At 46.5% G+C, this 72,089-nt stretch overlaps 1 protein-coding gene across 1 annotated transcript; it reads right to left on the reverse strand.

The window, feature by feature from the left end:
• Nucleotides 1-7,682: 7,682 nt before the first annotated feature.
• LOC121291266 (netrin-G1-like) lies at nucleotides 7,683-32,392 on the reverse strand. Its single transcript, XM_041212336.1, has 5 exons — nucleotides 32,150-32,392; nucleotides 17,362-18,005; nucleotides 12,751-12,923; nucleotides 11,555-11,581; nucleotides 7,683-7,912 (listed from the first exon to the last, which is right to left on the reverse strand). Exons 1-5 carry the CDS (start codon nucleotides 32,390-32,392, stop codon nucleotides 7,683-7,685), a joined length of 1,317 nt encoding a protein of 438 aa, XP_041068270.1.
• Between the last annotated feature and the right edge of the window lie 39,697 nt (nucleotides 32,393-72,089).

The following is a 72,089-nucleotide window of genomic DNA, read 5'->3' on the forward strand; positions in this document are numbered from 1 at the left end:
AACAAGCTCATGGATTTCCTCAATAATTCTTGCTATATTGCTGAAAAAAGGGACAAGCTGTCAAAGCTTTTCAGCTTTCACTCATCAGGACTGTTTGCAAGTTAACTTTTCCCTGGTGTGTTCTCCTTGTCAACGACTCTACCCATCGGGGACCAATTGCCAACCAACCAGTGCTCTCTTCTCATGCAGTACGAATTGTTGTTCCCTTTACTATTGGTATTCTTGCAAAATACCCTGATGAGTGCAAGACATGAAGATTCTCTCGATCAAAAGTGAAAAGCATGTCTCTTTTTTTCAGCAAATACTCAAAATATTGACCAGATTCAAGCCAAATTACAATCCTTGGCTGTGCCAGGAATTGAGTGGGGAGGGAATCCGGTGAGGCTGCTGAGGTTCCAGAGCTGCCGTACCTCTGATTGGGCTGCAGCATTGGAGGCTCACCAACTGCCCACATTGTGTGCGGGGGGTGGGGGGAGTGGGGACAAGCTCAGAGGTGGCAAAAGTGGGGCTCGGCATTCCCATTTGGTCAGGTGGTCGGGGTCCAGATTCCCATGGGAAAATTCTATCCAGTGTTTCAGGTCAACGATTAAAGACTTACTGATATATATTTTAAAAAGTCACCAATCAGCACCTTCCCTTCCATTGAAGTCACTTGTAGATATTTATCCTCGCTCCCTGAGGTTTGTGCTCACTTCCCTCGGTGGGACAGGCTCGATGGGCTGAATGGACTACCCCTGTTCCCATGTTCCTATGTTCCTCTGCTGCTTCTGAGCTCTTCAGGTCCAGGCTGCTCATATCAGGACACGGTGACGTGCCTGGGAAGGGGAGGCAGTTTTACGGGATTTGGGTCGGGGGGTGGGGGGATGGGGTGGATCAGGAGGTCGTGGAGGGAACAGTCCCTTGGGCTATGCAGAAAGAACAGGAGAGGGGGAAGATGTGCTAGGTGGTGGCTTGATGCTGGAGATGCTGGAGGTGACCACTTAGATCCGGAGGCTGGCGGAGTTGGAAGGTGAGGACGAGGAGAATCCAATTGTAGTTCTGGGAGGGAGAGGAAGAGTTGAGAGCAGGAGGGATAAATGGGACGGACACAGTGGAGGCCCTGCCAGTTGTGATGGGGGTGAATCCTCACTGGATGGACAAAGAAGGCAAGTCAAGAAACTCTGAACTGGGAGGCGGCTTCGTTAGATCAGACTGGAGGGAGAAACTGGGAGAATGGAAGGGAATCATGACAGGGTATTTACAGCTTTTGCAATTGGCATTCTCCCCGGTGGTGGGGGTGGGAGTTGGCGGCGTTGGGGGTGAAACAATGTGTGTGGGATCTTCCTTTGCCATGGTTTCTCCAAGCTGGGAACTCTCAGCAGCTCAGGAAGCCCTGCCTCCCACTGGTTGGGAGGACAAGGGACCGGAGCCTATGAGCTCATCACGGCCTTCCAGAAGTGACCTCACTGCGCAGACGTGGCCGCCCTCAGCTCTGGCTCCGCCCCTTCCTGTCCAGGCCTGGTGTCGCAGGGTCAGTTGACTCCCTCTCCCAGAGTGCAGCAGGGCTGTACAGGCGATGGAGCCTTTTCCCAGGCCCACTGCATTGTGGGAAGGCGATGCTGCCATTGCTGTTTCCAGCTACCCAGACCCTGGATCCTGTCCTGAGCTCAAGCTGGGCAGGAACTGGAGAGGAATCTCTCTCACTTCTCGGCACCCGATGGGGCTTCTCTGCATTCTGTTTTTTTTATTCATTCACGGGATGTGGGCATTGCTGGCTAGCCCAGCATTATTGCCCATCCCTAATTGCCCTTGAGAAGGCGGTGGTGAGCTGCCTCCTTGAACCACTGCAGTTCATGCTTCAAACACAAATGTTGATACAGTTTGCCCCAAAATGAAGTTAAAAGAGAAGGGACCAGAGAGATGAAGAATGAGAGGGAAACAGACAGAAAATAAAAGAGAAACTGGAATGTCACAATTTTACTTGGGTGATCTATATTACAAACATGGTTACCTGACTCAGAGGTTGGCAATGAGATGGCACAGGTTGGTGGACTGTAATTGTGGGGGATCATGTGGAAGGAGGGATGCGGTGGCGAGAGTGCAAGAGTATAATTGATGAAGAAGGTTAAATAGCAGTTGCGTGAAACCATTATTTTTGAGTGGGAAGGGGGAGGTCGGAGCAGGGGTGTATCCAATATTACACAGAAAGAGAGAAACAGGGAGAGGGAAACAGAGAAAGAGAGGGGCAAACAATAAGAAAAACCTGCAGAGAAAGAGAGAGACAGAGAAATAGAGAGAGGAACAGAGATGATAAACAGTAAAACATAGAAACAATGAGAGAAACAGTGAGAAAGAAACTGAGAAAAACAAAAACAGTAATAGAGAGTGAGTGTGATACAGAGTGAATGTGAGATCGACAAACACTACTCGCCACTTGCCTTCCCACTATTTTTGCATCATTCGTAAAATTGGTGAAAGTATATTCACTTCCCTAATCTAAGTTATTAATATATATTGCAGATAACTGAGGCCCCAGCACTGATCCCTGTGGCATTCCACTAGTTACGGGTTGCCATTCTGAAAATGGCCCCCTTATCCCAACTCTCTGTCTTCTATTAGTTAGCCAATCCTCTATCCAGCACCATGGGCTCATCTTATTAAGTAGCCTTACCTTATCGAATGCCTTTTGGGAATCCAAATATATTACATCTACTGGCTCCCCTTTATCAATCCTGCTTGTTACCTCCTCTCAGAATTCTAATAAATTTGTCAGGCATGATTTCCCATTCATGAAGCCATGCTGACTCTTCTTGATTAGGTTGTGTAATTCTAAATGCTCTGCTATTACATCCGTTATGATAGACCCTAACATTTTCGAAATGACAGATGTTAAGCTACCTGGCCTATAGTTAACTGTTTTTTTCTCTCCTTCCTTTTTTTGAATAAGGGTGTTACATTGGCAGTTCTCCAATCCTTTGGAATTTTTCCAGAATCTAAGGACTCTTGGAAGATTACTACCAATGCATTCACTATCTCCGCAGCTACTTCCTTTAATACCCTAGAATGCAACCCTTCGTGTCCAGGGGGCTTATCGGCCTTTAGCCCTATTAGTTTCCCTAGTACTGTTTTCTCTAGTGATAGTTATTGTTCTTATTTCCTCCTCCCCCCACCCTTTTGCCTCTTGATTATTTAGTATTGGAATGCTATTAGTGTCTTCTACCATGAACACTGAAGCAAAGTATTTATTTAACTCCTCTGCCACTTCCTGGTTCCCCATTATTACTTCCCCAGCCTCATCCTGTTAGCGGCTCATGTTCACTTTGGTCTCTCTCTTCCTTTTTATATATTTTAAGAAGCTCTTACTCTCCATTTTTATATTAGTTGCTAGTTTACCCGGAGACCACAACTGGAGTATTGTGTACAGTTTTGGACTCCTTATCTAAGGAAAGATATACTTTCCATAGAGGGAGCATAACAAAATTTCATCAGACTAATTCCTGGGATGGTGGGTTTGTCTTATGAGTAGAGTTTGAGGAAACTGGGCCTGTATTCTCTAGAGTTTCGAAGGATGAGAGGTGATTTCATTGAAATTTACAAAATTCTTACAGGGCTTGACAGGGTCGATGTAGTTAGGATGTTCCACCTGGCTGCCAAGTCTAGAACCAGGGGGCACAGTGTCAGAATAAGGGGCAGGCCATTTAAGACTGAGATGAGGAGGAATTTCTTCACTCAGAGGGTGATGAATCTTTGGAATTCGTTACCTCCAGAGGGCTGGGGAAGCTCAATTATTGAACATGTTATTATGAACAATGTATAATTTTAAATTGAATTTAAAACTGGAATTGTCCAGCCCACCTGCAGCAGGTTGCACCACAGCATGGCCAGCAAGTCAATGAAATTTCCATTTACATTGGTGGGACTGGAAGGTCCCGCTGGTGTGAGGGGCTGGAAAATTCCAGCCTATCTACACATTTGTGTGTGTTAAAAAAAGGTAAAAAATGGTTTCAGTTTCAGTTAAGTTTTGCTTACGAATATGGGTGCCTGGGAGTCTGGATTGTGACTAAAAAGTTTTACGTCTTTTGGGTTTGTTTATATCTGTACATTTTTAATGAGGTCTTACAACCCCTCAAGTTAAAGAGATGGACTAAAAGCTGTTGGATGTTCAGTGGAAACAAAACAAAAAGTGGAAAAAGCTTTACAGGTGCCTAGCGACCAATGATCCAGCAACACAAAAACAGGAAGAAAGATGAGTTAGAGAGGAAAGTTCAGTGTGTGTGTCATTGAGACAAGACAGGGCTTAACCTCTCTGAGAAGTAAAACTACAAGGCTATTGGGACAGTAGTTAATTGAATATTCAGGTATAGGACTCACTAAAGTGATCAGTTTAGCAGAGGTGCTACTGGAAAACTGAGTTTAGGGAACTCAGTTGTTTGCTCTGCAATTGAAGAAACAGTGAGTTTAGAGTGGTGTTTTTGGGTGTGGTGTTACTGGGTGTTTCAGGGAGAGATACGAGTTGGGTGAGAAACATCAAACGGATGCGCAGGAATTCATCGGAAGAAAACCATTTGCAACTGTGCCAGTCCTAAGCGAGATGCCTTTGTGTCAAGCTAGTGGTAACTCTTCACTGGTTTGTGTGTCTGTAGAGATATTGCTGGGGTAAAAGCATGGTGTGAATTTGAATCATATTCTTGTGTCTGCATTGAGATTTTTCCAACCTGTTTGTCTGGTGTAATATAGTTCAGTTCTCTTGTTTTAATAAATATTTTATGCTTTGCATTAAAAGTTGATGAGCAGACTCCTGTGAATTTGTTCAGTAATTTTCCTCTGTGGTTTCTAAAAAAAAATTAGGATCTATCAAGCCAGATTTCATTCTGGGATCTGACTTGTCCAGTATTAGCATCAGCTGGGGTCATAATGACATTCAAGACAGAAATCAATAGATTCCTGGATACTAATGACATCAAGGGATATGGGGGTAAGTGCAGAAAAGTGGTGTTGAGGTAGATGATCAGCCATGATCTAACTGAATGGTGAAGCAGCCTCGATGAGCTGAATGGCCTCCTGCTCCTATGTTCCTGCGTTCCTAAAACAAACTCTAAATTCTATAGGTAATCTCCAGAATATTCATTCCATCCTTCCCATGTACAAAGGGTGGGGGATTAATGGTGACTGGCCCTAACCTCACCGCCATCAATCAGCTGAGGCTAAAGTGTAAAGTTGTGTGAAGTGTTTGTGAGTAATGTGACCAGTGTTGGGGAGTTGGGTCCCTCTCACCTTCAACACCAGCTCCATCCTCTCACCCAGCGACTCGCCAAGGCTTCTTCACCAACACCTCCAAAATCCGTCGCCTCCACCAGCTGGAAGGGCAAGAGTCATAAATAACAGGGAAATAATGTCCCCCAAACATTGGGTTCCTGCCCCACTCAATGTGGATGGTTGCAATCGAAAGTGAAAATAATTTTTTTTATCATCAGGAACAAGCAAATGTTAACTCTGTCTATAAATCTTTAAATGATCTGTTAACCAAGACTGGAGTGTTCAATTGTGATAAAAGTGTCCAGCGGGGGAATTCAGAACCTGTTGAGTGATTTTACAAAATGTAATCATCTGAAATGTCAGATCAAGGGGCTATGATAATAATTCCTTGAACTCAGGAAATAATTGACAGGAGTTCCCAATACAAGTTAGGGGGAGGTTCTCCTGAACAAAAAATCAATGATGAATAATGTCCCTGTCTCTTACAAGACTGACTGAAATATTTTCAGGACACAATATGTCGTCTATTTTACTGTAGTAAAAGCTTCAAATCCTCTGTGTAAAATAAACTCAGGACAAATTGATGGAGGTGGATGGAAAACTGCCTCACAAGCAATTAAATATTCACAAGTGTAGTCACTGTGTTATGTAGGAGACACAGCAGCTAATTTGTGCACAGCAAGATCCTGCAACAGCAGCATTTGGCCAACTCGGCTGTCACCAGCATGACCCCTAATCCTCCTCCCCCTCCCCTCTTCCCTGAACCCCTCCCCCTTTCTCTCTGAACCCAATTCCCCCCTCCCCTCACCCCAAATCAGACAAAGAAAATAGTCTCATTGTTCCCATCGCTGGGAGTTCCACAGTGATAGATATATTCACCAACACAGACAATTATTTAGACAAAAACCATATTGCACCTTGTGGCATTGCAAGAAGATAACTTCATCTTAATACAAAACAATCAGTTAAACACACTAACACTGTGATCGCTGCTCAGGATTATTCCTGAATGGGACCAATCCATTTTCCATGGATAGACCTGGGTAGGAGCGTGATTTCTTAAGGGGGAAGTCGGAGGAAGAGATTCCACAAAAACCACAGTGGCCAGGATTACACAGCAACTCACTCTGAAGCCCAAGCTGTGGGGAACTCGAAACTGCCTCTCACATTACCTCAGGTCATGATGCACTGAGCGAGAGGCCTAGTCCCCACTCAGCCATCCCTTAACGGAGAGAGGGAGGAAGTGAGGAAGAGGGAGAGTGAGGAAGTGTAGGAGTGAGGGAGGGAGGGGAAGAGGGAGGAAGTGAGGGAAGGCGAGAGATGGGTCAAGTGAAGGAGATGGGGGGAAGAGGGAGAGAGGGAGGGGAAGAGGGATGAAGTGAGGGAAAGAGGGTGACAGGGAAGTGAATGAGATGGGGAAGGAGGAAGAGAGGGAGGGGAAGATGGAGGAAGTGAGGGAGAGGGGGAAGAAGGGAGAGGGAAGAAGTGTAGGAGAGAAGGAGAAAGATGGAGAGATGGAGGGGAAGAAGGAGGAAGAAAGGGAAGGAGGGAGATGGAGGAAGTGAAGGGAACAGTTGGAAGGAGGGAGAGGAAGAGGGAGGAAGTGAGGGAAGGGTGGAGAGGAAGGAAGTGAGGAGACAGTAGGGAAAGAGGGATGGAGGGACAGGGAGGGAGTGTAGGTGAGAGGGAGAAGGAGAGAGAGACACAGAGGGGAAGATGGTGGAAGTGAGGAAAGGAGAGAGAGGAACAAAGTGAAGGAGACAAGGGGAGATAGAGGGAGAGAGAGGAGGAAGAATGCTGAGGGAGAAATGGAGGGGATGATGGAGGGAAAGAGGGGGTGGGAAGGAGGAGAGAGAAAGTAAGAGCTGCATTAGATGAAGTGCAGTCTATCAATGGGACATTAAACTGAAGCTCCGTCTGCCCTCTCAGGTGGTTGTTAGATCCCACAGTCACTATTTGAAGAAGAGCAGGGGAGTTCTTCCCAGTTATAATATTTATCCCTCAATCCACGTCACTAAAACAGATTATCTGGTCAGTATCACATGGCTGCTTGTCGAAAAGGTCATTCATTGTCTGTGAAGCGCTTTGGGACATCCTGAGGTGGTGAAAGGCTGTGTGGAAATCGAGTCCTTTCCTTGTTTCTTTGCCCCGAAGCTGGAGATGGGAAGAGTGACTGGCACTTGGAGAATGAATATGAGCAGCTGCCTGGGTCCCACGGGGAGTCAGAGAATCTAGTCTCCACTCACTGTCCATTCCTTGCAGCCTCTCAGATGCAGTCAGCCTGGGTGGGCTCAGACCCCGGTTCCTGTTTACCATTCCCAGGAGTGCGGCGGGGGGGGGTGGGGTGGGGGAAGAGGGGAGCGTGTTTTAACGGTGACTCAGTTAACGCTGGATTTTCCTGCCGCACTCCGCACCTTCAGGTGAGCGTCCGGGGCGCTAGAAGCGGCTCAGAGCGGTGGGCGGCCGTTAGCAGCGGTGAGCAGCGCGGTCAGTGACAGCAACACCCGGTGTAAGGTGGGGTCCCGGGGGGATTGGGAGACACATCCTCCCACTTCCTTCGCGCACTGGACTTTCTCACACAGGAGCCCAGTGTAGGGAGTGGGACAGAGGCACCTCCCATTATCCTCACACACTCCTCCATTCTCACAGCGGGTCAGCAAATTATCGCACATGCCCACTGCAAGAGGAGAGAGAAAAGAAAGGTCAGACATTAAAAAATCTCCCCACGTTACAGATTGTTTCCACTGTCACCACTCCCCATCACCACACTTTTATGACCAGATTTTATGAGAAAAATATCCAGACAGCGAGAATATAATAAAGAATAATCATTGCAGATTCCAAAGGAAACACAAAAAGTTTGGAAAGAAATGAATAAACAATTAGGAAAACACAGAGAAACTACGGAAATAAATAGTCTTTGAAAATAAAATTAAGTCATGAAGAATTCGAACAATGGAAAGAAATAGGGTCACTAAGGGATCCATATACAATAAACTCACAGGAGATGGCAAAAATATTAAATGACTGTCTCGCTATTTAGCAGAAGACTAACCTGGGGGAACATGACATTAGAAAAAGAAATCAAAAAAGATGTAAAGATGCAAAGGATGGAGATAGTTAATAAGCTAATCAAACTTAGGGAGGATAATACCCCTGGACCAGATGGATTGTACCTGTGGATATTAAAAGGAGTTAGGGAAGAGATAACAGAAGCACTAGTACATAGATATAAAGATTTATCAGAAAAGGGAATATTGTGAGAGGATAGATGGGCAGTTAATGTGATTCCTCTCTTTAAAAAGGAAGATGGAACAAGTCCAGGGTACGATAAGCCAATTAGATTAACATTCCTAATAGGAAACATAATGGAATCCTTATTCAAAAACGCAATAGTAAAAACATCTAGTAACTGAACATATAACAAAAAATATTGACACAAATTCAAAAAGGGAAGGTCATGCTCGACCAACCTTACTGCAATCTTTAAAGGAGTTACAGAAATTGTACATCAGGGTGCTGCAGTACCATAATTATCTGAATATAATACACAGTCTGTTTATCATGATCAATGTGTTAAACTTGCCTTATCAGCATGTATAATATACACCTAGACTTTTGCAATAATTCGGTCAAATTCATCCATTATCGGCAAAAGTAATGAATAAACCCGACTTAGCTAATGGGTCTGTCCCCACGCTTGTTTGCTGAGCAGCCAGTTCCCCAGCCAAAACATGTGATGCTCAAGTTGGCCGAATGAGCTGCCAGTGTTTTATCAATCGATCAACCGCAGCACGTAACATTAGGCACGTTTCTCAGGTTAACTTGGGGCAGTAAGATACACATACAAGGCATTCATAGACCACCCAGCCAAATAAACCTGGAATTAAGTTTATAATGACCGGAGGTTAATGAAAACAAGAGACGATTCTCACTTATGTCTTAGAAACAGGAATAATTTAAAATACCATTGAAACTCAACATTAAAAGTGTGTTATTATTCACAATGTATCAGGAAACGATTCTTGACCAGTTCAAAAAAGATTAGTTTTGAGTTGTTCCCTGTATAATACACACTCTAACTTGGAGACAAATTTTTAGGGAGAAAAATGCACATTATATATGGAAATTGTTGCTGGAGATAATGAATTTGAATCTTCAAAAGGCCTTTGATAAAGTCCCACATAGTAGAGTCACGGCTAAGGACAGAGTGTGGAGATTCAGGGGACAGGCAGCAGTATGAACAGCAAGCTGCTCTAAGGGGACTTTGGGAAAACTGGCCAAAAACGCGGGTCTTAAGGTGCCAAAGAACAAGATGGGGAATGGGTCTAAATTGATGATTAAATGTTCTCTCTTTTTGATTGAAGCCAGTGACATTGACTGAAAACCTAGCTTTGGGTTCGTGACCACGGGGTACTTGGCCGTATGTGAATCAGCTTTGGGTCAGCCGCACACGTCGGGAGAAATCAGCGATTATTAATCTCGGCTGGAGAGCAACACACTGTCCGGACACAATATCTGTACTGTGTGCACACGCATGCACACAAACTTTGAGAGGAGATTATCCACCACTGCCAGAGGGTGCGAGAGGCAAGCGAGCAGACATTTCCAATCTCCATCTCACCATCAGTCAGACCAAAACTCACATGAGAGGAGATATTAGGACAGTTGACCAAGAGCCCAGTCAAAGACAGAGGTTGGAAGCAGCATCTTAAAGGAGCAGAGAGAGAGAGGAAGAGACAGGGAGATTTGGGGAGGGAATTCCAAGCCTTATTCAGGCCCAGGCAGCTGAAAGTCCAGTTCCCACACACGTTTCTGATCAGGCATCCCACTCCTGGTTAATGTAGGTAGTTATGGTCACTTGCAGTCAGTGTTGTGAGTTATGGTCACTCTTGGTCAGTATGGGAGTTATGGCCTATCTTAGGCAAGTCCAAACGCAGCAAGGCCGGGACAATATCCAGGCTTGGGCTGACAAGTGGCAAGTAACATTCGCACCATACAAGTGCCAGGCAATGACCATCTCCAACAAGAGAGAATCCAATCATCGCCCCTTGACATTCAATGGCATAACCATCTCTGAATCCCCCACTATCAACATCCTGGGGGTTACCATTAACCAAAAACTGAACTGGACCAGCCATATAAATACTGCGACTACAAGAGCAGGTCAGAGGCTAGGAATCCTGCGGTGAGTAACTCACCTCCTGACTCCCCGAAGTCTGTCCACAATCTGCTAGGCACAAGTCAGGAGTCACTTGCCTGGATGACTGCAGCTCCCACAACACTCAAGAAACTTGACATCATCCAGAACAAAGCAGCCCGCTTGGTTGGCCCCACATCCACAAACATTCACTCCCTCCATCATCGATGCACAGTAGCAGCAGTGTGTACCATCTACAAGATGCACTGCAGAAACACACCAGGCTCCTTTGACAGCACCTTCCAAACCCACAATCACTACCATCTAGAATGACAAAGGCGGCAGATAGGTGGGAATACCACCACCTGGAGGTTCCCCTCCAAGCCACTCACCATCCTGATTTAAACAGGAAATATAGGAACAAGAGAACCCCATCGAACCTGCTCCACCATTCAATACTATCATGGCTGATCCAACACTTCAATGCCTTTTTCCCACACTATCCCCATAACCCTTTATGCAATTGTTAATTGGAAATTTATCAATGTCTACCTGAAACATCCTGACTTGGAAATATATTGCCATTCCTTCACTGTTGCTTGGTCAAAACCCTGGAACTCACTTCCTAACAGCACCGTGGCACCTATACCACATGGACTGCAGTGGCTCAGTCACCATCACCTTCTAAGGGCAATTAGGGACGGGCAATAAATGCTGGCCCAGCCAGCAAAGCCCACATACCTTGAATGAATGAAACTCCCTGTTCACACCTATACCTGTTCCACACTCACTCCATGTTCACTCCTACACCTGCTCCATGCTCACACCTTGTTCACTCTTACCCCTGTTCCACACTCACTCCCTGTTTACTCCTACACCTGTTCCACACTCACTCCTTGTTCACTCCTATACCTGTTCCCCATTCACTCCGACACCTGTTGTACACTCACTCTTCGTTCACTCCTAGACCTGTTCTACACTCACTCCATGGTCACTCCTACACCTCTTTCACTTTCACTCTCGGTCCACACCCACACCTGTCCACACTCGCTGTTCACTCCTATATGTGTTCCTTGGTCAGTGAGGGCTGTGGGAGGTTTGAATGGAGTGTTTTGTTCCAGTACAGATATGGGCTCTGTGTCAGTAGGTCAGAGTTTAAAGAGCATTGGTCCTACTTACATCCATTGGTGATGGTGTCAGGGAGGCCTAGAGAATGAAACAGAAACAGAGTTAGAGAGACGCCTGATTAGCCAACTTTACTGATAAACACACTAACACATCTCATCCGATGCAGTGATCGTGAGGTCGACCTCATTCAAACTCACGATCAAAGATTTCTTTGAGGATTCACATGCTGCATCCCCTGAACATTCACAGCAGCCCTCGCTGAGATAAGGTTGAGTTTCTAAAGTGCTCACGAAGATGAGCGCGGGGTTAGTGAGTAAGTGCATTCACACTACATGTGATTAATGTGTAAGCAGACAGGGTTAATATGTAAGGGTGTCAGTAATCACATAGAGCACTCCTCACTGCCCATTCGTGTCACTACCTGTTTCCTGATCTCGGGACATTCCACGTACAGCACTGACCACAGATATCCCTCCCAACCTTCACTTCTTAATCTGTTCCAGAGATTTATTACAGAGACTGTTGTTCTCCTTTCACCCTCCTGCAGCTCTTTGTTCATTCCATTCACACATCAGTCTCCACCTAGCTGCTGCCTTTGTGTCCGTGTGTGTGTCTGTTCACACTAAGGTTTCAGCACATTTAACCCGTACGACTATTATATCCTCAGCCTCTACCCAATGTCAGCAACTCCACCTTGCTCACTGACTCTGACAGACCGGGTCAAAAATCGGGAAGGGCTTTGATTGGGTAAATAAGGAGAAGCTGTTTCCAGTGGCAGGAGGGTCAGTGACCAGAGGGCACAGACTGAAGATAATTGGCAAAGGAGCCAGAGAGGGAAAGGAGGAGAATCTGTCTCTTCTGCACAGCCAGTTGTGTTGAGCTGGAATGTACTGTCTGAAAGGGCGGTGGAAGCAGATTCATTCCCGATTTTCAAACGGGAATTGAAGAAATTCTTGAAGAGAGTTGCAGGGCTGTGGGGAAACGAGCAGGGGAGTGGGCCTATTTTGTTTGCTCTTTCAAAGAGACAGCACAGGGACGATGGGCTGAACGGCAGCCTGTATCTGTGCTGGCTTATTCTCTGTACAAACACCCCGCTGAGTCTCTGTCTGCACTTTAACACAGTCACAAATATCACTCGGGTTGTATTTCGGAGTGGATGCGCTGCCGGGAGTTACGACGAGAACGAAATGACGAAGTGAATCTTCCGCCGACACTGCGCCGGGCCAGGATAAACGCTCGTTACTCACAGACATTGGCCGTCCCTTTGGGGATTGGGAGGTACGAGCCCGCTCTCCACCGCCGGCCTTGGAAACCTCTCTTACACCCCCCGCAGTCCGGCCCTGTCGTGTTGTGCTCACACTCACAGCTCAGCTTCCCTTTCTTCAGGACACAGTTGTTGGCGTGAAGATTGCACTTGCACCTGGGGAACAGACAAACAGCAAAGCTGGTATGAAATAACCTGACCAGCTCCGTTAGAAACCGGACTCTCCGCTCCCCCTTTACCAGCTTCACTCTGCAAACCAGCAGTATCTTTCACTCCCCAACTTATTGCATTTCCAAGCAGGCGGGCAGCACAGTTTCTGCCGATCGACTGTCAGATTCTGAGCAGCAACAAGTCCAAGTGAGGGGAGGGTTTACAATCAGCTCAGACCCAGACCCCCTCAAAAAAGAACTTGTATTTGTATAGCACCTGTCGCATCCCCAGGACCTCCCAGAATAACACTTCATTGGCTGTAAAGCTCTTTGGGGGGCCTCCTGAGTTTGTGAAAGGTGCTGGGGAGATGTAGGCTCTTCCCTTAACAACAATAAAAATCACCCCACATTGCATTTCTATAGCGCCTTTAATAGTAAAACACCCCAAAGTGTTTAACAGGAGCGTTTTTAAATAAAAGGTGACCATTGGTGACGGTGCCTTTAGCTGCCTGGGCCCTAAGCTCTGGAATTCCCTCCCTAACCCTCTCCAACTCTCTCCCAATCTCTCCTCCTTTCAGACTTAAACCTCCCTCTTGATCCAAGCTTTTGGTCACTTGTCCTCCTATCTCTATATGTGACTCTGTGTCACATTTTACCTGATTTACCCTCCTGTAAAGCACCTTTGGACTTTTTCCTACATTAACGGCGCTATATAAATGCAAGTTGTTGTTTAGCAAATGTAATTGGAAAAGCCCAAATTGTTGGGCCGCTCTCTCTGCAGTGAAGTGTGAGAGTGCTGCTCTCGGTGACTCTGTGTTAACAATATCAAGCCGCTTTAACTCACGGTCAAAGAGAAGCTTCAAAATCTGCAGATTGTATGGTGCACATTTTGCACATTCCCAGTTCTGGGAACTGTTTACTAAACTTAGCAAAACCCAGACACCTCCTTGGAGACAGTTCAACAGCAACGGAAACACTTTCCTGCTCCTGTTCTCTAATTAGTGTCTGCAGATTCTCCTGGGCTATAAGCACCAGTGAGTCTCCAAGAGGCCTGAGTGTAGAATAATGAGGGAATGGTTCCGAGTCCCAGAGATTGTGTGACAAGCGAAGGGGAACTCACTTATCCAGACTGAACAGAGATCGAACACGAAGTCGGAATAATTCAGAAAATCATGGGGTGGTTTTGTTACATTAAATAAGGAAAAACTGTTTCCCAGTGACAGCAGGGTCAGTAACAGGAGGATGCAGATTGAAGGAAATTTGTTGAAGAATCAGAGGTGGAGATGAAGAGATTTATTTTTATATGCAGTGTGTTGTGATCTGGGGCTCACTGCCTGTAAGGGCAGTGGAAGCAGATTCAATAATAATTGGGAAATGATAGAGGGTGATGGGGAAACAGTAAGGGAGTGGGACTAATTGGATAGCTCTTTCAAAGAGCCAGCACAGAGATGATGGGCTGAATGGCCTCTTTATGTTCTGTCTGATTCTCTGAATCCTGATGAGACTGGAGGGGGGCAGTGTTGACAGGGACAGATTCTGCTCACTCCGTGTGGCTGGTTTGGCTGAATATGGAGCAGGAAATCGCTCCCTCAGGGTCAGCCAGACAGCAGGGCTCTGAAAGCTCATTGAGAAGCCCATCACTAGGGGCAGGGGGAGTGGTTACAGAACTGGTCCATACACACTGTCACACAGCCATTCAGGGAAGGATTCACAGCTGACACAGGGGCAGCCGATGGTGCTGAGTATGTGGGATCCTGATCTATCTCAGTAAAACCCTCACCAGTTACTGAGCACTTAGATTAGAGTCTGAGTAGAAGCAGTGAGGAGCTTTCACCCTCTGAGATTCTCCCTTAGAATGAGTGACTCCAGGTGTTAGGCCTGAGAGAGTGACTCCAGGTGTTAGGCCTGAGAGAGTGACTCCAGGTGTTAGGCCTGAGAGAGTGACTCCAGGTGTTAGGCCTGAGAGAGTGACTCCAGGTGTTAGGCCTGAGAGAGTGACTCCAGGTGTTAGGCCTGAGAGAGTGACTCCAGGTGTTAGGCCTGAGAGAGTGACTCCAGGTGTTAGGCCTGAGAGAGTGACTCCAGGTGTTAGGCCTGAGAGAGTGACTCCAGGTGTTAGGCCTGAGAGAGTGACTCCAGGTGTTAGGCCTGAGAGAGTGACTCCAGGTGTTAGGCCTGAGAGAGTGACTCCAGGTGTTAGGCCTGAGAGAGTGACTCCAGGTGTTAGGCCTGAGAGAGTGACTCCAGGTGTTAGGCCTGAGAGAGTGACTCCAGGTGTTAGGCCTGAGAGAGTGACTCCAGGTGTTAGGCCTGAGAGAGTGACTCCAGGTGTTAGGCCTGAGAGAGTGACTCCAGGTGTTAGGCCTGAGAGTGTGACTCCAGGTGTTAGGCCTGAGAGAGTGACTCCAGGTGTTAGGCCTGAGAGAGTGACTCCAGGTGTTAGGCCTGAGAGAGTGACTCCTGGTGTTAGGCCTGTGGGAGTGACTCCAGGTGTTAGACCTGAAAGAGTGACTCCAGGTGTTAGACCTGAGAGAGTGACTTCAGGTGTTAGACCTGAGAGAGTGACTCCAGGTGTTAGGCCTGTGAGAGTGACTCCAGGTGTTAGACCTGAAAGAGTGACTCCAGGTGTTAGACCTGAAAGAGTGACTCCAGGTGTTAGACCTGAAAGAGTGACTCCAGGTGTAAGGCCTGAGAGAGTGACTCCTGGTGTTAGATGTGAGAGATTGGCTCCAGGTGTTAACTCTGAGAGAGTGACTCCAGGTGTTAGACTTGAGAATAACTCCAGATGTTAGACTTGCGAGAGCGACTCCAGGTGTTAGACGTGACAGAGTGACTCCGGGTGTTAGACCTGAGAGAGTGACTCCGGGTGTTAGACCTGAGAGAGTGACTCCAGGTGTTAGACGTGACAGAGTGACTCCGGGTGTTAGACCTGAGAGAGTGACTCCGGGTGTTAGACCTGAGAGAGTGACTCCGGGTGTTAGACCTGAGAGAGTGACTCCGGGTGTTAGACCTGAGAGAGTGACTCCGGGTGTTAGACCTGAGAGAGTGACTCCGGGTGTTAGACCTGAGAGAGTGACTCCGGGTGTTAGACCTGAGAGAGTGACTCCGGGTGTTAGACCTGAGAGAGTGACTCCGGGTGTTAGACCTGAGAGAGTGACTCCGGGTGTTAGACCTGAGAGAGTGACTCCGGGTGTTAGACCTGAGAGAGTGACTCCGGGTGTTAGACCTGAGAGAGTGACTCCGGGTGTTAGACCTGAGAGAGTGACTCCGGGTGTTAGACCTGAGAGAGTGACTCCGGGTGTTAGACCTGAGAGAGTGACTCCGGGTGTTAGACCTGAGAGAGTGACTCCGGGTGTTAGACCTGAGAGAGTGACTCCGGGTGTTAGACCTGAGAGAGTGACTCGGGTGTTAGACCTGAGAGAGTGACTCCGGGTGTTAGACCTGAGAGAGTGACTCCGGGTGTTAGACCTGAGAGAGTGACTCCGGGTGTTAGACCAGAGGGAGTGAGTCCGGGTGTTAGACCTGAAAGAGTGACTCCAGGTGTTAGACCTGAAAGAGTGACTCCAGGTGTTAGACCTGAAAGAGTGACTCCAGGTGTTAGGCCTGAAAGAGTGACTCCAGGTGTTAGACCTGAAAGAGTGACTCCAGGTGTTAGGCCTGAAAGAGTGACTCCAGGTGTTAGGCCTGAAAGAGTGACTCCAGGTGTTAGGCCTGAAAGAGTGACTCCAGGTGTTAGGCCTGAAAGAGTGACTCCAGGTGTTAGGCCTGAAAGAGTGACTCCAGGTGTTAGGCCTGAGAGAGTGACTCCTGGTGTTAGGCCTGTGGGAGTGACTCCAGGTGTTAGATGTGAGAGATTGGCTCCAGGTGTTAACCCTGAGAGAGTGACTCCAGGTGTTAGACTTGAGAATAATTCCAGATGTTAGACTTGTGAGAGCGACTCCAGGTGTTAGACCTGAGAGAGTGTCTCCAAGTGTTAATCTTGATGGATTGACTCCAGAGATTAGAATGAGAGGTGACTCCAGATGTTAGCACAGAGTGACTCCAGATGTTAACCCTGATGGAGTGACTCAGATCTTAGCTCTGGTAGAGTAACTCCAGATTGGGTAACTTCAGGTGATAACCTTGACAGACTAACTCCAGATGTCAGCACAGGTTGTGACTCCAGATGTTAACCCTGATAGACTGCCTCCAGAATTTAGCTCTGGTAGAGTAACTCCAGGTGTTTGCACAGATAGAGTGACTCCAGACGTTCCCCGATTGTGCTGTCCCGAAATATTCCCCAGATGTTAATCCTCACCCAGTGGCCCCCAGATGTTGACCATGTTGGTGCCCCCCCCAGATGTTCCCCCTGATGGTGCTGCCCAGGTGTTGAGCCTGACCCGATGCTCCCTGGGTGTGAGGTGTGGCCTCAGTGACTCTGCCCAGAAGGGTTGGGGAGCTCTCACCGGCCGCGGATGTCCAGGTTGGAGATGGCATAGAAGTACTTGGAGAGGTTGAGTGGGTCAACACTGGTGGGCCCGGTGGCCGGCCGGAGCAGCCTGAGCCGCAGGTCGGTCAGGGTGAAGAAGTCCCTCAGTTCCTTGGTGGTGTCCAGCTGGCCGTACAGCGAGGCCATGTCACCGAGACGGGGCCCCCCGAATAGGGATAAACGCTCCTGGATCTCAAAGCGGACCATCTTGTCCACCTTCCACACGTATCCCCTGGAGTACTCCTCCGTACAGATGATGTCCAGCACAGAGGCCGGCCTCAGATCCCCGGCCTTTCTCGCTTCCATCCCAAAGGAGTTGAGGCAGTCGGCTGCGTAGAACTGGTAGGGCTGCCATGTCCGGCCATGGTCCAGAGATTTCTCCAGGACCATCTGTTCCGGCCGGCCTGACTCGAAGGTGATGACGATGTCCTCAGTCAGCTCAATGCTCTTGCCCCAGGACAGAGTGATGTTGACCAGGAGGGGCTCGGGGAAACTCTTCCAGGAGACGCTTTGCCAAAAGGTGTTGGGAATTCGCCCCTCGTCATCCAGCATCAGCTCAGGCGGGTGTGCGAGCTCGGGTGTGCGAGCATCACACTCGTTGTTGCACATGTACGGATTCTCCTGGAAATAGAAACAGGATTAACAAGGGTTAGATACAGATTAAAGCTCCCTCTACACTGTCCCCATCAAACACTCCCAGGACAGGTACAGCACAGGGTAAGATACAGAGTAAAGCTCCCTCTACACTGTCCCATCAAACACTCCCAGGGCAGGTACAGCACGGGGTTAGATACAGAGTAAAGATCCCTGTACGTTGTCACATCAAACCAGGGCAGGTACAACACATGTTAGTTTTACAGAGTTGATCTTCAGACAGCTTTCTTTAGTGGAAACATTTATCTTTAATTACAAGACAGCAGCAGAAATTACATGTGCGCATCAAACTCCATAACTAAAGAAGAACTTTCTGCAGGAGGTTCCCCACACTGCTAATTCATTGATTTACACAGATTATGTGATTTTACAGCACAGAATTATTCTTAAAGCTACAGTCCAACAGTTCCCAAAACCATAACTACCACACTCCTCCCCTTTTAACTTTTCTGTACATTTTGTATTTGCAAGGATATTTATCTCATGACATTACAATATTTACACAGGTCATGAAGTTACAAGTTCAGTATTTCAGGCAGTTTCCATGACTTCAGATTCTTTTGCAGGAGACACATTCTCTGGAACCAGATTAACATCAGGCACCTCATTAGGCACAGGCAGTTCAGTATCTTCCACTCTGACAGAGACATCAGGCATGTTTGTCCTTGGTTGAGCAACTTCAACAGGAGCCACTGGTTCAGCAATGGTTACAGGTGGAACATTTTGTTGGAGTATCTCTCTTTTCCTTAAATGATCCACATACTTACGGGTGATCCAGACCTCCACTTCTACATGGTACAAGAATGGTCCGGTCACATAACTCACTTTACCATGTAACCACTTTGGTCCTCCACCAAAATTCTTTACATATCCTGCTTCTGGAACCAAAAAGTGACTCATGATTATACAAATCATGAATCACTTTTTGGTTCCTTTGATTTTTCTCCACCTCCCCCTCCAAATTGGGAGGTATCAGGCTTAGTTTTGTCCAAAAGCGGCACCTTATCAGTAAATCTGCTGTTGTTGCTCCTGTTGTAATATGGTGGGGTGGGGGGGGGGGGGATTGTTCTGTAGTGAAATAGAAAATGAGCAAGTTTGGTCTCCAACGAGTCACCTGTTAACTTTTTCATTCCTGCCTTAAAAGTTTGTCCTGCCCTTTCTGCCAGTCTGTTAGATGCCGGATGGTAGGTGCAATCTTCACATGGTTGTTATCATTGAGACTGATAAATCATTGGAGCTCGTAAATGCAGTGCCATTATCTGAGATGATTACCTCTGGTAATCCATGGATGGAGAGGTTCTGGCGTAGATTTGCTATTGTATTGCCTGATGTTGGTGACTTTACTTCATAAATGTCTAACCACTAGGAACGAGCATCTATAATCAGTAGAAACATGGTTCCAAGGAAAGGACCGACATAGTCAATGTGCAATCGCACCCAGTGTCTACCAGGCCACTCCCATGGTGTAATGGGAGCAACTTGTGCAACTATTGACACTTCCCACAGTGTTTTACCACATTTTCAATATCGCTGTCCATCCCCGGCCACGAAAGGTAGCTCCATGCTATCAGCTTCAATTGGGAAATCCCTGGATGAGCACTGTTTGGCTCAACGAAAAGTGGTTCCCATCCTTGTGCAGGAACTACTACCTGTGCACCCATAATCGAATACCATCTTGACTACTCATCCCGTGTCTTCGGTTGAAAAATGGCTTTAATTCATCAGAGACTGGTTCCTGGGACCAATCATGTAACACTTGGTCTCTCACTTGGATTGTCAACTGGATTCATCCAGTTTCTTATCTGCCTGGCACAGACTGGTGAGAAATCTAGAAATTTCATCACTAACAAGAATTTCTGTGGGATTGAGTCATGTTCATCATTTTCTTGCAAAGGAAGGTGACTTAGGGCATTGGCATTTATTATATGAATCCCTGGTCTATTGAAAGGTGTATTCATATGCCACCAAAATTAGGGCCCATCTTTGTATTCTTGCAGAGGCTATGGGAGATATAGCCTTTTTCCTGTCTAAACAGACCCAAAAGTGATTCGTGGTCTGATGCTATCGTGAAATGTTTCCCTTGCACATATTGGTGGGATTTTATTGCACCAAAAATAATCGACAGACCTTCCTTTTTGATCTGAGAATATCCTTTCTGAGCTGTGGTAAGTGTCTTGGATACATAGCCTATCGGCCTCTCTATGCCTGTCATCTATCTTGTGAGATAGGACCACTCCCACTCCATAGGGGGACACGTTGCAGGTTAGCACCAATTCCTTCATCTGGCCATAATGCACTAATAAATTTGAAGAGTGTAAAAGCTGTTTTACTTTCATGAAGGCTTCTTTTTGGGGTGACTCCCAAAACCAATGCTGGTATTTTCTTAGCTGTGAATGTAGAGGGGATAGAACTGTCGATAAATTTGGAAGGAATCACCCATAATAATTTATCATCCCTAAAAATGATTTCAGTTCAGAATTGTTCTTGGGTGCAGGTGCCTCTCTGATTGCTTTAACCTTCTCTTCAACCGGGTGTAACTCTTGGGCATCTAACTGGCTGCCCAAATAAATGACTTCATTTGCTTGAAAAATGCATTTTTCCTTCTTCAGGCGCACTGCTGCTTCTAAAAATCGTTTCAGGGCTTCCTCTAGATTAGCCAAGCGTTCCTTTTCTGTGAATCCAGTTATCAGTACATCGTCTAGGTAGACCACAACCTTAGGTAGTCCCTGTAGTAAGCTCTTCATTGTCCCCTGAAAAATGGCACAGGCTGGGGAAATACCGAAGGGCAGGTGCGTACATTGGTATAACCCTTTGAGGGTATTTATGGTAACGAATTCCCAGGAGGCACCATCCAGCTCCAGTTGCTGATATGCGTGACTCATGTCAAGCTTTGTATACGTTGTCCCTCCTGCTGGTTGCCATATAAGTCTTCAATCTTGGGAACAGGGTACCTGTCCAGTTTGGCTGCTCTGTTGACCGTTAGTTCATAGTCCCTGTAGATCCAGACAGTCCTGTCTGGTTTAAGGACAGGGACTACGGGTACTACCACTCAGAACTGAACCATTTTTATGACACCCAGCCTCTCTAGCCAGTTCAGCTCAGCGCCAACCTTCTCTCTCAGGGCATATGGCACCAGTCTTGCTTTCAAGAAGCGAGGGGTTGCTTCTGGGTCCATGTAAATCTTGGCCTGTAGGCCTTAGATTTTTCCCAGTGCATCCTTGAAGATGGTGTCATTTTTTTTTTAGCAGCTCTGGTAGTCCACTTGCTCACAACTGGAAGATTTTGGACCAGTTTAATTTAATGTCCTTTAACCATTCACACCCTAGAAGACTTGGCCCTTCACCTTCTACCACCATCACTGGTAGCTGTGCCGATTGGTGTCAATAATGAACAGTTGACACTTGGATTCCTTCGCCTGTGTACATTTTCAACTTGGCAGATGTTTGTCCCAAATTTAATGGTTGATCACCTTTATTTAAATATCTGAAAGTGTGTTCTCCTATTACAGTGGTAGAAGCACCTGTGTCTACTTCCATTCTTAATGGTTCACCATTCACTTGCACTGTAACAATATTGGCTCTGTCTTCCCCAACTTTCATGTTGAATAATTAATAATTGTCAGAACTGGTTGTTTCTGGCTCTTCTATGCTATAGATTTCATTGGACTTTGTTTGTTGTTTGGGAGCCTGTTTAAATCGCACTTTGCACTGTCTCGTTATGTGTTCACTTCTGTGACAAATATAACGTTCCACTTTTGAAAACTGCCGGTCACTAGAAGACTGATTATTTGCATGTCAATGAAAGTTATTTTTTGATTTAGTTGCTAAGCTGTTTTCTCTCATTTTTTGGTTGGCGGGGCTTTTCCTTGCTTTGCGATGGAGTCTCAGCTTTTCACATCACTTTCGGCTGACTGTTCCCACCCGACTAGGAGAACAGTATCATTTTGTGCCCTTTGAGTTGCTTGTTAGTCCCTTACAGCCCTTTACATAGCCAGCGCTATTTCTAATGCTTCCTTAAAATCATGATTCACGTCAGCCAGCAATCTTTGCTGAACTGTGCCTTCCTGCACGCCACACACTAAACGATCTCTGATCACATCATTCAGGGTTTCACCGAAATCACAATATTCTGTTAGTTGTTCGCCATGTAGCTGGCAATTTTCTCCCCTGGGGCTCTGTTCTGTGAATTGAACCTGAACCTTTGCATTGTGGCTGAGGGCTTGGGGTGAAAATGTCCCTTAATGAGGTCTACTAATTCACTGAAAGTATTCAAATTCTGGGCACTGGTGGCTGTCAAGCTTCGAATTAAACTATAGGCCTTGGTCCCACAAATACTCAGGAGAATTGCTCTTCTCATTTCCTCCCCCATGATTTTGTTTGCATGAAAGAAAAATGCAAGACATTCTATATATTGAGACCAATCATCTGTGGTTGGCTCAAAGGGATGAATTCTGCCAAACTGTGGAATTTTGAAGAATGTATCTTCCTTTCTTTTTTAACTATATTGGATACTCACAATCGCTGGTCAAGGTACAGACCCAATCTGATTAATACTAGTCACCAGCTTATTATGGAGTTGATTTTCCAGGCAACTTTTCAGGTGGACACATTTAATTTTATTTACAAGACAGCAGCAACAACTACACGTGTGCATCAAATTCCATATCTAAAGAAGGACTCTCCCCTAGAGGTTGCCTGTGCTGGTAACTCACTGGTTTTACACAGATGATGTGATCTTACAACACAGGAATGTTCTTAAAGCTACAGTACAATATTTCCCCAAACCATAATTACTACAGTTAGATACAGAGTAAAGCTCCCTCTACACTGTCCCATCAAACACTACCAGGACAGGTACAGCACAGGGTTAGACACAGAACAAAGCTCCCTCTACACTGTCCCCATCAAACACTCCCAGGACAGGTACAACATGGGGTTTATACAGAGTAAAGCTCCCTCTATACTGTCCCATCAAACACTCCCAGGGCAGGTACAGCACAGGTTAGATACAGAGTAAAGCTCCCTCTATATTGTCCCATCAAACTCTCCCAGGGCAGGTACAGCACAGGTTAGATACAGAGTAAAGCTCCCTCTATACTGTCCCATCAGACACTCCCAGGACAGGTACAGCACGGGGTTAGATACTGAGTAAAGCTCCATCTACACTGTCCCATCAAACACTCCCAGAGCAGTTACAGCATAGGTTAGATAAAAAGTAAAGCTGCCTCTGTACTATGTTGGACTGTCGGAATATTCACGCACTCTAATTATCTCAGGGAGATGTCCTCATAAATATGTCGGTGCCTCATCACACTGCACCCTGTACTGGGCAGTTAACAGCTGAGGAACTATATCACTGTCATGTTGGAGAATGATCTTCACTGTCTAACTAAAAATAGCTTCACATCGCTGAGATATTTACAGACATGAGTTATAGAACAGCACAGGATTTGGAAACAACTGCTGTTCCCCGAGAAGTTTGCAGGACTATGGAAATAGCAGGGGATTAATTGGAATGATTTTTCAATGAGCCAGCACAGGCATGAGGGACTAAATGGCCTCCTCCTTTGCTGCCTCATTTTCTGATGATTCTAAGTCAGGAAGGTGCGTGAATCAGAGGGGAGCTTGGAGATGGTGTTCCCATGTTCCTGCTGCCCTTGTCTTTCTAGGTTGTGGAGGGCATCGGTGTGGGAGATGCAGTCGGAGGAGCCTTGGCGAGTTACTGCGGTGAATCCTGTAGATGGTTCACACTGCAGCCACGGTACGCTGGTGATGGAGGGAGAGGCTGTGGGAGGTGCAGTCGGAGGAGCCTTGGCGAGTTACTGCGGTGAATCCTGCCACACTGCTGCTCTACCTGACATCAGCAACACTGAATCAGCCCGACCTCCTTTTCCAAATGATTACACAGCTCAGTCACCATGACAGAGCAGAATCTGTATAAAGTGGCTGTTTGCAACAATCTATCAAACTAATGTGTGTGTTAAAGATGGAGAGTGCGGTAATGAGAGAATTGAGATTAATGACAATACAATTGTCACAGCATCGACTGAAGTCATTAACTGAAGCTGCATGTTGGCAGCGATTATTTTAAATTCTCTATGTTAAGCGAATCCAGTGAATATTAGTAACAGAATCCTAAAGCTGTGTAAATTATGAATGACTAATTGAACAGGACAGAGGTTAAGTGCTCCTGAATCGCTGCATCCTCGGTACATCACCAGCAGCCCCGTGTCCCAGCGCTACAACTGAAACTGTAATGAAATGATGCTGTGTAAACAGGAATCTCGAGAGCCGCGTCCCTGGGGGACGTTCAGCGCGAAACGACAGCGAGAGTTAAAGCAAGAGACGGAGAGAGCGCCTCACTCCACCATTCCCTCGAGCTCTTTCTTATTCTCAATCCCTAACCAGGACACATTTCCCGACAAGATTTCCTGTTCGCTGTTCCCCTGGGCTGATCTGTGCCGGTGTCACCTCCAGACGCGGCTATTCCAACGCTCTCCTGGCCGGTCTCCCATCTTCCACCCTCCGTGAACTTCAGCTCATCCTAAACTACGCTGCCCCTAACCCTAACTCACAACAAGTTCCATTGTCCCATTACCCCCCACCACCGTGTGCTCACTGACCTACACTCGCTCCAAGTCCAGCATCGCCTCGATTTAAAAATTCTCAGACTTAGTTTCAAACATCTCCACGGTCTCAGTTCTCCGCATCTCTCTGTCTCCTCCAGCCCCACAACACGGTCAGATCTCTGCGATCATCCAACACTGGCCTCTTGAGCATCGCTGATTTGAAATCTGCCACCATTGGTCGCTGTGCCTTCAGCTGCCTGAAGCCTATGCTCTCCTAATTCCCCCCCCCCCCCCCCCACCACCCCCCACCCAATTTTTGACTCGCCAGCTCTCTCTCTTCCTTTCAGACACTCCTTGTGCCTGATGTCTGAGCCTGTGCCTATGTCAGAGATTTTGATCACCTCTCCTATGTGGCTTCGTTTCACTTTTGACTTGATTTGCTCTCCGGTGAAGCACTTAGCACCTTTAACAGTGTGAAACAATGCAAGGTAAATACAAGTTGTTGTTGTTGATACAGTCATTGAACCTCACCATCCAGCCCAGGCAGAGAGAGACACAACATGGTCCTGCTGTGTGTGGCTGTATCAACACGGGAAGGGAAGAGATTTCAATATCAGGATCATATATTCCAGAAACTCTTCATGCCACACTGGAGTCTAATCGCAGCATCTTATCTATCAGTGTTACTTTGCTAAACCCACTCACCACTTGACATTTATTTCAGAGCCTTAGTTGCTGTTTTCTTGAATTTGCAATGTGTCATCTGCCTAAGATCCTGTTGGTCTCACTAAGTAAACCATTTGCTATCAGCACGGTTCAGTCCTCTGGTTAATGATGTTCATCGTGGATTATTAAGGACAGAGGTTAGTGGCTCCATTAAATTCAATCCCACAGATTCCTGTCACTTCCCAACAGTGATTGATCGGGCCCTTTGTTCGTGTGAATTGATGTAGCGCCTTTAACATAGGAACATGCCCCAAGTTGCTTCACAAGAGCATGAATCAGACAATGATTGACACTGAGACACCAAAGGAGATATTAAAACAGGTGATCAGAAGCTTGGTCAAAGAGGTAGGTTTTAAAGAGGAGAGTTTGAAGTGGGGTGAGGGGAAGGCCAGGGCGTGGGAAATGTTGGACAAGCTTAATTGTTAGTCACGTCCTGAGGTGGCTATAAAAATGCAACTTTTTTCTTTCTAACCCTGCATGAAGTTTTCACTCACACTCATGAGTTGTTGTGAAAGGGACAACTTTGTCACAAGACACTCGGGAGTTCTGCAATCTACAGAGAAATTACATTGAGTTCACAAAACTGAACAGGCCATTCAGCCCAACTGGTCCATGCTAGGGTTTATGCTTCACATGAGCCTCCTCTCACCCCCTTCATCTCACCCTATCAGCCAATTGGACTGATCCCTCCTCCCTTGTGTGTTTATCTAGCTTCCTCTTAAACCTACCTATATTGTTCACCTCTACCACTTCATGTGGTAGTGAGTTCCATATTCTCACTTCTCACAAGGGAAACATTTTTCTCTAATTCCCTATTAGATTTATTCGTGGCTACCTTATATGATCCTAGTTCAGATCTCCCCAGCAAATGGAAACATCTCCTCTACATCTTCCTTATCAAACCCCTTCATGAGTTTAAGTCACTCGATCAGGCCTCCCTGACACCCGACTCTTGACCCCTGACCCCCCACTCCGCCTCAGCCTCCTCTTTTCAAGAGAAAAGAGCCTCGACCTAGCACAGCTCCATTGTGCTAGGTTCAAGTCAGCATCAGCCAGTCAGCTGCAGCAGAGTCGGGAGTGCAGTGCAGGGATTGTTACTCGATTAATAATCTGGAGAATGAGATTTCAAATCCCACCTTGGCCAGTTTTAGAGTTTGATTTCAGTTTTAAAGATCCAGGGGTCAGTAAAAGTCAGATTGCTGTGGAGTCCCAACTGGTTCACTAATATCCTTTAGGAATGGAAACCCATTTTTGACAGTCTTTGGTTTCCCAGGCAGATCCTTCAGTCTGACCTTCTCTCTGGCCTGACTTGCAGTGCTGGGCATGCAGTATAATCACGCATTATTGACAGGACCGAGTGCAGATCAATTCTAACAGATCACCATCACCTTTCATTAGACCCTGAGCTTCCAGATTTACTGTCCTTCCCTGGTGTGGGAGTCTACATGACTCCAGTCCCACGCCGAATGGTTGACTCTCAATTACTCCCTGAAATGACCAAGGGAGACACTCAGTCACATCAAAGCTGCCAGTGGCAGAAGAAGGAGGCGTCCCAGCAACACCTTCTCAGGGTAACCAGGGATGGGGAATAAATGTTAATGAGCCCCACATCCTGAGAATGAATGGTGGTTTTATGTCAACACCTTGAGAGGGAGCTCAATGGGATTATAAGTGTTGGGATTTAATTAGGAACAATGGGAATTGACAGAAATGAATGTCTGTTCAAGTTCATGAAACCCAGAACTCTGCACCTGGTGCTTGGGTCTAAACATTTCAGAAATGAAAAGCCAGAGGGAGGTTTCAGAGAACAGAAAGCTGACTGCAGAAAGAATGAGGAACTTCAGTTAATCTCCGATGAGCAGTGGTGTAAATCCCACATTGTTAACAGGACCCAGTGTAGATCGATCCATATAGATCACAGTCACCCTTTCATTAAACACTGAGCTCCCGATTTGAAATTCTCCTCCCCCAGAGGGTGACCTCCTTCTAATGAAAGGCCTCCAATAAAGAATCTTCTCCACAAATGAATCACCCCCAGTGGCCTTAGGGCTGTGAGCAGGTGCTCAGGTAACCCACAGACTGTCCGTGAAGCCAGATTGGAACATCCAATTTAATCCCAGTCTCTTTTCTGCTCCATTACTGAGCAGGTCAGGGGTGGAGGTGGGGTGGGAGCATGATAAAACAGGAGCTCACAGCAAGAACTAAACTCCATCATCAAAAGCCATCAAAATCCAAAATTGAGTCAAGATCCCGGAACTCCCTCCCTAAGAGCACTGTGGGCGTTCCTAGGACACGTAGGCTACAGCGGTTCAAGCATGCGGCTCACCACCACCTTCTCAATGGCAACTAGGGATGGGCAATAAAAAATGCTGTCCTAGCCGGCGAAGCCCACATTCTGTGAACGGTTTCAAAAAAAGAGTGCTTCTGGTGAATGAACCAATGTAATGCTTGGTGGGGGTGGGGAGAGGGAGTGGGAGAAGGACAGCGTAAAATAGAGATAGAAATAGAGACAGAGAGAGAGGGAGGATGAGAGAGAGGAATGAGAGACTTGAAAAGAGGAAGCATGAGAGAGAAAAACAATTGATTTTTATTGTGCCTTTCCAGCCAGTGAAGGACTTTTAAAGCGTAGTCACTGTTGTAATGTAGGAAGCGCCACAGTCAATTTCTGCACAGCAAGATCCCACCAAGAGCAATGTGATTATGACCAGATAAACTGCTTTTAGTGATCTTGATTTAAGGATAGATATTGGCCCAGGACGCCGGGGGGAACTCAGTCCTGCACTGCGAGTGTCAGCCTGGATTAGGTGCTCGAGACTCTGGGGTCGAACTTGAACCTTTGACCTTGCCTGTCTGTCTCTATCTGTGTCTATAATTAAATTTTGCACGTTGGCATTACAGGGAACATGAAACAGTGAATAACAGGAGACAGAACCAAGAGTCCTCATCATCCAAACCGGTCGATAGAAACATTCATTCCCTGATGACAGGGTCAGGGGTCAGTCAGTCATTGCCACAACAACAATAAATAATTCTTCAAATATTCATCTCTCTCAGCTGCTAAAGTGAGAAGAACAGCCCCAGAGAGAGCAGTGCAGTGGGGGAGCTCTGCTCCAGGAATACAGAAATTAGTAAAATTTAATGTGCAGCCGGGTTTACTGGGGACAGTGGGTGGTGAGTGAAATACGGGTCAGGGTGAGGATTAATGGAGACAAAGTCCACACTGGCAGGTTTAATCCACTCTCGCTCAGACCCTCCATTTTCCATCTGAGTATGAAAACTTTAGCCGCAGAAACAATAGAATAGACTGCGGTATTACAGAGTGAATGTACCATCTCACTCATCCCCCGAGTCACACTGTGTTTCACTGTATCCTGTGTTCCATCTCGCTCCTACAGTGAGGAGTGCAATCTGTTTGTCGTATCCCAGATGTGGCTGATCCATCATTTTGGGCAGAGTCACTGCGAGTTTTGTTTTTGTAGCTTGAGAAACACTCAAATCAATGAACAAATTGACACTAAAGTGGGATTGGATGTGAATACTTTGCACTGGTGCCAGAAATTCATCAAATGGAGGATTATAGAGTCAGTGGAACATTCCATTTACAACACCAGGATCGATGAGAATTAACTGACGCCTTTTAGTCTGAAAGAACCAAGAAAATAATTATCTGATCTCTACAACCTAGATCACCTGAATAACATCGTCTGGCTCCATCCCTGCCTCACTCCATCTGCTGTTGAAATCCTCAGCACTGCCTCTGTACCTTATAGAGTCAACATTCCAACGCTCTCCGAGCCAGCCTCCATAAGCCTTTAGTCATCCAAAACTGCTGCTCAGGTCCATCCTCGTACCCAATCACATTCACCCATCGCCTCTGTGCTTGTTGACCTACGTTGACTCCTGGTCTGACAAAACCTCAATATTAATATTCTTGTGTCCAAATCTCTCCAAGGTCTGTAATCTTTGTCATCTCCTCCAGCCACACAACCTCCATTAACTCGGATCTTCTTCACTTCTGGCAGCAGCACACGCCCAGGTTAAATCACCAACGGGTCACTGGCGGCCTGTGCCTTCTGCTGCCATTGCCCTGAGTTCTGGGATTCCCTCCCTAAACCTCTCCGCCTCTCCAACTCCCTATTCTCCTGCCAGACCCTCCAAAAAATCCACTAACAAACCTTCTCTCCACTAGACCCATCCCTCACTCACAAACCATACTGCCCATCCCTAATTGCCCTCAAGAAATTGGTGATGAGTCACCTTCTTGACAACTGAGTGCCTCACTCAGCCATTTGCAGGGGGCAGTTAAAAGTCAACCACATTGCTGGGGGAGTCACGTGTAGGCTAGACCAGGTAAGGACAGCAGATTTCCTTCCCAAGAGGGCATTAGTGAACCAGGTGAGTTTTTATGACGATCCAGTGGTTTAATGGCCACCATTACTGAGACTCGATTTGTATTCCAGATTTAATTAATTGAATTTAAATTCCTATGGTGGGGTTTGAACTCATGCCTGTGGAACATTAGCTTGGACCTCTGGATCACTAGATCCCGTAACATAACCACTATGCTACCATCATTGATATCTAATTTACATTTACATTTCATCTCATTTGCATCTTAAATAAAACTCATTGAAATGTAAAGTAGATTAAATTCATCCTATTTCATTTTGACTCAAACATTCAATTGATGAATTAATCTGATTGAGGTTTTGCTGTTTTTGTGAAGATCTGGGAGACTGAATCACACTTTCCTCTGATCTCCTTTGTTAGAGTGTTAGTAACTGGCTGTTTGTCTCATCTCCTTAGTGTGTGTGTGTGTGTGTGTGTGTGTGTGTGTGTGTGTGTGTGTGTGTGTTGGCATGTGTTGAAAGGGGAGGAGAAGTACAGACATGTCGATGGGCAGATAACTTTGATCTTTGAACTCCTGCCAGTGCTGCTGAGGGAAGAGTCAGGGTTTCTGCTGAAAAGTGCTGTCTGTTCAGATCAGGGTTTTTTCTAATTCCTTTATGGGATGTGAGCATCACTGGCAAGTGTAGCATTTACTGCCCATTCCTGATGGCCCTTGGACAGAGTGGCTTGCTCGGCCATTTCAGAGGGCAGTTAGGAGTCAACCACATTGCTGTGGGTGTGGATTCATGTGTAGGCCAGACCAGGTAAGGATAGCAGATTTCCTTCCCTAAAGGACATTAGTGAATTAGATGGGTTTTTACAACAATCGACAATGGTTTCATGGCCATCATTACTGAGCCTGGCTTAGCTTTTCAATCTAGATGATTAATTGAATTTAAATCCCACCAGTTGGCTGTAAGACAATGTGACTGGTCTAACAGCAGAGCCCCCAGTATCTCCCTCAGCCCAGCCTCAAACCCCTTGGTGGGATTGAGCTCCCGCTCTCTGGGTTACTGCTTCAGTAATATAACCCCGACACCACCATATCCCGGGGTGTTATATCACCACAGCATCTGTGCAGGAATTAATATCTTTGCACCAACGTCACATCCACAGACTGAATACATTCTCACCCTCGAGTCATTCCGTCTCACTCACCCACTCACACCGAATACAGAATCAAAGAACAGAAATTCAGGAGGTGGAACAGATTGGGAAAGAAGGAATGAAGACATGTGTAAAAAAAATACAGCTACAGAATCAAAAATATAAATTAGAGGAAAAGGGCCTCCAAATTCCGGCATGTTTTTCGGGCACTAACTGACCTAGTAAGCCCCAAAATGGTGGACAGGAAGCCAATATTTATCCCTCAACTAGAAACAGATGATCTTGTCATTGTCATATTGCTCTCCCTGAGATCTTGCTATACACAGATTGACTGCTGTGTTTCCTACATGACAAGAGTGACTACCCTTCAAAGAGATATTCGTTGGCTGTGAAGCGCTCTGGGACGTCCTTAGGTGGTGAAATGGCAGCAGTGACGCCGAGCCTGGTCTCACTGGGCCCGGTCAGTGTTCCAGACACAGCTCCCACTGTGCAGTATGGAACAGTTGTAGGATTTACCATGAGGAAAGATTGGATAGGCTGGTGTTGTTCTCCTTGGGACAGAGGAGGCTGAGGGGAGATTTGATTGAGGTGCACAAGGTTGTGAGGGGCCTGGATAGAATGGATGGGAAGGGCCAATTTACTTTAGCAGAGAGAAATCTGTGACTAGGGGGCAAAGTGAGTGGTAGAAAGATTGGAGGGGAGATGTGGAAACATTTTTTCACCCAGAGGATGGTGGGGGTCTGGAACTCACTGCCTGAAAGGGTAGTAGAGGCAGAAACACTCAACTCATTTGAAAGGTGTCTGGATAGACATCTGAAGTGCTGTAACCTGCAGGGTATGGACCAAACGCTGGTAGGTGGGATTAGGCTGGGTGGCTCGCTTATTGGTCGGCACAGACACAATGGGCTAAGTGGCCTCTTTCTGTGCTGTAAATTTTCTGTGATTCTATGATTCACCAGAAGAGATATTGGACGGCGTCAGAAACACACTTGTACACATCCCCCAGAGGAGATGCCCCAGCGTCTCCAGTCCCTCCACGTGAAGCCCCCACTCCTGCTACCTTTTCAGTAAATCTCCCCTGCACCCTCTCCAAGGCCCTGACATCCTTCCTAAGATGTAATGTCCAGTATTGAACACAATCCTCCAGCTGGGGTTTAACCAGTGGTTTATAAAGGTTTCCCATATCATCCTTGTTTCTGTACTCAATGCCCCTGTCAATAAACCCATTGTGGGAGTTTGGACAGAATTCACTTTGCTAAAGGCCACTCAGTGACCGTCCATTCACAGTGTGACTCACTGGCTCTGAAAGGTTTCTACTCACCAGCGTGCAGTACATCTCAGGGCTCTCTCCACACGTGCTGTCGGGGGGATCCAACCTGATCTTCAGGAACCTGGTGAGCAGGGAGGCCTCAGGCTGGCAGGCCATGTAGTCCCAACTCATCGCCTGGTCCCAGTAAAGCCGAGTCTTACACAGGTCGTAGTGACCCCAGGACGGGAAGTGCTGTGCGGCGAGAGACAGGGTCGCGCAAAGGGCCTGGATGGGCAACAAACTGGACAGACACATCGCTTCTATTGGACCCCACTGGGAGAGGGAGGCTCTCAGTCTGTCTAGGGGATGATTCAGGGGGGGTGGTATCTTCACTCTGACTAGACACTCATTCAGAGAGGGGGGATCCCGACATGTGCAAATGTTCTGAGTGTTTGGATTCCACCTGTTTTCCCAGTGTTGGTGCTGATATTCCGGGTGTTTGGGTTCCACCTGTTTTTCCCAGTGTTGGTGCTGATATTCCAGGTGTTTGGATTCTAGCTGTTTTTTCCAGTGTTGGTGCTTATATTCCAGGCTTTTGGTTTCCAGCTGTTTTTCCTAGTATTGGTGCTGATATTCCGGGTGTTTGGTTTCCACCTGTTTGGATCCAGCTGTTTTTTCCAGCTGTTCACTGTGTTAGACAAATGTTCTGATTGGCTGATCAGTCAGTGCTTGGAGCCAATGTGAAGACTGTCTCCTGACCAGAGTCTGTTTCCCATCGATCATCTCTTCCTTCTGGAATCAGCTCCGTGTTCACAGAGAAAGCAAATCAATGGATTTCAGAACAAGTGTTGCTCCTGATCTTTGATCGTCAACTCCCACCTTCAGTCTCCGCTTTCCATTATCTGCAACAGTACAGAAATGGTGACCAGTTGTGAATCACAGAAACCAATAGGTGGCATGTAAATGACAGAAGGTAAGATCCCAAATAAGACAAATGGCCAACGAATCTGTTTATCTGGTGATGTTGACTGAGGGATAAATATTGGTCAGGACATTAGTGAGAATTCCCCTGTTACTCTTAGAAATAATTGCTGGGAGATCTTTTAAATCAAATTGAGAGGGCAGAAGGAGCCTTGGTCCAAACTAAATGAAGGCAAATTCGACAGTAGTGCTGCCTCTCCAACAGCTGCATTCCCTCAGTGCTGTCTATCCGATTGTGCAGCACTCCCTCAGTGCTACAGCTCTGACAGTGCAGCACTCCCTCAGTACTGCCCCTCCGACAGTGAAGCACTCCCTCAGCACTGACCTTTTGACAGTACAGCACTCCCTCGGTATTGCCCTTCTGACAGTGCTGCATTCCCTCAATACTGACCCTCTGACAGAGCAGCACTCTCTCAGAACTGACCTTTTGACAGTACAGCACTCCCTCAGTACTGGCCCTTTGACAGTACAGCACTCCTGCAGTACTGCACTCCCTCAGCACTGACCCTCTGACAGTGCAGCTCTCCTGCAGTACTGACCCTCTGATAGGGCAGCACTCCCTCAGTACTGACAGTCTTACACTGCAGCACTCCCCCAGTACTGACCCTCTGATAGTGCAGCACTCCCTCAGTACTGACAGTCTTACACTGCAGCACTCCCCCAGTACTGACCCTCTGATAGTGCAGCACTCCCTCAGTACTGACAGTCTTACACTGCAGCACTCCCCCAGTACTGACCCTCTGACAGTGCAGCACTCCCTCAGTACTGCAGTGGGAGTGTCAGCCTGGATTCTGAGTTTAAGTCTCTGGACTGATTTGAATCAGCTTATTTGGAAAAGGTCAGGAGTAACAGCAACATCAAAAAACTATCCCTCTTACTCCTCTCTACTCAATCTCAGCAGCAGCTCCCACTGGAAAAGCAAAATTATTCTCAGTCTGTTTTCCCTTTAAACACTGACAATCTCTGGCTTTTGTGACCCCACCCACAGCCAATTTTACAACACAAGGTGTTACTCTGAGCTGTGACTCATATACAGACTAATACTTGATATATTAATATCCCATTATCCAGAATAAATACTATGGGCTTTAATAAGCAGCTAGACTGTGAGCAGAAATAGTCTCTGAATATCTCACTAACTCCCACCTAAACCTGCTTCCCCTCAACTCAAACGTCAAAATCCACAGTCCTACTCTGAGCCCAACGTCATTGTTCAAACAGCACAACACATGGTCAGCAGCTCTACACACCCCCAACATACACCCACAATCTCCAATCAAACCCCCAACACACACTCAAAATCTCCAATCAAAACCCTCTATACACACTCACCATCTCCAATCAAACCCCCAACACACACTCACCATCTCCAATCAAACCCCCAACACACACTCACCATCTCCAACCAAAACCCCAACACACACTCAACATCTCCAACCAAAACTCCCATACACACTAAACATCTCCAATCAAACCCCCAAAACACACTCACCATCTCCGGTCAAACCCCCAACACAGACTTAACATCTCCAACCAAAACCCCAATACACACTCACCCAGTCCATTCAAACCCATAACACACATTCAGCATCTCCAACCAAAACCCCAATACACACACACCATCTCCAGTCAAACGCCCAACACACACTCACCATCTCCAATAAAACTCCCCAATAAACGCTCACCATCTCCGATCAAAACCCCCAACACACACTCACCATCTCCAGTCAAACCCCCAACACACACTTAACATCGCCAACCAAAACCGCAATATACACTCACCGAGTCCATTCAAACCCCCAACACACACTCACCATCTCCAATGAAAACTCCAACACACACATCATTGTCAATCAAACCCAACACACACTCACCATCTCCAATCAAAATCCCCAACACACTCACCATCTCCAATCAAACCCCCAAAAAATACTCACCGTCTCCAAGCAAACCCCCAACATACTCACCACCTCCAATCAAACCCACCAACACACAATCACCATCTCCTCCCAAACCCCCCAATACACACTCACCCTCTCCAATCAAACCCCCAACACACACTTAACAACTTCAACCAAAACCCCAATACACACACACCAAGTCCATTCAAAGCCCCAACACACACTCACCATCTGAAATCAAACACCCAACACAAACTCACCATCTCCAATAAAACTCCCCAATAAACGCTCACCATCTCCGATCAAAACCCCAACACACACTCACCATCTCCAATCAAAACTCTAACACACATTCATCATTTTTAATCAAACCCAACACACACTCACCATCTCCATTCAAACCCCCAACACACACACACCATCTCCAATCAATCACCCGAACACACATTGATCACCGCAAATCAAACCCAACGCACACTCACCATCTCCCAACAAACCCCCAACACACACAAACCATCTCCAATCAAACACGCAACACATACTCACCATCTCCTATCAAACCCCAAACGTACACTCATCTTCTCTATTCCAACCCCGCAAAACACACTCACGACTCCAATCAAACTCCCAACACACACATTCACCATCTCCAATCAAACCCTCCTTGCATACCCATCTTCTCTATTCCAAGCCTGGAACAGACACTCACCTCTCAAATCAAACCTTACAAAAATAATCACCATCTCCAAGCAAACCCCCAACACAATCACCACCTCCACTCAAACTCCCAACAAAAACTCATCATCTCCAATGAAACGCCCAACACACACTCACCATCTCCTCTCAAACCCACCAGTAAACACTCACCATCTCCAATCACCCTACCAACACACACTCACCACCCCCATTCAAACTGCCAAACACACTCACCATCTTCAATCAAACCCCAACACACTTACACCATCTCAATCAAACTGCCAACAAACACTCACCATCTGCAGTCAAATTTTCAACACACACTCACCATCTCCAATCAAACTGCCAACATACACTCACAATCTCCAAAGAAAACCCCAAATCACACTCACCATCTTCAATCAAGCCCAACACACACCAACCATCTCCAAAGAAAACCCCAACACACACTCAACAACTCCAATTAAACCCCCCAATAAACACTCACCATCTCCAATCAAACCCAACACATACTCATGATCTCCAGTTAAAACCACAACACACACTCATCATCTCCAAACAAAGTACCAAACACACACTCATCTTCAATCAAACCCCTAAACACACACTCACCAGCTCCAATAAAACCCTCCAAAAAACACTCACCATCTACAATCAAACCATCAACACACACAGCAACTCCGAAGAAACTCCCCAAAACACGCTCACCATCTCTAATCAAACTCCTAATAAATACGCACAATCTCTGTTCAAACCCCCCAGCACACACTCAGCATCTCCAATCAAACCCAGCACACACACCATCTCCAATCAAACGCAACACAGACACACCATCTCCAATCAAACCCCGCAACAGGCACTCACTATCTACAATCAAAACCCCCAACAGACACTCACTATCTACAATCAAAACCCCCAACAGACACTCACTATCTACAATCAAAACCCCCAACAGACACTCACTATCTACAATCAAAACCTCCAACAGACACTCACTATCTACAATCAAACCCCCAACAAAAACTCACCATCTCCAATCAAACCCCCAACAAAAACTCACCATCTCTAATCAAACCCCCAATAAACACTCACCATCTCCAATCAAACCCAACACATACTCACCATCTACAATCAAACCCCCAATCAACACACACCATCTACAATCAAACTCCCACCACACACTCACGATCTCCAGTTAAAGCCTCAACACATACTCACCATCTCCAATCAAACACACAGTACACACTCACAACATCAATAAAACCCAACACACACACTCATCATCTCCAAACAAAGTACCCAACACACACTCATCTTCAATCAAACCCCTAAACACACACTCACCAGCTCGAATAAAACCCTTCAAAAAACACTCACCATCTACAATCAAACCATCAACACACACAGCAACTCCGAAGAAACCCCCCAAAACATGCTCACCATCACCAATCAAACTCCCAATAAATACGCACTATCTCTGTTCAAACCCGCCAGCACACACTCAGCATCTCCAATCAAATCCAGCACACATACCATCTCCAATCAAACCCCCCAACAGGCACTCACTACCTACAATCAAAACCCCCAACAGACACTCACTATCTACAATCAAACCCATCATATACTCACCATCTCCAAACAAACCCCCCAACACACACTCACCATCTCCAATCAAACCCCCAACAAAAACTCACCATCTCCAATCAAACCCCCCAATAAACACTCAGCATCTCCAATAAACCCCCCCCCAAAAAAAACACTCAACATCTCCAATCAAACCCAACACACTCACCATCTCCAATCAAACCGCCAACAAAAACTCACCATCTCCAATAAAACCCCCCAAAAAAACACTCATCATCTCCAATCAAACCCAACACACACTAACATTCGCCAATCAACCCCCCCAATACACACTCACCACCTCCAATAAAACCCATAAACAAAAACTCAGCATCTCCAATCAAACCCCTAAACACACACGCACCATCTCCAATCAAACCTCCAACAAAAACTCACCATCTCCAATAAAACCCCCCAAAAAAACACTCATCATCTCCAATCAAACCATCAACACACACAGCAACTCCAAAGAAACCCCCCAAAACACGCTCACCATCTCCAATCAAACTCCCAATAAATACGCACAATCTTTGTTCAAACCCCCCAGCACACACTCAGCATCTCCAATCAAACCCAGCACACACACCATCTCCAATCAAACCCAACACAGACACACCATCTCCAATCAAACCTCCCAAGAGGGACTCACTATCTCCAATCAAAACCCCCAACAGGCACTCACTATATACAATCAAAACCCCCAGACACTCACTATCGACAATCAAACCCATCATACACTCACCATCTCCAAACAAAGCCCCCAACACACACTCACCATCTCCAATCAAACCCAGCACACACACCATCCCCAATCAAACCCAGCACACACACCATCTCCAATCAATCCCAGCACACACACCATCTCCAATCAATCCCAACACACACTCACCATCTCCAATCAAACCCAACACACACTCACAATCTCCAATCAAACCCAGCACACACACCATCTCCAATCAAACCCAGCACACACACCATCTCCAATCAAACCCAGCACACACACCATCTCCAATCAAACCCAGCACACACACCATCTCCAATCAAACCCAGCACACACACCATCTCCAATCAAACCCAGCACACACACCATCTCCAATCAAACCCAGCACACACACCATCTCCAATCAAACCCAGCACACACACCATCTCCAATCAAACCCAGCACACACACCATCTCCAATCAAACCCAGCACACACACCATCTCCAATCAAACCCAGCACACACACCATCTCCAATCAAACCCAGCACACACACCATCTCCAATCAAACCCAGCACACACACCATCTCCAATCAAACCCAGCACACACACCATCTCCAATCAAACCCAGCACACACACCATCTCCAATCAATCCCAGCACACACACCATCTCCAATCAATCCCAGCACACACTCACCATCTCCAATCAAACCCAACACACACTCACCATCTCCAATCAATCCCAGCACACGCACCATCTCCAATCAAACCCAACACACACTCACCATCTCCAATCAATCCCAGCACACACACCATCTCCAATCAAACCCAACACACACTCACCATCTCCAATCAAACCCAGCACACACACCATCTCCAATCAAACCCAGCACACACACCATCTCCAATCAAACCCAGCACACACACCATCTCCAATCAAACCCAGCACACACACCATCTCCAATCAAACCCAGCACACACACCATCTCCAATCAAACCCAGCACACACACCATCTCCAATCAAACCCAGCACACACACCATCTCCAATCAAACCCAGCACACACACCATCTCCAATCAAACCCAGCACACACACCATCTCCAATCAAACCCAGCACACACACCATCTCCAATCAAACCCAAGACATAATCACCGTCGACAATCGAACTCCCAACACACACCCACCATCTCCAATCGAACCCCCAACACACACTCACCACCTCCAATTAAACTGCCACCACATACTCACCATCTCCAATAAAACCCAACACAAACTTTCCATCTCCAATCAAACCCTCAACACAAACTCACCATCTCCAATCAACCTCCGATCACACACTCACCATCTCTGATTAATCCACCCAAAACACACACCCACCATCTCTATTCCAACCCTGCAACACACTCTCGCCATCTCCAATCAAACCCAACACACACACACCATTTCTGAAGAAAACCCCAAAACACACTCACCATCTCTAATCAAGCCCAACACACACCCACCATCTCCAAAGAAAACCCCAACATACACTCACCATCTCTAATTAAACCCCCCAATAAACACTCACCATCTCCAATGAAACCACACATATACTCACCATCTCCAGTTAAAACCCCAACATATACTCACCATCTCCAATCAAACACACAGTAGACATTCACAATCATCAATAAAACCAACACATACTTTCCATCTCCAATCAAACACAACACACACACATCAGCTCTAAACAAAGTACCCAACACACACTCATCTTTAATCAAACCCCTAAACACACACTCACCATCTTCAATAAAACCCCCCAAAAAACATACCATCTCCAATCAAACCCAATACACACTCACCATCTCCAATCAAACCCCCAACACACACTCACCATCTCCAATAAAACACCCCAAAAAACACTCATCATCTCCAATCAAACCCTCAACACACACTCACCATCTCCACTCAAACCCAACAGACACACACCATCTCCAATCAAACCCAACACATATTCACCATCGACAATCGAGCCCCCAACACACACTCACCATCTCCAATCAAACTCTGATCATAGACCCACCATCTCTATTCCAACCCCGCAACACACTCTCAACATCTCTAATCAAACCCCCAATACAGACACACCATCTCCAATCAAACCTCCCAACAGACACTCATTATCTCCAGTCAAACCCAACACACACTCACCATCTGCTAACAAACCCCTCAACACACACTCACCATCTCCAATCAAACCCCCAACACACATAAACCATCTCCAAACAAAACCCCAAAACACACTCACCATCTCTAATAAGCCCAACACACACCCACCATCTCCGAAGCAAACCCCAACACACACTCACCATCTCTGAAGGAAACCCCAAAACACACTCACCATCTCCAATTAAACCCTCCAATAAACACTCACCATCTCCAATCAAACCCCCAACACGCACTCAGCTCCTCTATTCCAACACCCAACACACACTCATCATCGCCAATCAAATCCCCAATAAACACTCACCACCTCCAACCAAATATCCACCACACATCCACACCCATCTCCAAAAAAACTGCCAACACACACTCACCATCTCCAATGAAAACCCCAAAACACACCTTCTCTCTTCAAGCACAACACACACACCATCTCCAATCAAACCCCCCGACTATACACTCACCATCTTCAATCAACCCCCCAACACACACTCAACATCTCCAATCAAACCCAACACATACTCACCATCTCCAACCAATCCCAACACATACTCACCATCTCCAACCAATCCCAACACATACTCACCATCTTCAATCAAACCCAACACAAAATCACCATCTCCAATCAAACCCAACACACACCCACCATCTCCAATCAAACCCAACACACACCCACCATCTCCAATCAAACCCCCTAATAAACACTCACCATCTCCATTCAAACTCACACCACACACACTCACCATCTCCAAGAACACAGCACCCACTCACAATCATCAATAAAACCCAACACTCACTCTCCATCTCCAATCAAAGCCAACACACAATCATCCACAATCAAACCCTGAACACACACCCACCTCCTCCAATAAAACTCCCAACACAAACTCACAATCTCCAATTAACCCCCAAAACACACACTCACCATCTCCAATAAAACCTCCCAAAAAACTCACCATCTGCAATCAAACCCAACACACACTCACTATCGCCAGTCAAACCCAACACACACTCACCATCTACAATCAAACCATCAACACACTCAGCAACTCCGAAGAAACCCACAAAACACAATCACCATATCCAATCAAACCACCAACACACACCCACCATCTCCACTCAAAGCCCCAAAACACACTCACCATCTCCAATCGAACCCCCAGTGCATGCTCACCATCACCAATAGATCCCCTAAGGCACAAAAACCTTCTCCAATCAAACCCCCAAAACACTCACCAACTCCACTCAAACACCCCCAACATTCACTCACCATCTCCAATCAAGCCCGCAAACACACACTCACAATCTCCAATCAAGCCCGCAAACACACACTCACAATCTCCAATCAAGCCCGCAAACACACACTCACAATCTCCAATCAAGCCCGCAAACACACACTCACAATCTCCAATCAAGCCCGCAAACACACACTCACAATCTCCAATCAAGCCCGCAAACACACACTCACAATCTCCAATCAAGCCCGCAAACACACACTCACAATCTCCAATCAAGCCCGCAAACACACACTCACAATCTCCAATCAAGCCCGCAAACACACACTCACAATCTCCAATCAAGCCCGCAAACACACACTCACAATCTCCAATCAAGCCCGCAAACACACACTCACAATCTCCAATCAAGCCCGCAAACACACACTCACAATCTCCAATCAAGCCCGCAAACACACACTCACAATCTCCAATCAGACTTCCCAATAAACACTCTCCATCTTCAATCAAACCAAACACATACTCACCATCTACAGTCAAACCACACAATAAACTTTCACCATTTCCAGTCAACCCCCCAAACAGACTTGCACCATCTCCAATCATTCCCAACAAATAGGCACCATGTCCAATCAAACCCCCAACATACACTCACCATGTCCAATCAAACATCCAACACACACTCACCATCTCAATTCCAACACCCAACACACACTCACCATCTCCTATCAAATCCCCAACACACACTCACCACCTCCCACCAAATTTCCACCACACACTCACCATCACCAATCAAACTGCCAACACACACTCACCATCTCCAATGAAAACCCCAAAAAACACTCACTTCTCCACTCAAGTCCAACACACCTACCATTTCCAATCAAACACCCCACTATACAAATGCCATCTCCAATCGATCCCCCAACATCCACTCACCATCTCCAATCAACCCCCCAAGACACACTCAACATCTCCAATCAAACACCCCAATAAACACTCACCAACTCCATTCAAACTCCCGCCACACAGTCACCATCTCCAATCAAACCCCCAACACACACTCACCATCTCGAATCAAACTCACAGCACGGTCTCACAATCATCAAAAAAACCCAACACACTCACCATCTCAAATCATACCCAACACACACTCACCATCTCTAGTCAAACACAACACACACTCACCATCTACAATCAAACCATTAACACACTCAGCAACTCCAAAGAAACCCCACATCACACACTCACCATCTCCAATCAAAACCCCAACACACACTCCCCATCACCACTCAAACCCCCCATCAAACACTCACCATCTCCAATTAAACTTCCACCACAAAAAAACCATCTCCATTCAAACCCAACACATACTCAACATCTCCAATCAAACCCCCAACAAATACTCACCATCTCCAATCCAAACCCTAATACACACATTTCATCTCCAACAAATGCCCAGCACACACTCACCATTTCCAATCAAACTCCCAACACACACACACCATCTCAAATCAAACCCAGCACGCACACACACATTCTCCAATCAAACCCGCAACACACACTAACCATCTCGAATCAAGAACTACACACATTCACCATCTCCAACTAATCCCCCGACAAACACTCACCATCTCCAATCAAACCCCCAACACAAACTCAACATCTCCAATCCAATCTAACACACGTTCACCATCTCTGATTAAAGCTTCCGACACACAGTCACAATCTATAATCAAACCCCCAACACACAACCACCATCTCTACTCAATCCCCCAACACACCCTCACCATCTTCAATCAAAAGCCACCACACACTAACCATCTCCAATCAAATCCCCAACACACCCTCACCATCTCCAATCAAACACCCCAATAAACAGTCTCCACCTTCAATAAAAACCAACACACACTCACCATCTCCAATCAAACCCTAACCACACTCACCATCTCCAATCAAGTCCCCCAATAGACACTTATCATCTTGAATCAAACCCCAACACACACCAACCTCCTCCAAACAAACTCCCAACACAAACTCACGATCTCCAATCAACCCCACAACACACCCTCAACATCATCAATCAAACCTCCACCACACACTCACCATTTCCAATCAAACACCCCAATAAACAGTCTCCATCTTCAATAAAAATCAACACACACTCAACATCTCCAATCAAATGCTAAACACACACACGATCTCCAATCAAACCCAACAGATGCTCACAATCATCAATAAAACACAACACACACTCTCCATCTCCAATCAAACCCAACATACACGCATCAACTTCAAACAAATTCTCCAATAGACACATATCATCTTGAATCAAACCCCAACACACACCCACCTCCTCCATTCAAACTCCCAACACAAACTCACGATCTCCAATCAACCCCACAACACACACTCACCATCTCCAGTCAAACCCAACTGACACTCACCAACCATAATCAGACAATCAACACACACAAGAACTCCGAATAATTGCCCCAACACACGCTCACCATCTCCAATCAAACCCCCAACTCATATTCATCATCTCCGTTCAAACCCCCCAACACACACTCACCATCCCCAATCATATCCCCAACACAAACTCACCATCTCCAAACAAACCCCCAGCACAAACTCAACATCTCCAATCCAACCCAACACACATTCACCATCTCCGATAAAAGACCCCGACACACACTCACAATCTACAATAAAACCCGTAACACCCACCCACCATCTCCACTCAAACCTCCCAACACACCCTCACCATCTTCAATCAAACTCACACCACACACTAACCATCTTCAATCAAAACACCACCACATATTCAACATCTCCAATCAAATCTCCACTACACACAAACCATCTCCAATCAAATTCCCACAACACACTAACCATATCCAATCTAACCCCACCACACACTCACCATCTCCAATCAAACCCAAAACACAATCACCATCTCCAATCGAACCCAACACAAACTCAAAATCATCAATAAAACACAACACACATTCTCTATCTCCAATCAAACCCAACACACATTCATCAACTCCAAACAAATCCCTCAATAGACACTTATCATCTTGAATCAAACCCCCAACACACACCCACCTCCACCAAACTTCCAACTCAAACTAATGATCTCCAAACAACCCCCAACACACACTCCCCATCTCAAGTTAAACCCAACTGACACTCACCAACTACAATCAAACAATCAACACACTCAAGAACTCCGAATAAACACCCCAACGCACACTCACCATCCCCAATCACACCCCCAACACACACTCAGCATCTCCAATCAATGCACCAAAACACACAAACCATTTCCAATCAAACCCCCAATGCACACTCACCTTCTCCAATTAAACAAACCAACAGACGCTCACCATCTCCAATCAAACCCAACACAAACTCATCATCTCCAAACAAACCCAACATACACTCATCAACGCCAAACAATGTCCATATTAGACACTTATCAAACCCCAACACACTCACAATCTACAAACAAATCCCCACCACACACTAACCATCTCCAATCAAACCCCCAACACACAGTCACCATCTCCAATCAAACCCCCAAATAAATACTCTCCATCTTCAATAAAAACCCACACAAACTCACCATCTCCATTCAAACCCAACACACCCACCATCTCCAACAAACCCCCACCACGCACTAACCATTTCCAATCAAACCCCACCATACACTCACCATCTCCAGTCAAAAATGTACCACACACAAACCATCTCCAAACAAATCCCCACCACACACTAACAATTTCCAAACAAAGCCCCACCACACACTCAACATCTCCAATCAAACACCCCAATAAACAGTCTCAATCTTCCATAAAACTCTCCATCTCCAATCAAACCCAAAACATACTCACCATCTCCAATCAAACCCAACACATACTCACAAACATCAATAAAACACAACACACACTCTCCATCTCCAATCAAACCCAACACTCACTCATCAACTCCAAAGAAATCCCCCAATAAACACTTATCATCTTGAATCAAACCCCAACACACACCCACCTCCTCCAATCAAACTCCCAACACAAACTAATGATCTCCAAACAACCCTGCAACATACACTCACCATCTCCAGTCAAACCCAGCTGACACCCACCAAGTATAATCAAACAATCAACACATTCAAGAACTCTGAATAAATACCCCAGCACACACTTACCATCTCCAATCAAAGCTTCAACACATTTTCATCATGTCCGTACAAACCCCCCAACACACACTCACCATCCCCAATCAAACCCCCAACACACACTCAGCATCTCCAATCAAACGTCCAACACAGATCGACCATTTCCATTCAATGCCCAAAAACACACAAAACATTTCCAAACAAACCCCCAATGCACACTCACCTTCTCCAATCAAACAAAGCAACACACACTCACCATCTCCAACAAAACCCAAAACATACTCACCACCACCAATTAAATCCCCACCACACACTCACCATCTCCAACAAACCCCCAATACAGTCACCATCTCCAATCAAACCCAACACACACTCACTATCTCCAATCAAACCCAACACACACTCACCATCTCCAGTCAAACCCCCCAACACAAACACACCATCTCCAAACAAACTCCCAACACAAACTCAACATCTCCAATCTAACCCAACACACATTCACCATCACCAATTAAAGCTTCCGACACACAGTCACAATCTAAAATCAAAACCCCAACACACACGCAACATCTCCACTCAAACTCCCCAACACACCCTCAGCATCTCCAATCAAATCCCTATCACACATGAACCATCTCCAATCAAACCCCTCCACACACTCACCATCTCCAATCAAATCCCCAACATACCCTCACCATCTCCAATCAAACCCCCAACACACACCCACCATCTCCAACAAATCCCCAACACACACAATCTACAATCAATCCCCAACACACAGCCCCCAATAGACACTTAACATCTTGAATCAAACCCCCAACACACCCAACGTCTCCAACAAACCCCCAACACAGTCACCATCTCCAATCAAACCCAACACAAACTCACCATCTCCAAACAAACCCAACATACACTCATCAACTCCAAACAAAGCACCCAATAGACTCGTATCATCTTGAGTCAAACCCCCAACACACACCCACCATCTCCAACAAACCCCCAACACACAGCCAATATCGCCACTCAAACCCCCCAACACACACTCACCATCTCCAATCAAACACAACACAGACCATCTCCAAACAAACCCAACACACACTCATATTCTCCAATCAACCCCACAACATACACTCACCATCTCCAATCAAATCCCCACCACAAACTAACCATCTCCAATCAAATCCCCACCACGCACTCACCATCTCCAATCAAACCCCCCAATAAACATTCTCCATTTTCAATAAAAACCAACACACACTGACCATCGCCAATCAAACACACAGCCCAACACACACGCACCATCTCCAATCAAACACGCAGCCCAACACACACTCACCATCTCCAGTCAAACACACAGCACACACAAACAATCATCAATAAAACCCAACACATAAACTCAACATCTCCAGTCAAACCCAACATATGCTTTACAACTCCAAACAAAGCCCCCAATAGACACTTATTATCTTGAATCAAAACCTCAACGCACACACACCTCCTCCAATCAACCTCCCAACACAAACTCACAATCTCCAATCAACCCCCAAAACACACACTCACCATCTCCAATAAACCTCCCCAAAAAATGCTCACCATCTCCAAACAAACACAACACACACTCACATTTTCCAATCAACCCCACAATACACACTCACCATCGCCTGTCAATCCCAACTGACACTCACCAACTAAAATCAAACAATCAACACACTCAGCAACTCAGAAGAAATGACCCAACAGACATTCACCATCACCAGTCAAACCCCCAACACACACATTCCATCTCCAATCAAAACCCCAAGACACAAAAATCATCTCCAACCAAACTCTCAACACACACTCACCATCTCCAGTCAAATCCCCAGCACACTGTCACCATCTCCAATCAAAACCAACACATACTCAAAATCTCCAATCAAACCCAGCACACACACATATTCTCCAATCAACCCCGCAACACACACTAACCATCTCCAATCAAGACCTACACACCTAATCCCCCCACACACACTCACCATCTCCAATCAAACCCCCACACAAACTCAACATCTCCAGTCCAACTCAACGAACATTCATCATCTCCGATTAAAGCTTCCGACACACAGTCACAATCTACAGTCAAACCCCCAACACACAATCACCATCTCCACGCAATCCCCCCAACACACCCTCACCATCTCTAATTAAAACCCCAGCACACCCTCAGCATCTCCATTCAAATCCTTACCACACACGAACCATCTCCAATCAAACCCTTCCATACACTGACCATCTCCAATCAAATCCCCAACACACCCTCACCATCTCCATTAAAACCTCCACCACACACTCACCATCTCCAATCAAACACCCCAATAAACAGTCTCCATCTTCAATAAAACCCAACACATACTCACCATCTCCAATCAAACCCAAAACACAATCACCATAACAAATCTAAGCCAACACAAACTCATCAACTCCAAACAAAGCCCCCAATAGACTCGTATCAGTTTGAGTCAAACCCCCAACACACACCCACCATCTCCAACAAACAGCCACTATCGCCCATCAAACCCCCCCAACACACACTCATCATCTCCAATCAGACACAACACAGAGATCTCCAAACAAATCCAACACACACTCACATTCTCCAATCAACCCCACAACACACACTCACCATCTCCTATCAAATCCCCACCACACACTCACCATCTCCAATCAAACACCCGCCACACAGTCACCATCTCCAATCAAACCCAATACATACTCACCATCTCCAATCATCCCAATGCACAGTCACCATCTCCAAACAAAACCAATGCACACTCACCATTGCCAATCAAACACACAGCCCAACACTCAAACCCCCAACGCACACTCGCCATCTCCAATCAAACACACAGCACACACAAGCCATCATCAATAAAACCCAACACATAAACTCAACATCTCCAATCAAACACAACATACACTCCACAACTCCAAACAAAGCCCCCAATAGACACTTATCATCTTGAATCAAACCCCCAACTCACACACACCTCCTCCAATCAACCTCCCTACACAAACTCACAATCTTCAATCAACTCCCAACACACACACTCCATCTCCAGTCAAGACACCAAGACACAAAAAACATCTCCAACCAAACTCTCAATACACACTCGCCATCTCCAATCAAATCCCAAGCACACAGTCACAATTTCCAATCAAACCCGGCACACACACACATTCTCCAATCAACCCCGCAACACACACTAACCATTTACAATCAAGACCTACACACACTCACCATCTCCACCTAATCCCCCCACACACACTCACCATCACCAATCAAACCCCCAACACAAACTCAACTTCTCCAATCCAACTCAACATACATTCACTATCTCCGATTAAAGCTTCCGACACACAGTCACAATCTACAGTCAAACCCCCAACACACAACCAACATCTCCACTCAATCCCCCCAACACACCCTCAACATCACTAATTAAACCCCCTGCACACCATCAGTATCTCCATTCAAATCCCTACCACACACGAACCATCTCCAATCAAACCCCTCCACAAACTCACCATCTCCAATCAAATCCCCAACACACACTCACCATCTCCAATCAAACGCTAATCACACTCACCATCTCCAATCAAACCCCCAACACATACTCACCACCACCAATTAAACTCCCACCACACACTCACCATCTCCATTCTAACCCCACCACACACTGACCATCCCCAATCAAACCCCCCCAATAAACACTCTCTATCTTCAATAAATACCAACACACTCACCATCTCCAATCAAACGCTAATCACACTCACCATCTCCAATCAAACCCCCAACACATACTCACCACCACCAATTAAACTCCTACCACACACTCACCATCTCCATTCTAACCCCACCACACACGACCATCCCCAATCAAACCCCCCCAATAAACACTCTCTATCTTCAATAAATACCAACGCACTCACAATCTCCAATCAAACCCAACACATACTCACCATCTCAAATCAAACCCAACACACACACACTATCTCCAATCAACCCCACAACACCCACTCTCCATCTCCAATCAAGCCCAACAAACACTCACCATTTCCAATCAAACCCCCCAAACAAACTCACCATCTCCAATCAAACTGCACAACACACACCCACCATCTCCAATCATACCCAGCACACACTCACTATTGCCTAGCAATCCACCAACACACCCTCACCATCAGCAATCAAACCCCCAACACACCCTCACCACCTCCAATCAAACCTCCACCACACACTCACCATCTCCAATCAAAAGCCCCAATAAACAGTCTCCATCTTCAATAAAACCCAACACATACACACCATCTCCAATCAAACCCAAAACACAATCACCATATCCAATCTAACCCAACACAAACTCATCAACTCCAAACAAAGCCCCCAATAGACACTTATCATCTTGAATCAAACCCACAACACACACAACGTCTCCAACAAACCCCCAACGCAGTCACCATCTCCAATCAAACCCAACACAAACTCACCATCTCCAAACAAACTCAACGTACACTCATCAACTCCAAACAAAGCCCCCAATAGACTCGTATCATCTTGAGTCAAACCCTCAACACACACCCACCATCTCCAACAAAACCCCAACACACTCACAGCCTACAATCAAATCCCCAACACACAGCCACTATCTCCACTCAAACCCCCCAACACACTCACCATCTCCAAACAAACCCAACACACACTCACATTCTCCAATCAACCCCACAACACACACTCACTATCTCCAATCAAATCCCCACCACACACTCACCATCTCCAATCAAACACCCGCCACACACTCAACATCTCCAATCAAACCCAACACATACTCACCATTTCCAATCATCCCAACACACACTCTCCATCTCCGAACAAAACAAACACAAACTCATCAACTCCAAACACAGCCCCCAATAGACACCTACCATCTTGAATCAAACCCCCAACACACCCACCATTTCTAACAAACCTCCAAAATAGTCAGTATCTCCAATCAAACCCAATACACACTCACCATCTCCAAAGAAAACACACACTCACCATCACCAACAAACACACAGCCCAACACACACTCACCATCTCCACTCAAACTCCCAACACATATTCACCATCGCCAATCAAACACACAGCCCAACACACACTCACCATCTCCACTCAAACCCCCAACACACTCTAACCATCTCCAATCAAACCCCGACCACACACTCATCATCTCAAATCAAATCCACACCACACAGAAACCATCTCCAATCAAACCCCCACCACACACTCAGCATCTCCAATCAAACCCCCAAATAAACACTCTCCATTTTCAATAAAAACCAACACACACTGACCATCTCCAATCAAACCCAACACACACTCACCATCTCCACTCAAACCCCCAGCACACACACACCATCTCCAATCAAACACACAGCACACACAAACAATCATCAATAAAACCCAACACATAAACTCCATCTCCAATCAAACCCAACACACGCTCCACAACTTATCATCTTGAATCAAACCCCCAAAGCACACACAACTCCTCCAATCAACCTCGCAACACAAACTCACGAACTCCAATCAACCCCCAAAACACACACTCACCATCTCCAATAAAACTCCCCAGAAAACACTCACCATTTCCAATCAAACCCAACACACACTCACATTCTCCAATCAAACCTCCACCACACACTAACCATCTCCAATCAAACCCCACCATACACTAACATTCTCCAATCAACCCCCCAATACACACTCACCATCTCCAATAAAACTCCCCAGAAAACTCTCACCATTTCCAATCCAACCCAATACACACTCACATTCTCCAATCAAATCCCGCAACACAAACTCACCATCTCCAATCAAACCCAACACAGAGTCATTAACTCCAAACAAAACCTCCAATAGACACTTATCATCTTGAATCAAACCCCCCATCATACACCCACCATCTCCAACAAACCGCCAATACACTCACAATCAACAATCAAACCACCAACACACACCCACCATCTCCACTCAAACCCCCAACACACCCTCACCATCTCCAATCCAACCCCCACCACACACTCACCATCTCCAATCAAATCCCCACCACACACTCACCATCTCCAATCAAACCCAACACATACTCACCATCTCCAATCATCCCAACACACACTCACCATCTCCAAACAAAACAAACACACACTCAGCAACTCCAAACGCAGCCCCAAATAGACACTTACCATCTTGAATCAAACCCCCAACACACCCACCATTTCTAACAAACCCCCAAAACAGTCAGCATCTCCAATCAAACCCAACACATACTCACCATCTCCAATCAAACCCAACGCATACTCACCATCTCCAATCAGACCCCTCAACACAAACTCACCATCTCCAAACAAACCCCCAACACAAACTCAACATCTCCAATCCAACCCAACATACACTCATCATCTCCGATTTAACCCCCAACACACACTCACAATCTACAATCAAACCTCCAAAACACACCCACCAGCTCCACTCAAACCCCCCAACACACCCTCACCATCTCCAATCAAACCGCCAACACACCGTCACCATCTCCAATTAAACCAGACACTAAGCATCTCCAATCAAACCCCGACCACACACTTATCATCTCAAATCAAATCCCCATCACACACAAACCATCTCCAATCAAACCCCCACCACACACTCACCATCGCCAATCTAACCCAACACACACTCACCATCTCCAATCAAACACACAGCACACACAAACAATCACCAATAAAACCCAACACATAAACTCAACATCTCCAATCAAACCCAACATACACTTCACAACTCCAAACAAAGCCCCCAATAGACACTTATCATCTTGAATCAAAACCCCAACACACACACACCTCCTCCAATCAACCTCCCAACACAAACTCACAATCTCCAATCAACCCCCAAAACACACACTCACCATCTCCAATAAACCCCCCAAAAAACACTCACCATCTCCAAACAAACACAACATACACTCACATTTTCCTATCAACCCCGCAAAACACACTCACCATCGCCGGTCAAACCCAACTGACACTCACCAACTAAAATCAAGCAATCAACGCACTCAGCAACTCCGAAGAAACGACCCAACACACATTCACCATCTCCAGTCAAACCCCCAACACACACACACTCAACATTGCCAATCAAACCTCCAAGACACAAAAATCATCTCCATCCAACTTTCAATACTCTCACCATCTCCAATCAAACCCCAGCACACTCTCACCATCTCTAATCAAACCCAACACAAACTCACCAGCTCCAATCAAACCCAGCACACACACACACATTCTTCAATCAACCCCGCAACACACACTAACCATCTCCAATCAAGACCTACACACCTAATCCCCCTACACACACTCACCATCTCCAATCAAACCCCCAACACAAACTCAACATTTCCAATCCATCTCAACACACATTCACCATTCCCGATTAAAGCTTCCGACACACAGTCATAATCTACAGTCAAACCCCCAACACACAACCACCATCTCCACTCAATCCCCCCCACATACCCTCACCATCTCTTATCAAACCCCCAATACACCCTCACCATCTCCAATCAAAAGCCACCACACCCTCACCATCTCCAGTCAAAACCCCACCACACACGAACCATCTCCAATAAAACCCCCACCACAGACTCACCATCTCCAATCAAACACTCCGATAAACAGTCTCCAACATCAATAAAAACCAACACACACTCACCATCTCCAATCAAGCCCAACACACATTCATCAACTCCAAACAAATCCCCCAATAGACACTTATCATCTTGAATCAAACCCCGAACACACAACCACCTCCTCCAATAAAACTCCCAACACAAACACAAGATCTGCAATCAACCCCAAAACACACATTCAACATCTCCAGTCAAACCCAACTGACACTCACCAAATACAATCAATCAACACATTCAAGAACTCCGAATAAATGCCCCAACACACACTCACCATCTCCAATCAAACCTCCAACTTATACTCATCATCTCCGTTCAAAACCCCCAACACACACTCACCATCCCCAATCACACCCCCAATACACACAAACCATCTCCAGTCAAATCCCCACCACACACTAACCATCTCCAATCAAACCCCCACCACAAATGCACCATCTCCAATCAAACACCCCAATAAACAGTCTCCATCTTGAATAAAAGCCAACACACACTCACCATCTCCAATCAAACGCTAATCACACTCACCATCTCCAATCAAACCCCCAACACATACTCACCACCACCAATTAAACTCCCACCACACACTCACCATCTCCATTCTAACCCCACCACACACTGATCATCCCCAATCAAACCCCCCCAATAAACACTCTCTATCTTCAATAAATACCAACACACTCACCATCTCCAATCAAACGCTAATCACACTCACCATCTCCAATCAAACCCCCAACACATACTCACCACCACCAATTAAACTCCCACCACACACTCACCATCTCCAATCAAACCCCCCCAATAAACACTCTCTATCTTCAATAAATACCAACACACTCACAATCTCCAATCAAACCCAACACATACTCACCATCTCAAATCAAACCCAACACACACACACTATCTCCAATCAACCCCACAACACCCACTCTCCATCTCCAATCAAGCCCAACAAACACTCACCATTTCCAATCAAACCCCCCAAACAAACTCACCATCTCCAATCAAACTGCACAACACACACCCACCATCTCCAATCATACCCAGCACACACTCACTATTGCCTAGCAATCCGCCAACACACCCTCACCATCAGCAATCAAACCCCCAACACACCCTCACCACCTCCAATCAAACCCCCACCACACACTAAGGATCTCCAGTCAAACCTCCACCACACACTCACCATCTCCAATCAAATCCCCAAAACACACTCACCATCTCCAAACAAACCCCCAACACATACTCACCACCACCAATTAAACAACCACCACACACTCACCATCTCCAATCAAAATCCCAACACACACTGACCGTCTCCAACAATCCCCCAACGCACTCGCCATCTCCATTCAAACCAACACACAATAGCCAATCAAACCCCCAACACACACCCACCATCTCCACTCCAATCCCCACCACACACTCACCATCTCTAATCTAACCCTCACCACTCACTGACCATCCCCAATCAAACCCCCCAATAAAAACTCTCTATCTTCAATAAATACCAACACACACTCTCCATCACCAATCAAACGCAACACACACTCACAATCTCCAATCAACCCCAGAACACCCACTCTCCATCTCTAATCAAGCCCAACAAACACTCACCATTTACAATCAAACGTCCCACACAATCTCACCATCTCCAATCAAACTCCACAACACACACTCACCATTTCCAATCATACACAACACACCCTCACCATCTCCAATCAAACCCCCACCACACACTAACGATCTCCAATCAAACCCCCACCACACACTCACCATCTCCAATCAAATCCCCACCACACACAAACCATCCCCAATCAAACACCCCAATAAAAAGTCTCTATCTTCAATGAAAACCAACACACACTCACCATCTACAATCAAACCCAAAACACACTCACCATCTCCAATCAAACCAAACACATACTCACCACCACCAATTAAATCCCAACCACACACTCACCATCTCCAACCAAATCCCCAAAACACACTCACCATCTCCAATCAAACCCCCAACACAAACTGAGCATCTCCAACAAACCCCGAAAGCACTCACCATCTCCATTCAAACCCAACACACACTCACAATCGCCAATCAAACCCCCAACACCCACCCACCAGCTCCACTCCAACCCCCACCACACACTCACCATCTCCAATCTAACCCCCACCACACACTGACCATCCCCAATCAAACCACCAAATAAACACTCTCTATCTTCAGTAAATACCAACACACACTCACCATCACCAATCAAACCCAACACATGCTCACCATATCCAATCAAACGCAATACACGCTCACAATCTCCAATCAACGCCACAACACAAACTCACCATCTCCAATCAAGCCCAAGAAACACTCACCATTTCCAATCAAACCCCCACACAAACTCACCATCTCCAATCAAACTCCACAATACACACTCACCATCTCCAATCATACCCAACACACACTCACTATTTCCTATCAAACCCCCAACACACCCTCACCATCAGCAATCAAACCCCCAACACACCCTCACCATCTCTAATCAAACCCCCACCACACACTTACCATCTTCAATCAAATCCCCACCACACAAAAACCATCTCCAGTCAAATCCCCACCACACATTAATCATCTACAATCAAACCCCCACCACACACTCACCATCTCCAATCAAACACCCCAATAAACAGTCTCCATCTTCAATAAAAAGCAACACACACTCACCATCTCCAATCAAACCCAACACATACTCACAATTATCAATAAAACACAACACACACTCTCCATCTCCAATCAAACCCAACACACATTCAGCAACTCCTAACAAATCCCCCACTAGACATTTATCATCTTGAATCAAACCCCCAATGCACATCCACCTCCCCCAATCAAACTCCCAACACAAACTTAAGATCTTCAATCAACCCCACAACACACACTCACCATCTTCAGTCAAATCCAACTGACACTCACCAACTACAATCAAACAATCAACACACTCAAGAACTCCGAATAAATGCCCCAACACATACTCACCATCCCAAATCACACCCCCAACACACACTCAGCATCTCCAATCACACCCCCGACACAGACCCACCATCTCCACTAAATGCCCCAAAACACACAAAACAATTCCAATCAAACCCCCAATGCACACCCTTCTTCTCCGATCAAACAAACCAACACACACTCACTGTCTCCCACAAATGCCCAACACATACTCCCCACCACCAATTAAACTCCCACCACACACTCACCATCTCCAATCAAAACCTCAACACATACTCACCACTACCAATTAAACTCTCACCACACACTCACCATCTCCAATCAAAACCCCAACACACACTCACCATCTCCCACTAGACCCCAACACACTCACCATCTCCATTCAAACCCAACACACACACATTCTCCAATCAAACATCCAACAGACACCCAACATCTCCAATCAAACCCACACCACACACTAACCATCTCCAATCAAACTCCCACTACACACTCACCATCCCCAATCAAACCCCCAATAAACACCCTCCATCTTCAATAAAAACCAACACACAATCACCATCTCCAATCAAAACCCCAACACACACTCACCGTCTCCAATCAAACACTCCCAACACACACCCACCATCTCCAATCAAACCCAACACACACTCACCATCTCCAATCAAAACCCCAACACACATTCACCATCTCCAATCAAACACTCCCAACACACACTCACCATCTCCAATCAAAACCCCAACACACACTCACCATCTCCAATCAAACTCCCCAACACAAACTCACCAACTCCACTCAAACACCCCGACACTCACTCACCATCTTCAATCAAACCCGCAACACACACTCACCATCTCTAATCAAACACCAAACACACACTCACCATCTCCAATCAAACCCCCAACAAAAACTCACCGTCTCCAATCAAACCCACTGCACAGACCAACATTCATCAATAAAACAAAACACACACTCACCATCTCCAATCAAACCCCAAACACACACTCACCATCTCCAATCAAACACCCCGAACACATGCTCACCATCTCCAATCAAACCCCCAACACATTCTCACCATCTCCGGTTACAGGGATAAACCATGATGTAGGGGCTGGAGGAGGTTACAAAGATATGGATGGGTATACGTGCTGGAGGAGATTACCAAGATAGGGCGGGTTGTCGGAGGTCACAGAATTATAGTAGGCTGTAGGGGATGGAGGATTTACAGGAATAGTGAGGTGTGTAGCTGCTGGTGGAGGTTACATAAGTGAGGGCTGGAGGAAATTTCAGAGATAGGAGGGGTGTATGTTTTAGATGTGGCTCTAGAGATAGAGCGGATGTGTATTGGCTGGAGGGCGTTACAGAGATAGGGAGGGATATGGGGGCTGGAGGAGGTTACCAAGATAGTGAGGGGTGTAGGGGCTGGGGGGATTTACAGAGATAGGGAGAGGGTGTGGGTGCTGGAGTAGGTTACAGAGATAGGGAGGGTTTGTAGTGCCTGGAGGAGGTTACAGAGATAGGGAGGGGGTGTTTCTGTTAGAGAAGGTTACAGAGGGAGGGTGGGGTGTAGGGGTTGGAGGAGGTTACAGAGATAGGTAGGGGTGTAGGGCAGGATGAGGTTACAGAGAAAGGGATGGCTGTAGGGGCTGGAGGAGCTTACAGAGATAGGGAGGGGTGTAGGGCTGGAGTAGGTTACAGAGATAGGGAGGGGTGTAGGGCTGGAGGAGGCTGCAGGGATCAGGAGGGTGTATAGGGGTTGGAGGAGGTTACAGAGTTAGGGAGGGGTGTAAGGGCTGGAGGAGGTTACAGAGATTGGGAGGGTTTGTAGGGGCTGGACTAGGTTACAGAGATGGGGAAGGGTGTAGGGCTGGAGGAGGTTACAGAGATTGGGAGGGTTTGTAGGGGCAGGTGGAGGTTAAAGAGATAGGGAGTGTTGACAGGCTGGATGTTCAAACTGTCGGACGGCACTGGAGTTTGATGCGGTTGTGATATTTTCTGCTGAGTTTATTGGGGATTATTTTCCATTTCACCTTAACTTCATGAGCTGCAGATCAATATAAACAATTCCACCTTGAGGACAGGCGAGTTGATTTTGAATTTATAGACAGCTCCAGGCTGAGGGCAGTTTGAGTCTTGCGCAGCTTGAGGTTTGAGGGTGTCGGTTGGTTCAATGTCCTCGCTGTGGAAACCAGATGATTTCGACATGAAATGAAATGTTAGGGACAGTTCATCTGATGCCAGTCAGGAGCATCAAACACCCAACGGCAAAACAAAAACAAATTCAGAATCCGGCTGCTCATCAAAAACTCATTTCCAGCAACATTGATTTAAGGTTTACCCAATTCTATTGTTTGTGTGCTCAGGATTATTTCATTATTAACCATTCAATATAGGAAGCTCCTTCTGCATCTCCAATCAGTTATAAAATCAGGCAGTATGGGACCGAGTGAATGGGGAGATTCTCAGTGATAATCAGTTATCACCTGCTCTGCAAGTTGTCCAGGGTGTGAGACTGGGTGGAACCAGCAGGAGGCACTTTTCAGTGTTCCAGCCTCTCCACCCTACAATGTGAGACTGGGCCGGACCATCAGGAGGCGCTGTTCAGTGTTCCAGCCTGTCTGTCCCCTAGTGTGAAACTGAGCTGGACCAGCAGGAGGCGCTGTTCAATGTTCCAGCCTCTCCGCCCTACAATGTGAGACTAGGTCGGGCCAGTAGGAGGCGCTGTTCAGTGTTCCAGCTTGTCTGTTCCCTAGTGTGAGACTGAGGTGGACCAGCAGGAGGTGCTGTTCAGTATTCCCGCTTCTCTGTTCCTCAGTGTGAGACTGGGCCGGACCAGAAGGAGGCACTGTTCAATGTTCCAGCCTCTCTGTCCCACAGTGTGACATTAGGCAGGACCAGCAGGAGGCGCTGTTCAGTGTTCCAGCCTCTCCGTCCCACAGTGTGAGACTGGGTGGGACCAGCAGGAGGCGCTGTTCAGTGTTCCAGCCTCTTGGTCCCACAGTGTGAGACTGGGTGGGACCAACAGTAGGTGCTGTTCAGTGTTCCAGCCTCTCCGTCCCACAGTGTGAGATTGGGCAGGACCAGCCGGAGGTGCTGTTTACTGTTCCAGCCTCTGTCCCGGGGGGGGCAATGGGAATACAAGTTTGGCAGTGTTGGAAATTGTCAGATTTCGGAAGCAGTGTAACTCACCCTGCACTGCACACACACCCTCATATATATTACACACATTCCCGTGTAGAGTGCATAAAACCATCTTTCACAAACATCAGGTTTTTGGTGAGTAGAAATTCCCTTCAACTAAACTTTGGGAAGATGGAAGCCATTACCTTCAGACCCCACGACAAACTCCGTTCCTCAGTCCCTGACTCTGCTCCTCTCCCTGGTAACTGTCTGAGTCTGAACCAGTCCCCTCAAACCCTTCGTGTGGAATTTGACTTCAAGGTGAGTTTCCGACCCTGTTTCCTCTCCATTAGCAAGCCCAACTATTTCCACCTCCTCAACATTGTCCATCTCCACTCCAGCCTCAGCTCACCTGCTGCTGAAACCCTCATCTATTCCTAACTATTCCACTGTTCTCCTGGTCAGTCTCCCATTTCCCATTCTCTGTAACTTGAAGCTTATCTGAAAGTTCTGCTACCCTTGTCCTAACGCACAGCAAGTCCCATTCACCCATTTCTCCCCACCGCATGTTCACTGACCTACACTGGCTCTCAGACCAGCAATACCTCAATTTTAATTTCTTAGCCTTGTTTTCAAATCCCTCTCCCACCATTCCCCCCCACCCCGCTTCATGGTCTTACCCCTCCCTATCTCTGTGATCTCCTCCAGCCCCACAACCCTCTGAGATCCCTGCGCTCCTCTAATTCTGACCTCTCGCATATCCCCAATTTCCAGTGCTGCACTATTGGTGGCCGTACCTTCAGCTGCCTAGACCCTAAGCTCTGGAATTCCCTCCTTAAACCTCTTGAACCCTCTCTCCTCCTTTAAGATGCTCCTTTAAACCTAACTAATTGAACAAGCCTTATGATTAATTTTGGTGTGACATTTTGTTTGATATTTGCTCCTGTGAAGCATCTTGGGGCATTTTACTGTGTTAAAGGCGCTATAGAATTGCAATAGCAAAATACCGCAGATACTGGAGATCTGAAATTAAAACAGAAAATGCTGGAAAAACTCAGCAGTTCTGGCAGATTGAAACAGAGTTAATGATTCAGGTTAATGACCCCTTGTCAGAACCAGAACAGAATGCAAACTGTTGTTGTACAATGAGAATATTCATCCGATAGAATATACCTAACCCTCCTATAAATCTCCACATCTCCTATACAATCCCCGGCGTCTCCTATAAATCCTCACATCTCCTATAAATCCCCACATCTCCTATAAATCCCCACATCTCCTATAAATCTTCACATCTCCTATAAATCCTCACATCTCCTATACAATCCCCACATCTGCTATACAATCTCCAAATCTCCTATACAATCCCCACATCTCCTATACAATCTCCAAATCTCCTATAAATCCCCACATCTCCTATAAATCTTCACATCTCCTATAAATCCTCACATCTCCTATACAATCCCCACATCTGCTATACAATCTCCAAATCTCCTATAAATCCCCACATCTCCTATAAATTCCCACATCTCCTATAAATTCCCACATCTCCTATAAATTCCCATATCTCCTATAAATCCCCACATCACCTATAAATCCCCACATCTCCTATAAATCCTCACATCTCCTGTAAATCCTCACAACTCCTATAAATCCCCACATCTCCTATACAATCCCCACACCTCCTGTACAATCTCCAAATCTCCTAATTATCCCCACATCTCCTATAAATCCCCACATCTCCTGTAAATCCTCACAACTCCTATAAATCCCCACATCTCCTATACAATCCCCACACCTCCTGTACAATCTCCAAATCTCCTATACATCCCCACACCTCCTATACAATCTCCACATCTCCTGTATAATTCCCAATCCGCTATGCAGTTCTACATCTCCTATACAATCCCCACATTCACTATATAATCCCCACATCTTCTATACATTCCCACATCTTCTGTACAATCCCCACATTCCCTGTACAATTTCCACATCTTCTGCAGAATTCCCACATCTTCTACACAATCCCCACATTCACTATATAATCCCCACATCTTCTATACAATTCCCACATTCCCTGTACAATTCTCACATCTCCTACACAATACCTGCAATCCTCAGCTCCAATGTCTCGAAACCTCTTCTCCAAAGTGAACATTGCTCCTGTGGAAGGCAGCAGGAATCTTCCTCTGCAATTCTGTCAGTCTCCAATCCAAACCTGCCTGATCCCTGGGACAAGTCGCCAATCACTGCTGCAAACAGGAAGGTGGTCCCGGGAGGACAGAGATCCTGGGAGAGCAGAGACCCTCGCAGATTGAGGGAGGAGATTCTGGGCGGTGGAAAACTGCAAAAATGTGGAGAGTGCTGGAGAAATGTGAGATGGAGAGAGGGTTCAACAGGGGGAGAGAAAGAGAGGGAGGGGGGAGAGGGAGGGAGAGGAGAGTGAGTGGAGAGGAAGAGCGGGAAAGGGAGGGAGAGAGGGGAGGGGAGAGAGAGGGGAGAGGCGGGAGTGAGTAAGGGGGAGAGGGGGAAAGGGGGGGAGAGGGAGAGGAGGAGAGTAAGTGGGAGGAGAGGGGGAGAGGGAGTGAGAGGGAGAAGGGGAGAGTGAGTGAGGAAGAGGGGGAAAGGGGGGAGAGAGAGGAGGCGAGGGGGAGAGGGAGTGAGAGGGAGAAGGGGAGAGTGAGTGAGGAAGAGGGGGAAAGGGAGGCAGAGAGGGGAGAGAATGGAGGGGGAAGAGAGAAAGAGAGAGTGGGAGAGAGAGAGGGAGGAGATGAGGAGGAAGAGTGTAAGAGTGGGCAATGGAACAGAGAAAGAGGATGGGGGAAAGGAGAAAGAGAGATGTGGAAGAAAGAAAGAGAAAAAGTGATTGGGGACAAACTGAGAAATGGGGATAGTGAGAAAACCGGAGGGAGGGAGAGGGTTGGAGAGATAGAGAAATAGAGATGGAAAAAGAGAGATAACTGAATAGATGGATGGAGATGCGGAAAGAGAGATGGAGATGGAGTTATGGGGTTGGGAGAGGGGGATAGAGTAATGGGGATAGGGAGATGGAGATGGAGTTAGAGAAACGGGGATAGAGAGATGGAGATAGAGAAATGAAGAGGCGGTCCCGGAGCCGGAGATTCACAGATTGAAAAATAAAAAGTGAATCCAGGAGACAGACTGAACCGCCCCACCTGAGGCTTCCGCATGGTCCTAAAGACCGCCGAGTTAAATCCCAATTTCTTTTAAAGATCCCGAATCAAATTGTCCAATATTCAGCATGGTTTAGGGTTGTGAAAAGTGTCCGACCGTGATTTCTCCAAAAATGTACAAAATATGAAGTGTTGAATAGAATGGGGGAGGGGGGATGAAAGTCCAGGGCTGGGGTTAGGTGTCTGAACTGTTTCAGGGTTCTGTCGTGTTGCTGTTTCTGTTTCTGATCTTCCCGGGAGAGCTGGCTGATGTCCCATCCATACAGGAATATGGGGAAAGAGCAAGTGGGACTGACTGGACAGCCCCTAAGGAGCCAGCACGGGAAGGATGGGCTGAATGGTCTCCTTCTCCAGCCAATTTCCCCATCCCACAATATTCCTCCAGGAATTCCTGAGCAATTGACCACGCCTCCTAATCTGGGATCATCCCCAGATTTCCGGGTGAGAATTCCTCAGTCACCAACACGCCCAGTGGCCCCGGGATTCACTGAATGAACGGATGACCTGGTCATGGTCACATTGCTGTTTGTGGGATCTTGCTGTGCCTAAACAGGCTGCTGCGCTTCCACATTGCCACGGTGACTACACTTTGGAAAACTGCCCCATTGGCTGGAAAGAGCTTTGGGCCGTGCGGAGCTGGTGAAAGGTCTTATTGAAATTCAAGCCCCTTGTTTAATAATCTGCAGTGTGTGAGTGGATTGAACCCTGACCAGTGAAACAGGACAGGCTGGGGAAGGGTTTTATTTACTGCTCTGTGTGTGTGTGTCTGACTCACTGTCACTAACACCGACCCTCTGTGTTAAACATCAGCTCCTGTCCCCTAACGAACCGTTATCCTTTACTCCCAGCTCCCTATCATTAATTAATATCCCAAAAGTTTCAGTCCCGGCTGGAAACCGGAATAAACTTGGAATCGAATGGGAAAAAAATGCTGTAAACGGTGAAAGGAATTCTCTCCCAAACTGCTCCACACTCCCCACAGACAAGAATTAACCTGTCAGTTTTATAATTCCCAGAATAACGCCAGGAAAAGCTCGGGATTGATTGGGATTTAGAAAGAGTTCAGTAAACCGGTCCTTAGATTCGATTTAACAGATATCTGAACACAAAGAAATCGATCGAGAAACAGTGTTTCGAAATTCGCCACTCCAAAATTAAACAAGGATTTCTCCGGTTTGTGAAGCGCTCTTTGAGCCTTTAATAGTTAAAGGCGCTATATGAATGCAATTTATTGTTGTTGATATGGCTGCCCAATGTTCACACACTGTACCAAAGTGGTGACCTTGGGCTGCAATAGTCTATATATCCAGACTAGACCTAGTCTGTATATCCACCTGCCCAGAGCCCCCGCCCCCATTTCTCTCACTCACCGGCTATTTCAGAAGGCGAATTCCTACACGGATTATTACACCGACCCAGCTCCACTCTCAAGCTCCCATTTGGAGTCGGCTTGGTTTCTCAAGAGTCCTGTGTTCACTGGAGACGGGAGGAAGGTTCCCTTCTCCCGAGAGCTCGACACATCCACAGTCCCTGCAGCATCGACACTGACTGGACCAACACAGGGAAACTGAGCACTCGGCAGATTCAGGGGTGGGTGGGGGGTGGAAGGGCAGCCCCTTCATTCAGTGTTAACGCTGACTCGGGAAAGCTGTGCCCCACCCCTCCCCCCCCACCCCACACACAAATTGGCTGTGGGGGCAGGAGGCTGGGATAAGCCTGGAGCCTGGAATAAACGAGCAACCCCTTACTCACCGCCACTGGCCTCACTCTCAATGGAAGCCCCCTGTGCTCCCTCAGGGGAATGAGTGAGGGGCAAGGTCCTGTGTGCGGGAGCAACGGATTTCCAGCCACATACCCCTGTGTGTGTGAAAGGACAGGCAGGTAGGTGTCCGTGTGCAGACTCATTGTAATCTCGATATACATTAACCCTATCTATACACAGAATGACATCTCTTACCCTCTGCATCTCTTTATTAAGCCGAGTGTCCTGTGAGTTTCTGAACAGTTTCATCCACTTGGTTGGAGACAGAGTTGGTTCCAGCTGTGATTCCCCCCAAAGTCGAATATCCAGCCCAGAGCCTGCTGATGAATAATGTTCAGTTGGACATGCGATCCTATGGCAGAGGGAGCGGGAAGCAGGACTGGGGAATCCCAGGACAGCCAGGAGTCACCGGGAGGGAGAGGGAAGGGGATCGAAACCAACTGAAGCAGGACCAAGAAACTGGGCTGGATGCAGTGAATGCTGAGAACTAGAGTGAGAGGAAGTCCAGGGATCCGGAAACACTGGGGCTGGAATCAAGGCTGGAACTTTTGAGGAGGTAACCAGGTGTGTTGATGAGGGTGATGCATTTGATGTGCTCTACATGGGCTTTAGCAAGGCTTTTGATGAGGCCCCTCATGGTCAAGAAAGTAAGAGCCCATGGGATCCAAGGCAAAGTGGCATGTTGGACCCAAAATTGGCTGAGAGGCAGGAAGCAGAGGGTGATGGTAGAGGGATGTTTCTGTGACTGGAAGTCTGTTTCCAGTGCGGTTCCGCAGGTCTCGGTGCTGGAGTCCTTACTGCTTGTGGTGTACATAAATGATTTGGACTTAAATGTAGGAGGTATGATCAAGAAGTTCACGGATGACACAAAAATTGATAGGGTGGTAAATAGTGAGGAGGATAGCCATAAACTGCAGGAACCTATCAATGGGCTGGTCAGGCAGACAGAGCAGTGGCAAATGGAATTCAACCTGAAAAAGTATGAGGTAATGCATTTGGGGAGGGCTAACAAGGCAAGGGATTACTCTATAGATGGTAGGAACCTGGAAAGTACTGAACACCAGGGGGACTTTGGTGTGCATATCCACAGACCCCTGAGGGTAGTAGGGCAGGTAGGTAAGGTGGTTAAGATGGGATACTTGCCTTTATTAGCTGAGGCATAGAATACAGGAGCAGGGAGGCTATGCTGGAACTGTACAAAGCACAGGTTAGGCCACAGCTAGAGTACTGCGTGCAGTTCTGGTCACGACATTATAAGAAGGATGTGATTGCAATGGAGAGGGTGCAGAGGAGATTTACCAGGATTCTGCCTGGTCTGGAGATTTCTGAGCTATGACGAAAGTTTGGATATGTTGGGGTTGTTTTCGTTGGAGCAGCGAAAGCTGAGAGGTGTATAAGATTATGTGGGGCATAGATAAGGTGGATAGGAAGGCACTTTTTCCATTAACAGAGGGGCAATAACCACAGGGCATAGATTTAAGGTAAGAGGCAGAAGGCTGAGAGGGGAGTTGAGGAGAATATTTTTCACCCAGAGGTTGGTGGGAGTCTGGAACTCACTGCCTGAAAAGCTGGTAGAGTCAGAAACTCTCATAACATTTAAGAAGTATTTAGATATTCACTTGCGTTGTCATACCCTCCAGGGCTATGGGCCAAGTGCTAGAAAACGGAATTAGTGTAGTCAGATCTTTGTTGACCGGTGCGGCACGATGGGCCGAATGGCCTCCTTCTGTGCTGTAAACGTCTATGAGGAAATCACACCGTGTGACATTCATCCCGATCCCTGAACTCCCAGCTCTGCTCATTTCCCTGGAGTAACAATCTGGAAACAGGACAAAGAGAAATGAACAGAGGTCGATGGCATTAGATCCCCAGCAATCCCACTCTATCCAATTTAAAAAGCAGGAGAATTGAGAAAGGCGACGGGAAACATCAACTGAGGCTGAGACTCGGCGGGGCGGGGTGGGATGCGGGGGAATCTGAAATCTGCTCTTGTTTATTGTCCGCAGCACACACCACCCCCCCCCCCCCCCACACCCCCGACCCAGGGAACAAACAAAGTCGTTTCGGTCTGAGCGAGAAGCAGATGTGAAAGCAGCCCAGCTCGGAATCAGTCACTAAAGAGAAAAAGAGCCTGCATATCTATAGCGCCTTTCACCACCTCAGGACGTCCCAAAGCGCTTTCCAGCCAGTGAAGTATATCTGAAGTGTAGTCACTGCTGTAATGTCCACAGCCAGCCCTGAGATATTAACCCTTTATACCCTGTGGATTCCTGCCCTCAGTTACCTGACAGGTTCCAATGTAGTTTTCCTGACTGTCTAATCTTTACCATTCTCTCTGTCTCTGATCCTGGTCCCCAGGCTCGCACTGGACTCAGGCTCTTTATTGGTGAATTTATGTTCCAGAATTTATCAACTCACATCATTATCCAGTCAACGGAATTTATCTGAAAGGTAACATTCTAACCTTTAACTGATTGCTCAGGGAGCCATTTTCACCAGATTGGTTGGTAAATATTTAAATGACAGTCTGAATATTTTTCTGAATGATGATGATCAGATAATCTGTGTAGTCAGGCCAGTAGAAGGACAAATATTGGCCCCAGAGGACATAAGACCATAAGACCATAAGACATAGGAGCAGAAATTAGGCCATTCGGCCCATCGAGTCTGCTCGGCCATTCAATCATGGCTGATAAGTTTCTCAACCCCATTCTCCTGCCTTCTCCCCGTAACTTTTGATCCCCTTATCAATCAAGAATCTATCTATCTTGGTCTTAAATACACTCAATGACCTGGCCTCCACAGCCTTCTGTGGCAATGAATTCCATAGATTCACCACTCTCTGGCTAAAGAAGTTCCTCCTCATCTCTGTTCTAAAAGGTCTTCCCTTTACTCTGAGGCTGTGCCCTCGGGTCCTAGTCTCTCCTACTAATGGAAACATCTTCCCCATGTCCAATCTATCCAGCCTTTCAGTATTCTGTAAGTTTCAATCAGATCCCCCCTCATCCTTCTAAACTCCATCGAGTATAGACCCAGAGTCTTCAAACGTTCCTCGTATGTTAAGCCTTTCATTCCTGGGATCATTCTTGTGAACCTCCTCTGGACCCTCTCCAGGGCCAGCACATCCTTCCTGAGATACGGGGCCCAAAATTGCTCACAATATTCTAAATGTGGTCTGACCAGAGCCTTATAAAGCTTCAGCAGCACATCCCTGCTTTTATATTCTAGTCCTCTCGAAATAAATGCCAACATTGCATTTGTCTTCCTAACTACCGACTCAACCTGTAAGTTAACCTTAAGAGAATCCTGGACCAGGACACCCAAGTCCCTTTGCACTCCAGATTTCTGAATTCTCTCCCCGTTTAGAAAATAGTCTATGCCTCTATTCTTCCTACCAAAGTGCATGACCTCACACTTCCTCACGTTGTATTCCATCTGCCACTTCTTTTCCCATTCTCCTAACCTGTCCAAATCCTTCTGCAGCGTCCCCACCTCCTCAATACTGTCCCTCCACCTATCTTTGTGTCATCTGCAAACTTAGCAAGGATGCCCTCAGTTCCTTCATCTAGAGCATTAATGTATAAAGTGAAAAGTTGTGGTCCCAACACTGACCCCTGTGGAACTCCACTAATCACCGGCCGCCATCCTGAGAAGGATCCCCTTATCCCCACTCTCTGCCTCCTGCCAGACAGCCAATCTTCTATCCATGCTGGTAACTTGCCTCTAACACCATGGGCTCTTATCTTACTGAGCAGCCTCCTGTGCGGCACCTTGTCAAAGGCCTTCTGGTAGTCCAAGTAGATAACATCCATTGGCTCTCCTTTGTCTAACCTACTTATTACCTCCTCAAAGAATTCTAACAGATTTGTCAGGCATGACCTCCCCTTGATGAAACCATGCTGACTTTGCCCGATTTTACCATGCAATTCCAAGTATTCTGAAATCTCATCCTTAATAATGGACTCTAAAATCTTACCAACGACCAAGGTCAGGCTAATCGGCCTGTAATTTCCCAACTTTTGCCTCACTCCCTTCTTAAACAGGGGGGTTACATTAGCGATTTTGCAGTCCTCTGGGACCCTCCCTGACTCCAGTGATTCCTGAACGATCGTCACTAATGCCTCCACTATCTCTTCAGCTATTTCCTTCAGATCTCTGGGGTGTAATCCATCTGGTCCAGGTGATTTATCCACCTTCAGACCTTTCAGTTTTCCCAGCACCTTCTCCTTGGTAATGACCACCATACTCACCTCTGCCCCCCCAACTCTCTTGAACTTTGGGGATATCACTCTTGTCTTCAACTGTGAAGAATGACGCAAAGTGCCTATTCAGTTCCTCCGCCATTTCTTTGTTCCTCACTACTACTTCTCTAGCGTCATTTTCCAGTGGCCCAATGTCCACTTTTGCCTCTCTCATACCCTTTATATATCTAAAAAAAACTCTTGCAATCTTCTTTTATATTACTGGCTAGTTTACCCTCATATTTAATCTTCTCCCTCCTTATTTCTTTTTTAGTTGTCCTCTGTTGGTCTTTGTAGGCTTCCCAATCCTCTGGTTTCCCACTGCTCTTCGCCGCATGGTGGCATTGTGGTAATGTCACTAGACTAGCTGTAACCCAGAGGCTCAAACTAATGCTCTGGGGCCATGGGTACAAAATAAACCTGAATATAAAGCTAGTCTCAGTAATGGTGACCATAACAACCAACATCAACTGTTGTAAAAACCCATCTGGTTCAGTAACGTCCTTTAGGGAAGGAAATCTGCCATCCTTACCTGGTCTGACTCCAGCAAAGTGGTTGATGCTAAACTGGCCTCTGAAATGGCCCAGCAAATGGCCACTCAGTTTAAGGGCAGTTAGGGATGGGCAACAAATGCTGGCATTGCTAGGGATACTCACGTCCCCTGAAAGATTAAAGGGAAAATAAGGACACAGGGGAGAACTACATTACTCTTCTTCAAAATGTTGATTGTGGATTCTTCAGTGCCCACTTGAGTATATAGGGCCCCAATTCAATGTTTCATTTGGAAGACAGCATCTCAGACAGTACAGAACTTCCTCAGTACTGACCCTCTGACAGTACAGCTCTTCCTCAGTACTGACTCTCTGACAGTGCAGCACTTCCTCAGTACTGACCCTCTGACAGTACAGCTCTTCCTCAGTACTGACTCTCTGATAATACAGCTCTTCCTCAGTACTGACTCTCTGACAGTACAGCACTTCCTCAGTACTGACCCTCTGACAGTACAGCTCTTCCTCAGTACTGACTCTCTGACAGTGCAGCACTTCCTCAGTACTGACCCTCTGACAGTACAGCTCTTCCTCAGTACTGACTCTCTGATAATACAGCTCTTCCTCAGTACTGACTCTCTGACAGTACAGCACTTCCTCAGTACTGACCCTCTGACAGTACAGCTCTTCCTCAGTACTGACTCTCTGACAGTGCAGCACTCCATCAGTACCGTCCGACTGACAGTGCTGAGCCTGTTTGCTTACAGCTGTTCGCTGGTGAAAGATGTGGGTGTTTGATCCTGTAAATGTCAGTGTGTTAGGACTGAATGTTAAACATAGACAATATATCATGAGCTGAGTGTAGTACAGGCTTCACTCTGACGCACGCTCTGTAACGGATAGAGTCACATTTCTATCACTCCCTCTGGCGTCTGTCAAATGGCCCAAAGCTTTCGATGTTCATCAATGACTTTTACACTGAGACATCAGGGGTTGAATAAACAGAATTATTACCTCCACTGTGCTCCCCCTCACCCTCAGACAGGGCAGCCCAGAGTGTCTCCTTCCCCACCACAGCAACACTGCCCCTGACAGAGGCATTTCTGACATCAGGATGAGACATTAAACCAAGGCCTAAACTGCCTCCAGGGTGAGAAACTTCAACACCAATTCATTCTTACAACTCACACAACATCATTTGTTCTCCACCATCTGTTAGAGTGAACTTTGAGGTTTGTATGTTAAATATTTATACCTTGCAGACTGATTAAAATTCTCACACACCACATTAATTCACCAAACATTGGAATGAAGAGACAGTTTATACGGTGACATTAGTGTCAGGTTTATATATTCCACATCCATTGATAATCAGAATCAATTATTTAACATCAACATTCGCCATGTGTTTGAGTTCTTATGTTTTGTGCCGTTAGCATTTTAAAACATTGATTCTGGGGATAGGGACATCGCTGCCAGGCCAAGATTTATTGTCCATCCCTAGACACCATGAGATTGTTCACCCTTCTAATCCAAGTCAAGTTAACCCTTCATTGCCCTCAGGGTGGATCTGTTCAAAGCTCCTCGCAGCCAACGAAGTACTTTTGAAGCGTGTGCAAAGCAAAACCCCACAAACAGCAATGAAATAAATGATCAAGTCACCTGTTCTTTTGGATGTGGGAGACACTTTGGGATTGGTGAGCACAGTATGGAGGTCATGTGGCACAGTGGTAGTGTCACTATCTCTGGGACAGAAGCATTGAAGGTTCAAGTCCCACGTCAGGACTTGATGGCCACAGAGGATGTGAGCATAACATGACCAAAAAGGTTGATAATCAGCCTGTAAATCCTTCTGATACGGCTGATGGCTGGCGGTAAGAGGAGGAGAATTTCCTGGTCGGCCATGCTGCAGAAAGTAACAGCAGAACTACTGCAGTACTTCACCAAGCATCATCATGGGCCAATCCAATGGAAGTCCATGGTTGCCAACACCCTGTTAGGGCCTGGTACTTGGAGCAGTGGGAAGCACAGGATAATGAGGTTTCAGATTCTGACTGTGACAGGAAAAAGCTCAGACTTTCCTGTTTCTGCCTCTGGGGTTATTGGATTATCAAAGACCAGAGGTTGGAGGGGAATCAGGGGGTAGGTCACTGAGGGAACAGAGCCCAGATACCCCTCCATTCCAGTGACACAGCATTGCGGGAAGTGGGGGGGGGGGGGGGGGGGGGGGGGGTTGTGATTGGCTCCTATGGAGGTGGGGGATCTTCCACAGAGTGAGGATTACAGCTCTGGGTAGTAACTGTGACAGCTCAATACACCCAAACCCATCCTGTCAGCATAAGAGGGGAAGAGATGTCTATGTCTCTTGATCTGTCTCTCTCTCCCTGTTTCCATCTCTCATTGTGTCTATCTGTTTAGGTCATTGTCTTACTCTTGCTCTTTACTGTCTGTCTCTTACCCTGCCTCTCTTTGTCTCTGTCACTCTCGCTTTGCCTCTCTCTTCTATCCTGGGGATTTCTGACTCCCTCTCTCTATCTCCATCTTTCACTGTTTCTGTTTGTCTCCCCCTGTCTCTGTCTCCCTCTCTCCCTGTCTTTCTGGCTTCACTTCTCTGTCTCTATTTCTCTCTGTATCTGCGTCTCATTCTAACTCTCACTTTGTGCCCTCCGGTTCCCTATTGTAAACATTGTGCCCTGTTTATTCCTGTATTTTTTATAAAATATAGTTTGAAGTTGCCTGTTCTCCTGGTGAAGGGTAAATTCAGTTCCTTTTTGTTAAAGATGAGACCAATTGTGTGTTGGCCCTGAGCCCTGCCTGTGGTGAGCAGAGGAAGGATCTCTCTTACCAGCTCCAAGTCCTGTCATCATTTAACTAGATGTGGGGCAGGAAACTGTGCTCTCCGGATCATAGGGGACATTGAG

Source organism: Carcharodon carcharias, chromosome 19, assembly GCF_017639515.1.
Source record: "Carcharodon carcharias isolate sCarCar2 chromosome 19, sCarCar2.pri, whole genome shotgun sequence".
Lineage (NCBI taxonomy): Eukaryota > Metazoa > Chordata > Chondrichthyes > Lamniformes > Lamnidae > Carcharodon > Carcharodon carcharias.

What these genes read in the sequence shown, in the direction of transcription:
- LOC121291266 (XM_041212336.1), bottom strand. Translation starts at nt 32,392, where the DNA reads ATGTGTCTGTCCAGTTTGTTGCCCATCCAGGCCCTTTGCGCGACCCTG. An exon ending in AACCTGGACATCCGCGGCCG is followed by an intron (nt 12,924 to 17,361) that starts GTGAGAGCTCCC and finishes TCTGTTCCCCAG; the next exon opens with GTGCAAGTGCAATCTTCACG. An exon ending in TGACACCATCACCAATGGAT is followed by an intron (nt 7,913 to 11,554) that starts GTAAGTAGGACC and finishes CTCCTCTTGCAG; the next exon opens with TGGGCATGTGCGATAATTTG.